We start from the raw sequence: 72089 nt of genomic DNA, 5'->3' as shown, positions 1-72089 counted from the left end.
ACCTCACGAAGAGGTAAACATAAGTGACACACTACACTTGTCCTGTAAAGTTCTCCCCCTAAACACTACTCTCAAGCTCCTATGGCTACATTGTGGATGCTGCTGAATGAGAAGGACAGATCTTCAATTTATAGAACTCCAAACATTTTCCTACACGAAAAAGGACTAGCCAAATATGAGAGATTTGTAGTTTCCTTCTACAAGAAGGAAAACCCAATTAAGATAAATATGTTGCCCTTTCCTTCAACAAATAGGAAAATCAAATATGGTAAGAAAATTATGCCAAACACCTAACAAGTAATTCTTTGAATGGGATCAAGCTATTTATAGAAATTTGGGGTCGGTTAGAAATTCTTTGAATGCATGTGATCAAGCTATATATAGAAATTTGGGGTCGGTTAGTAATTCTTTGAATGCATGGGATCAAGCTATATAGAAATTTGGGGTACGCAGTGCTCTGTAGTCTGTACAATCAATGATCAACTGTAATTTTGGTGCGTTTGCGTGCTATATATGTTCTTTGATTAAGAATTTAGATGTAACAAAAAATTCAATAAGATAGATGAAACTCTTAACTTCCTCTCGGATAAGCTTCTTCAATGAAGCAACAAGGGCTCGGATGCAATGTTAGTGAGATTATTGATTTGTGATTTGAGAATCTGACTATGAGTAGGAAGAAGGGCACGGATCAATAGGAGTTTACATGTTTGCGACTATAAGGAACCTTTATGTTAAAATTATTATATGTAACCTTGCCTTTAACTAGATAAATCTATTAGATTTATATGTTCATGTTCGCAGTCAAACGTCTGATTTCTCATGTTGATCGTTCTCCATTATCAATATATCTTTATCTTGAGATATATATATATATTAGACTTCATATACCTTAAGGCTTAACTAAAGTTAATCATAACTTCATATAAATTAGTAAATAATAATGCATTCCTTATGTTATTTTACAACTTTAATCACATAACTTTGTGATTCCAGAATGTTTAATTTCAATTTGTCCTCCTATATTTGTCAAAACATTATTCACGACTTGGTTTATATGATATATTATTTTTTTAAAATTTATTTTAAGGAACTAATTCCGTACTCATGTATACATATTCAACAATGTGCAATTCAAAGTTCATTATTGTCGGTATGTATTTCTCGTGCAACGCATGAACTTAGAGACTAGTAGTAAAAGAAACTTGTAGAAACTAATAATCATCCATCACATCAACAAATAGTGTTTCTCTATAGTGGAGTAAGACCCATGGTCTGTTCACGTTAGATTCTAACTAGCCACTTAGTGCAAAAAGGAAATTAAAATAAGGCATTTTAACTAATATTGGGAATTTGATATTTCCCCTGCACTCCAAATGCACCCAGGTTTCTTCTAGATCGGCGAATAGGTTAAGAATGTTTTCTTTTGCCCGTATTACGTACTAGTAAATAAATATATTTACTTTTGCTCATTTATTTATTTTTAAAATAATCGATATGGTTTACTTATAGTTTTTATTACCTTGTTTTTACTATATTCCAATGCTTGTAATGAGTATTTTGATTTTCTTGTGTGCTTGATAATTATTCTACAGAATGAATTGATAGATTTTAACTTGTTTGGGCACAATAGTAAAATAACTTAGGCATCAATAATGAGATATACTTCAGCAAATTTCTTTTTTTATATAGTATCGAGAGATGTGGCGGGATGGATAAGATCCCTCTACCCTTAATTAGATGTATTCGGTTCGAGTCTTGGGAATCGATAAGTTCTTGATGGGGACCGCTTTTTCTTTGATGAACCCACCCGAATTAGTCCAACCAATGTATACGTAATACCAAATGATTATAATAAAATAATCTATAAATAAGAATTTGGTGGGAAGAAAAAAAGAAAGGCAGACCCAGAGGATTGGCCTGCCAGAAAATGCTCAATATTTAGTTTTCAAAAACAAATAAAATAAAATAATTAAGGATACCATTTCACAACACAATGGAAGTCCCACGAACTGATAGTGGTGAGCATGTTTAAAATTTTGGGTTGTCAATAATGTGTTATGTGGACATATTTTACCTGTTAATTTATTTTATATATGTACCTACTACGTAAACAATGTATAATTTTACTAAGCAGATTTGACTTTGCTATTTTCCACTGTGATTTTAGTGGTGAGCAATTATCACAAATTTATATATAAGCTTACCTGGGCCAGCTCTTTCAAGAAGAAGAAACCTTTTAATTTATTATCAACAAACTGATGCTCTTTGCTTCATATATTTCACTCATTTTTAAAAACATAATGTCATCTCCAGAAGTACTAGCTGGACTCAAAATTTGAGTTAAAGATTGCATCAGACAAGACAGAAATTTTAAGGTATAGTTCCCTCTCTAGATTGGAAATTCTTGTTTTTGCTTTAAGATAGTCTTGGCTAGATTGTGTAGCAATTGAAATTCTATGACAATGGTTATTTTTCATTTACGGGGGTTGAAAAGTGGCTTTTTTTAAATTTTATCCATAAATTGCTAATGTAGTGTTGAGTGCTTAATACTTGCATCTTGGAAAACATTAAAACTTTTTTCAGGAAACTAAGTCAAAAGATAAAAAAACATATCCTCAAAAATGTTCTCCGTCCTACCAAGTGAAAATGATGATTCGAGGCAAGTGCACATATAGCCATTCTCAAGGATGTTATCTAGAGATTAGCCAATACTTTTTTTTTCCTGAAATTTTAAATTAAAAATCTTTACTTTAGGACAATTCAAGGTATTTTTATTCTAAAAATTTGAACTGAAAAACTGAAATTCACGATGTATTATCTAATTTCTAAATAGCAGCCCTTTAGAGTGGCTACCTAGTGTCATTTCCAAGTTTTTTTTACACCTATAGTATTACCTCTAATCTCTTTCTATATTTCACTTAAACTAAGCTTAGAACTCTTTGTAGTTTATGAAAATGTCCTTTCTTAAGTATTATTTCTTCTTTGTCTATTTTTGCAACACTATCTAGGCGGATGCAGTTTATGTGTTGCAGGTTCAATTAACCTAATATTTCCGACATGAAGCACACATATGTGAAACTTCACTAAAACTTCTAACAAATATTTAACTCTAAACACATAATTTCAAAAGTACAATTAGTTAAATGCTAAAAAAATTAAAGATTAAACTCCGTCGAGTTTAAATCTTGGATCGGCCTGTATACTAACTGCTAGTTTCTTGATTAATCCCAGGGGAAATTTGGAGATTTTGTGACCAAAATGGAAGCAAATGAAGCAAGGGAATCATTTTTCACAACAAAACTATTTGGTCAAGAAACCAAGAGAACATGTGAAAGAATTTGGAGATGCTTAAAAAAAGATAAAGTCACTAGCATTGGCATATATGGAGTTAAAGGGGTTGGAAAAACAACCTTAGCCAAGCTAATAAATCATCTTCTCCAACAAAAAACTCAATCCCAAGTTATTTGGATAAATATTTCTCAAGAATTCAGCATCAAGGAATTGCAAAATGATATTGCTGCAGCCATTGGATTGGATCTTTTAGAGGAAGAAGATGAAGAGAAGAGGGCGATCGCGTTACACGAATCATTCAAAGGGAAAAAGGATTTTGTTCTAATTTTGGATGATGCATTAGAAGATATACCTTTAAAGATGTTAGGGAATCCTTTAAAAGTTGAAGGGGGAAGGTTGATAGTAACAAGTTGTTTGCTCGAAACGTGTCGAAAAATGGGATGTCAAAGGAAATTTGGAGTGAAAAAACTAGAAGAAGAGGAATCTTGGAGCTTGTTTATAGAAAAACTTGGAAATGAGAAAGTAGTAATTCCTCAAGAAGTAGAAGAAATGGCTAAGTTTGTGGTAAATAATTGTGGTGGCCTTCCACTTAGGATAATTACAATAGCTAAAAGCCTAAAAGGGTTAGAATTGGATGGTCTTAATAAGTGGAAAAAGGCCCTGGAAAATATTATTCAAGAATCTTTTAAAGGGGAAAACAATGATGTTATACAAATGTTGCTGTATAGTTTTAATTGTTTGAAGGAGCAAAACTTACAACAATGTTTCTTGTATTGTTGTTTGTATCCAGAAGATGAGAAAATTCCAAAGGATCAATTGATAAGTAGATTCATTTTAGAGGGGCTAATCGATACAAAGGAGACTCGCGAGGCAGAGTTTGAGCAGGGATATGAGATATTAAGCAGATTGGAAAGTGTTTGTTTGTTGGAAAGTGCCATAGACAGCAAAGGTAATCAATGTGTGAAAATGCATAATTTGATTAGAGACATGGCAATGAGGATCACTTATGAAAATCCTATGTTTATGGTAAAAGCCGGAGTTCAACTCAATGATGCACCAAAGGAACATGAATGGCTGGAAAATTTGGACAAGGTATTGTTAAAACTTTATTTACTTGACATTATATATAAAGAGATAATAATTGTATGTTATTTGTTATAATTAAAAGGTTTTGCCTAAATCAAAAGTTATTTGCTAAGGTTTAAAGTAAATCGGCCTAAGACATCTCATAAACTATGATCTTTTGTGTACATGTACACTGATGTTATTTCTAATATAATAATGAACTTATGAATAAGTTCATAAGATTATCTTAATAAATAATCTTATTAAATCGGCCATGATGTTTAGTAAGCGGTGTCAATATTTTAAGAAGTGAACTTATGAATAAGTTACTGTAACAAGATTATCTTAATAAATCACATTTAAATGTATTAACACAATTATCTTCGACGAGCTTTCTTTTTCTTGAAATGTTTTCATGATAGTCGCACTTTTCGTTTAGCTGAATATACCATTTTCTTATTGCATGATAGTTGTTTGGATGATATATTCATATTGGTAATATTTACTCAGATAAAACATTAGGAAATCTAACTCAATTCTTTCGCTTAGTCTTTCAACAGGATGCTATTGTTCTGATTTATGGAAATCTCTCTCAAATTAAGTAAACTTTGACAGCTTAAACTTTCTTTCAAAAACTTGAAATATATAGGAGAATATTTTATTAATTTTTACTGAATTACAAATTAAGTAGAATTTCGATTAGATATTTAAACTCTACAAAATATATAAACTTATAAAGTGCTACTCATATTTCTTAGTCTTGGAATTTCGTTGAATTGTCTTCTCTAGGTTTAGCGTTCTTAAGGTTCTTTTTTCAAAAAAAAAAAAAAAAAAAAAAAAATATATATATATATATATATATATATATATATATATATAAAAAGATGAAGCCAGTTTGCAAAATATTCTTGTTTAAACTTTTTTCTTGGAATTCCGCTGCATTTTGTTGGCTGGTTAGTGTTCTTAAATTGATTATTATTAGTTATGAGGAGAAAACAAAAATGCTAGCAAGAGGATTTGAACTTGGGACCTTTTTCACATGACATGGAGCACTGCCGGACGGCTGAGCTAAATATGCTTTGTGTGGCAAGCGGTGTCATCCAAATATATTTACCTATTATATTTTCCTTTAATCATTTTCTACACATATAATTTAGAAAATTCTTTTAGCGAAGCGGTGTCACCAACGATAAGAATGAAGAATTTTATTAATACTCCTGATTCAGGTGCCCTTTTGCATTTAGGTCATCGAAAATTTTGTTCCTAACAGGTATCTCTAATGAGGAACAAGATAGCTGAAATTCCAGCAGGAACATCAGCTAAGTGTCCTAAGCTAACAACCTTAATGTTGCAGCAGAATTATCACTTATGGAAAATTCCAGATTCTTTTTTCGAGCACATGAAGGCGTTACGTGTTCTTGATATAAGTCACACTTGCATTGAGAAGTTACCTGATTCTGTATCCGACTTGGAGAACCTCACTGCTCTTTTACTTGCATTTTGTTGGAACCTAAGGTCAATTCCAACTTTGGAAAAACTCAAGGCGTTGCAGGAATTGGATTTGAGTGGCACCGCGATTCAAACTATGCCTGAAGCCCTTGAGACTATGTTGAACCTCAAATCCCTGAATTTGCATGCAATGCGTTGGCTCGAGAAAATACCAATAGGGATATTGTCCCAAATCTCCTCTCTCAAACGGTTAGTGTTATCGCATCATACAGACGTAGAAGGGGAGGAACTAGAGGAGCTAAAAGAGTTGGAAGAATTTCAAGGTAGGTTCTGTAATGTTCAAGACTTCAACCAATTCATTAAAGCTCAAGAAAATGAGGGATGCCTTAGGTTTTATAGAATTTTAGTAGGTCAATATGATGGCTTGGGACCAATGACACAAATCCAATTCAATCATAACAGGTTTTCCGATAAATTAGTCAAGTGTTACGGACTTGGGAAAGAAGATGAAGTGTTATTGCTTCCACAGGACATCGAGCACCTGAAAATTGAGAGCTGCAATAACTTCAGTGGCTGTCTTTCAGATTGTTTGCCGCGTCTTTATGATTCTAAAGATTTAAAGTACTTCAAAGTACGTTGGTGCAACAAACTAGAGTATCTTATGAGGATAGAAGAGGGACAAGAATCCGTCTTATTTCATTCTCTCGAGCATCTTGATCTCCTCGAGTTGCATAGTTTCATTGGCATTTTTGATGAATGGGAAACAAGTTTAAGAGATTCTATTTCACTAACTGGTATCTTTTCTTGCCTTAGAATGATACGAATCGAGAGATGTCACAGTATTAAGAAGCTATTTCCAATTGGTTTATGCTCAAACATGCAAAATCTTGAGAGAATATATGTACTCTCTTGTAGTCAAATAGAGGAAATAATTGCAGACGAAAATGATGGAATCATCGTCCTTCCTAAATTGACAAGAATATACTTATGGTCTTTGCCTGAATTGAAAAGCATATGCAATGGAAAAATGGAGTGCAACTCAATCAAGAAAGTGTCAATAAAGGAATGTGATAAGTTAAGGAAATTGCCTTTCTTTTTTTCCCCTGAAGAGGAAGATGAGAAATTTACCATTCCTTCAACTCTTAGAGAGATAGCTATACATTCAAGTGATAAAGAATGGTGGGAATCATTGGATTGGGATAGTCCAAACACTAGAAATGAGCTTCAGCACTTTGTTAACTATTGGTAAGAATTGTGTTCTTGATTGAAGTTAAGGTATTCAGACAACTCAATAAAAGGGCAGCCCGGTGCACTAAGCTCCTGCTCTGCGCGGGGTTCGGGAAAGAGCTGGGCAACAAGGGTCTATTGTACGCAGTCTTATCCTATATTTCTGCAAGAGACTATTTTCACGGCTCAAACGCGTGACCACCTGATCACATGACATAAATTTTACCAGTTACGCCAAGACTCCCCTTCAGAAAACCCAATAAGTTATGTAATAGTTTTTATGCCTATGACTCCAAATGTTTTTGTTTTGGTTTTTTCCTTTAGTCAGCTTCTATAGTTGAAGCTGAATTCTTGGTGGTGTAATTCATGTTGCAATGTCTTTTTTTTTTTTTTGTTAATTCCTGCTGATGTATGTTTCATCAGCAGGAATTCTCTCTGTCACCCGACTTCTTAATATGTTTAAGAAGCGATCGTTTGCCCAAGTCACTTTCATATACATGTAATCATATCTTGTATCAAATACTACGAAATGCGTACCTAAAATAATAAACTTTCAACTGCATATATATTCTAAAAATAAATCCTTGCTGTCAAATATGTTTCTACTGCAATACTCAATTTCTGAAAGTAAAGTAAAAATAAAAATCAAACCATCAAAGCACTTGGAATACAAAATGGCAAAGGAAAAGCATACACATTGATCAGATCCAAAGTATCGTCATCTATTTTTTCCTGTGGTCCTAAAATATTTAAAATTATTACTATTTTAAAGATAAAAATAGGGCTAACAACAAAGGAAAAGCTGCATGCGGCCGTGAAGCAACGAGTTAGTATGCTTTTGTGAAGAAATGAAATGTCATATATGCTCAACACTTCAAAAGAATTACTATCGTGAGACAATATGTGTGAAAAGTAGAAATCTGAACAACACATATGACACTAGAAAATTATAATTAAAAAAAAGATGTTAATTATAACTTCTGTTAGCTTCTTTTTAAGTACAAGTACTAAATTAATCGCCCATTCTATATTGGAAATAGTGCCTAAGCTTTGGGAGACGGCTAATCATTACATTAAATTGAGAATATCATCATTATGAAAGCAAAATTTGAAGCTTTCCTATCTCCTTTGTTTATCTACCCATTTTGCTTTTTGTACATTTTGACGAAATTCCTTATGTTTCTGTTATTAGGCTGAATTTTTTTTCTGCTTTTCACATGAACATAGTTTTTAGAAAAAAGACTTTATTTTTACAAAAATAACCACAAGAAGTTAAGCAACTTTCGTTAATTATGATTTGTCACCGTTGGATAAACCCTTTTATTTAATGAGCTTTTTTGCGAAGCCATAGCTCGTATACTTGTAGCAATAACTTCAGATCACAATAGCTATTTTATTATCAAATCCGGTACCGGTAAAATATTTCTATCTTAATAAATTTTTGTTCCAAGCCTTCGTAATACTGCTAATGGTAAAAAAAGCTTGTAGAAACTCATAATCGCCTATCATATCGACAAGTAGTGTTTCACATTACGGATTCTTAGAAGTGTGTGACTGATTCCTGGCTCGGAAAGTGCATTACGGATTCTTAGAGTGGAGCTTGTGCTCCACTCATGATCTTCGAGTGTGAAGACTTGATTGTCCACGACTTGATTATTCACGTCATGTAAATCAGATTTAGCTTACTGGAGGTGTAGCAGATTGTTTAGTAATTCTTCCTGATGTTGCACGTGAGCAAAAAAAATTATATTGTGCAGGACATTCTGCAGAGATTCGGTGTTCCTAGCTTGTTTCTGCAAAGATTTGGTGTTGTCCATGGGCATTGTCTGCCATAAACTCAAGGTTGATATTGATTTGAGACCCAAGAAAAAGAGCAAAAAACCGCGGCGCAGTTTTCAGATTTAAACTGCTTGATCCATCTTTGATCTTAGCACAGTAATCTTAAAAGGCAGTAGATATCGCGATGCCAAGTGTTGCGGAAGTCAAATGTATATAGTGTGAATGAGTCACAATTACTATACCAAAAATTATGACAGCCATCAAATCATAAATAAGACAATAAAGCAACAATAAAAGGAACATCATAATTTACGAGGTTCGGCCAATTTAGCCACTTCCTCGGACACAACCAATATTTTATTCCACTCCAAAATACAAGTGAAATAATACTAAAGAAAGAAGATAGTATGAATTTTCTTCACCGTGACTCCACCTTCTTCTATGATTTCTCGTACGAAATGATACCGAACATCAATGTGCTTCGTCCTTGCATAATAAACTTGGTTCTTCGCTAATTGAATAGCACTTTGACTATCATAAAAAAATGTGATACTTTTTTGTTCAACACCAAGCTCTTTTAGCAACCCTTAAAGCCAAATTGCCTCCTTCATAGCCTCTGTAATAGCCATGTACTCTGCCTCTGTTGTAGACAAAGCAACTGTTGACTGCAAAGTGGACTTCCAACTAACTGGTGCCTTTGCAAAAGTAAACACATAACCAGTAGTTGATCTTCGTTTGTCCAGATCACCTGCAAAATCTGAGTCATAATATCCAACTATAGACTGATTGCCTTCCTGCTCAAAAACTAACCCAACATCTACAGTATTATGAATATACCGTAGAATCCACTTTACAGTTTGCCAATGCTCCTTTCCTGGATTATGCATATATCTGCTAATAACTCCAACAGCTTGTGAAATGTCAGGTCTCGTACAGACCATTGCATACATCAAGCTACCAACATCATTTGCGTATGATACCTTTGACATATACTCTTGTTCAGCTTCATCTTTTGGCGACATAGTAGTACTTAACTTAAAATGGGGAGCAAGTGGAATACTAACTGGCTTAGTCTTTTCATCTATGCCAAAACTTTGTAGTACTCTTTTCAAATATTCTTTCTGAGATAAACAGAGTTTCTTTGAACGTCTATCTCTTATTAACTTCATGCCAAGAATTTTCTTTGCCTCACCCAGATCCTTCATCTCGAACTCCTTCTTCAGTTGAATCTTCAACTTATCAATTTCTTCCGAATTCTTGGAAGCTATCAACACATCATCAACATATAGGAGAAGATATATAAAGGAACCATCTTTAAGCTTGCGCAAATACACACAATGATTGTACTTGCTTCTCTTGTACCCTTGCCGCAACATAAACTTGTCAAATCATTTGTACCATTGTCTAGAAGATTGTTTCAATTCGTAGAACGATTTTTCAAGTTTGCACACCATATTTTCCTTTCCAGCAACTTTGAATCCTTCTGGCTGAGTCATGTAGATTTTCTCCTCCAAGTTTCCATTAAAAATGCAGTTTTTACATCCATCTGAACTAGTTCCAAATCCAACTGTGCTACCAAAGCCGACATAATTCTAATGGAGGAATGTTTTATAACTGGAGAAAATACTTCATTGTAATCAATTCCCTCCTTTTGAGCATATCCTTTGGCCACCAATCTTGCTTTGTAGCGAACATCTTCTTGGTTAGGAAATCCTTCTTTCTTTGCAAATACCCATTTGCACCCAATTGCTTTCTTTCCCTTCGGGAGATTGGCCAATCTCCATGTATGATTCTGATGAAAGGACTATATTTCATCATTCATGGCAATCCTCCACTTATCTTCTTCTGAACTTTGGACTGCGTCTTTATAAGTGGTAGGAACATCATCAGCTACAATTGAGGCGGCACAAGCAACCTTCTCTATAAGACGAACAGGTTTTGTTATTGTTGTTTTTGGCCTGCTAGTTGCAATTAATTCAAGTTGTTGTTGAGGTTCCTGAGTTGGAATCTCTCTCTCTCTCTACTGGCTCTTCTTCTATAGGATAATCTTCATTTGTTTCCTCCGCTGCTTCTTGTGTAGGAAAAATAAATTTTTCCTCAAACTCCACCTGCTTAGAAGCACCCTCATTTTGTTTGGTATCTTCTGTTACCTTATTTACCATAACAGATTTATCAAAGGTAATATCCCTGTTGAATATTACTTTCTTTGTCATAGGACACCATCAGCAATATCCTTTGACTCCAGAAGTAATCCCCATGAAAATAGTCTTCTTTGCCCTTGGATCCAATTTTGACTCTGTCACATGATAATATGCAGTTAAGCCAAACACGTGCAAAGAGTCATAATCTACAGCAGGTTTTCCATACCATTTTTCAAATGGTGTCTTGCCATCAATAGAAGCAGATGGTAAACGATTAATGAGGTGGCATGCATATGTAACTGCCTCAGCCCAAAATTCTTTGCCCAAGCCAGCATTGGACAACATACATCGTACCTTCTCCAGCAAGGTCCGGTTCATACATTCTGTCACTCCATTCTGTTATGGTGTATGTCTAACAGTGAAGTGTCGGACGATGCCATCATTTTCAAAGACCTTATTAAAATGATCATTTTTGTATTCACCTCCATTGTGTGTGCGAATACACTTGATCCTCCTGCCTGTTTGATTCTCCACCATCATTTTCCATTTGAGAAAAATTCTCAACACTTCATCTTTGCTCTTCATTGTATACACTCACACTCTTCGGAAAAAATCATCAACAAAGGTTACAAAATAGTGCTTCCCACCCAATGAAGGTGTTTTGGAAGGACCCCAAACATTAGAGTGTACATAATCCAAAATACATTTAGTATTATGGATCACTGTACTAAATTTAACCCTTGTTTGTTTCCCTTTGACACAATACTCGCAAAAATCCAAGTTGCAAGCCTTTACTCCTTTTAACAATCCTTGATCTGATAAAGTTTTCAAGGATTTTCCTCCAACATGTCCCAAGCGCATGTGCCATAGCCTGGTTGCTTCTGCCTATTTTTCGTCACTGGATGTTACTGTTGTTGTCCAAATAACTGTACTACCGCGATAACGGTACATGTTATTGTTCTTACTATTGACCTTCATTACCACTAGTGCGCTGGAGCATACTCTCATCACTCCATTTTCTTTAATGATTTTGAACCCTTTTGATTCTAGGGCTCCCACAGAGATGAGATTTCTCTTCAAACATGGTACATATCGAACATATGTTAATATTCTCATCATTCCATCATGGTTCTTTAATCGTATTGAACCAATGCCATATGAGGTAAGAGGGATGTCATCCACTGTGTGGACGACTCCATATTCTCCTTCTTGAAAATCAACAAACCAGTCCCTATTGGAACACATATGATAGCTACAAGCCGAGTCCACCAACCATATGTATGATAATGTTGATGGCTCTGTTGTAACTAATGAGAAGTCTGAATCATTACCATCAGCTACATTTGAATCCATAATGGCCTTTTCATTGTTATGTTTGGCCTTATTCTTCAACTTCGGACACTTTTTCTTCTAATGCCCCTTTTCTCGGCAAAAGGCACATTCATCTTTGCTGGGTGTAGATCTTGACTTGGATCTTCCTTTCTTTGTCCTCGTTTGATTTTGAGGACGACCACTCACAACCAGTGCTTCTCCTTCTCCACCCTTCTGTTTTTCACCCTTTCTTTGTTCATAGTTGTACAAAGCCGAACAAACTTCTCTGAGAGAAATTTCGTCATTTCCATGGAGTAGAGTAGTTTCAAAGTGCTCGTACTCATCAGGAAGTGACCCCAACAACATCAAGGTCAAGTCACCATCATCAAAAGTTGCATCCATATTTTGCAAATATGTGACCAACTTATTGAAACTAGTGATATGTTCATTCATCGTGGTACCAAGAACATAGGTGAAGCGAAACAGTCTCTTCTTCATGTACAATTTATTTTGACTATTTTTCTTCAAAAATTTATCCTCCAGTGCTTTCCATAATTTACTTGCAGAAGTTTCCTTTGTGTATGGATATTTCTGCTCTCTAGCAAGGTAGGATCGAATGGTACCACAAGAAACACGATTGATAATTCTCCAATCTTCTTCTCCAATAACATCTGGTCTCTTTTCTTCAATAGCAAGATCTAGCCCTTGTTGAAAAAGGACATCTAGAACCTCGCCTTGCCACATCCCAAAATGTCCTGACCCGTCAAAAATTTCTACCGCAAATTTCATATTTGACACAATTCTTGTCATAAGCGAAGATGCTAATGATGACGTAATGTTGACACTTGATGTATATTCTTCTTATTTATTGTCTCCCATCTTTGATACAAATATTATTTAATAGCTGATGACACAAATCAAGATTTAATAGCTGATGACACAAATCAAGATTATTTCCTTTCTGGTGTGGAAGATCTGACTAAGCTGCAACCACAGAGCATACTCAGACAGAACATTGACTCAATTACCAAGATAAATCTTTTCTGATGTGGAAGATCAGACTATGCTGCAACCACAGAGCATACTTAGACAGTACCTTGGCTCTGATATCAGTTGTTGCGGAAGCCAAATGTATATAGTGTGAATGAGTCACAACTACTATATCAAAAATTATGACAGCCACCAAATAATAAATAAGACAATAAAGCAACAATAAAAGGAACACCAGAATTTACGAGGTTCGGCCAATTTAGCCTACTTCCTCGGACACAACCAATACTTTATTCCACTCCAAAATACAAGTAAAATAATACTAAAGAGAGAAGATACAAATGCCTTAAGAAGATAAGAAGGCAAATAAGAGGTGTGTTTAAATCCTAAATATTAGGCCTTCTTTTATAGGGTAAAGTACCAACCAAAATTGGCACTTCACCGATGTGGGACTTTGGCACTCAACACCAAGAACCTTTCATGAATATCTTTGGAAATCAAAACTCTTATTCACTCTGCCTATTTACCTTATAAGTCCACATTGTTGCATATTTGGCAGGTTTGCTCTTACCACTTCCTCTCAATGGGGAGCAATGGTGACTAAGTTAAATGTCCCAGCTGATTGGAAAGGTCTGTCTCTTATTCTTTTCTCTTGCGCCTGGGGACGTGCACGAGCATTTAAGTCCAAGATTGACCTATTTTTTCCCTCTCTTCAATTGCAGAGTGGCAGATTTATCTATTACTCTTGGCATCGGCTGTCTTATTTTACGTATTCTTTGAGAATTCTGATTCTTTCTGGAACTTTCCTGATCCATCTTCAAGACCAAAGATTGATATTGTCCATACAGATCCAACATCTGATGACTGGAGTAGCTTTGGACCTGTAGATTTGTAAGTTATTATAGCCTTGTCTAGAATTAAGGATGGCCAACCTGAAGAAAGATTGTGAAATAAGTCTCTACTTTTTAAGGCATTTTATATCAGATTGCAGAGTTAGATTTATATCAGATTTGGCCTGAGGTATGTGTATATGTGGTATTAGTGGGTATCCGGATTTTGTGTATGGACAAGGTCTGAGATCTTGCACGGGATGATGTTGGGGCTTACAGTGTTTTGTGTCATTAATGGATCTGCATTTCAGCATCAAGGGGAGTTAGAGGAACAAATTTGGATTCACAGAAGGTCTTTTCAGCGTAGGTACCGTGGTTGCGGTAGGACGGGGTGTTTCATAGGAAATGCAGTGGTTTATAAGCTTCTGGGCTACGTGGTTCGTGTTAGGATCGTATGTATTTGCGACTTTGATTAGGGTTATTGCATATCGACTGTCCGAAGAAATGGGTCAGCTCCGTGGTGTTGGGTCAGCATAGCGATGAAGTAATTGGTCCTTTGAATAGGAATTCTCTACTGGCATTTGAGGCACCACTCTCGGATTGGACGGTTTGTGTGACTCATTTGAGTTGGGGAGGTGCAGTCTTGATGGTTTAGTTGTGTACGGGTGGATCTCGGAGGGTTCTCGGTGGTTTGGCAATGGATTGAGTTGGTTGTCTTCTATGGGCGTAAGGAATATGTGGTACATTGCGGTTTCTCCTAGATCAGTATTTGAAATTAATAGAGGGTGGCATTGTTGGCCATCATATGTGAAGAGTGTGCATTTTTGGAAAGGACCTCGAGTTTTGGTTTGCGGGTGCGTGGCTAGTAGCATGGTGATTACTGGGGTTTGAGGCTTTCGAGGTTCATGTGTTGTTACGTAGCCAGAATCCTATATGGGTGCTTCAGCAGAATGATCGGGTATGAATGATATATCAGCCATTCGATTTGCGTAGTTGAGTTGGGTATGAAAATTTTGGTATTCCGGAGGTTGGGGCTAGATGCCCTCATATATGGACTATTTCCGTTTGCGGATTGTGAAGAAATGTTGAGAATGAGATAATTAATAGCATGTGTTATCAATAGGTTGTTGTGGATCTTTTGAAGAATATCTATCTAATTGGGAAGGATCAGGATTCGGTTGTGAGCTATTTGGAGGATCAACGAGAATATGTGTTTTGTATCAGGTCAAATTTGTGTGCTCCTGTGAGATTGTCATTTTGGTCACGTTCTCAGGTAGAATGGACATTATTTGTGCCTCTGGCCTACGTTATATGCTACTCTTTTATGTTGTGGTGAGCTGTGAGGTTGTACGATTAATCCCCACGCATGTTCTAATTTTGTTCAGGCCTTATGGCGATGCGGGTGAGATAGCCCTCGTGATGTTGATTTGCTTAGTGCACCTTATATATACTTGCTTCTCTCTTATTTTATTACTTCTATTCATTGTTCCCACAATTTTACTTGTGCTCTCTGCTGTGCTTGATATCAGTGTTCATATATTCAGTGAACCTGAGCATTTTGGCTTGATGAGTATTTGGGAGCGGGCTACACGCCGCAGGATGTTATGTGGGATACTCTTTCCTTGTGTTTATTAGTGTTGTGCCTTCCCTCTGTGGGACGATTTGATGAAAAATCTATACTTTTGTTGTCACACATGTTGTACTTGTTAGATAATTCTTCTACTTTGTTTTTTCTTTATTTGTGTTGCATAATTGAGTTATTGCTGATTTGGTGTGTAGTGTAAGAATCTGTGTGGTTCCATGATGAGTTGTTAGTTGGATTTATTGTATTGGCTGAGATGAGGTTCTTAGACCTAAGATTAGTGTTATGGTATTGGGGGGTTGGGAGTGTTTGGAAGTGAGAGGGTGTTTCTGCTAAGATTTGGGTAATGACCCTTGGCGGGCGAGAGAGCTTCGTGACTTGTTGACTTCATGGGCGGCTATGAGATTCCGCATGTCTATTTATCATGGGTAGTGTTGTGGAAGTCCGGAACAAGATTGTATTCAATGTGAAGTATATTTTCGGCATCCAGGATGTTATTTGAGCAGCTATGGTGGTCAGAGGTTATTGCTTCGAGTATGTGAGTTATGTGGAACATCATATGATTGTATTCTGGATTGGAATTTTTGGCTCGATTCAGCTTGTTCGGGTGTATGTATGAGGAGCTCATGCAGTGGTTTGATGGCCTTGGAACGACTCCGGGCACGTTCGAGGACGAACGTATGTTTAAGTGGAGGAGGATATAACGATCCAACTGGTCGTTTTGAGCAATTTCGTATGGTTCGGCAGTTTGAGGTCACAAGTAGCTTCATATTATGTGTATCGACCTGCGTGCGTAGTCCGGAAGTGATACCGAAAAGCTTTTATGTGAAAATATGAAAAAATATAGTAATTTCTAGAGTTAAAATTTAGTTTTTAGTTGACTTTGGTCAATATTTTTGGTAAATGGACCCGGATCTATGTTTCGATGACCCCGGCAAGTCCGCGGTAAAATATGAAACTTGGGCGTATGCCCGGAATTGAATTTCGAGGTCCCTAGCTTTATAAAATAATTTCTGAAGAAAATTATTGTGCTGGTTTTTAAAGGAAATAAAGAAATGAATTAGTGTTTGAACTCGTTGGTATCGGGCCCATATTTTGATTCCGGATCCTGGTACAAGTTTGTTATGATATTGAAGTCCTATCTGCGAAATTTGGTGAGAATCGGAATTGATTTGACGTGATTTGGACGTCCAGTTGAAAAGTTAGAAAATCATGAGTTTTGAGGTTAAATTCATAGTTTTTTTTATGTTATTTTGATGATTTGATCGCACGAGCAAGTCCGTATGATGCTTTTAGACTTGCGTGCATGTTTGGTTTGGAGTTCCGAGGGCTTGGGTGAGTTTCGGATAGGTTTAGGCTATATTGCGCTTGTTTTTGGATGTTTCATCGTCGTTTCTTCAAGAAAAAATGATACTACATTAAGCAAATGAGATCCAAATTCAGTTTTTATTGAACCATTAGATCCGTATCAAAATTACGGAGTCACAGGAAAAATATTCATCAAATTTGGACATCGTATGAGGAAGTTATGCTCATTTTCGTATCGGGAAAAATTGTTGGTTTCTGGTGTGGTCGCAAATGCGAACTTATTCATTGCAATTGCGATGCCCTATTCGGAAATGCAAACTTTTTGTCGCAAATGCGACTTCTGCCAGCCCTGCCTTATTCGCAAATTGTGAGGGTTCGCAATTGCGAACCCTGGGTCGCAAATGCGACAGCTGAGGCCTGTTAAGTGAGGTTTTTGACGGGATTTTCACTCATTTTTCAATTTTCTCAAACCCTAAACCTCCATAGGTGATTTTCTAAAGACCCAAACTTCTCCAAATCATTGGGTAAGTGTCTTTAATCAATTTCCAACTATATTTTGTGATTATATCTTAGATTTAACATCAAATTCATGAGAATCTAAAGGAAAATTTGGGGAAAATTGTGAATTCTTTCAAAAATGTAAAATGATGATTTAAATGACAAAATGATATCAGAATTAGATAATTTTTGTATGGGTGAACTCATAGCGGAATGTGTGTTCAGTTTTTATAAATTTTGTCGGGTTCCAAGGTGCGGGCCCAGGGAGTTGACTTTTGTTGACTTTTTACAAATTGTATAATGTTTGATGTATTCAAGTCGTTTTTGGCTAGATTGAGTCAAGCGTTAATGAATTGGTAAAGGAAAAGCTAAATTGAGTAAATTGGCCGGATTGAGGTAAGTATCTTGCCTAACCTTGTGTGGGGGACTTCCCCCTAGGATTTGAGTCTTCTATGCTAATTGTAGTCCATGCATGCGAGGTGACGAGTGTGTGCTCGAACTTATTTGTGGGAAATTTTGCTTTAGGGTTCTTAGGTCCTTATGTCCATTATGTGGGAAGTATTCTGTTATGATCGAGTTTCCTAATTGCTAAAATTACCCTTATATGCTCCATGTGATGTTGTTAGCATTCCTCTAACTCTACTTGTTACTTGACCCTTATTTGCCTTAATTGAAGTGATTGTCTTCCTTATTGTTTGATACTTTTTGAATGTGAGTTCCTCTATGAATTCGTGCAAATATGTTGTATGTCCAATTGTTGTGGTTACCGTGTAATTATCACGTGCTATTTATGACTTGTTATTTTGTTAAGGTTATTGTGCTTCTTGGTCTTTCCGTGATCCTTATTATGTACTATTTATGCTTCAATTGACGATTATTCATGTTGAACAAGTCTTATGATATTCTCTAGGTAATTTTTCATTGTTGAGTATTGACTCAAGTTGAGATCTATATTACGAAGCTAACTGTTAAAACAAGATTGGTTATTGCTGATTCCCTTACCGAGATGTTATTATTTCTATTACTGATTCCCTTGCTGGGATGTTATTGTTTCTATTGTTGATTCCCTTGCCGGAAAGTTATTGTTTCTGTTGTTTAGGTGAAGAAGAGTGTAAAGCATGAAGGTGATGCAGTGCATGAGATTGTGAGTGAGTGTTAATGCATGAAGGGTGATGACGTGCCGATATTGTGAGTATTAATGCACGAAGGGTGATGCTGTGCCGATATTGTGATTGTTAATGCACGAAGAGTGATGTCGTGCCATATTCTGTGAGAGTAAAAGCATGAAGGATGATGTCGTGCCACATTATTGAGTAAAAGAACGAAAGGTGATGCGTGCCATGATTATGAGAGAGTAAAAGCACGAAGGGTGATGTCGTGCCGTTTCTGTTGATTTCTATGGTGAGGACGAGAGTAAAAGCACGAAGGGTGATGTCGTGCGCTTGTTACTGTTTTACTATTTCTATTGGTTTCAAAGTTGATAATTACCTTGCTTCTCTACTTATTTACTGTATTTGAGGTTCCCCTCTATATTTTGCTCCCATGTCGTTGAGTTATTAGTAATATCGTGATTTAAAATAAAGGAATTTATACTACGTTGCCTTGCATGATCTCTTTTCAATTTGAACTCTCCGTAATTATATATATATATATATTTCAATACTTCAAATTTCAAAAATTGTTACCTTTATTATTCATTTAGTTTCTCAATTAAATCTTCTTTAACCGTCTGAGGTGTATTTTACTTAAACGGGGGTTTTTACTAAGTCGTAATTTATTAAATCTCATGTTAAAGGTAATACTTTATTTGATGTTGCATTTTATTTGAAAAGGGTACTTTCTTTACTCAAATGATTTCTAAAATCAACTTTATCTTCTCACTGTTTTTCTTAATTGGTCTAGAAATTATAATTTACTTTATGTTATGTAATTGAGAATGTTGTTGTGAAAAGTGAGATGGAAAAATATGTGGGCACAAGATGTCATGTGTGCTGAAGGTTCGAAAGTTATGATTATGATATGAGAAACCGAGGATTGAGTTGGTCGGGATTGTGTATAGACATGATGTGATTGATTGAGTTGACATTGCCTTCTTTATTTGAATACATTCCTACTTGTCTGTGTCCCTATTACGTCAGTGTTGATCTACTTGGTTATTTGATTTACTTGATTATCGTTTGTTACTATACGTGCTCTCCCTTTGTTTTCTCAATTGTTGTATTTTGATTTCTCTCTGTCGTTGATATTACTTTGTTACCTTTGTCCTGATATTTTATTATCATATCCTATTCGTTTCATTTGACTAGTAGGTGTCTTGACTGTTCCTCGTCACTACCCCGCCGAAGTTAGTCTTGATACTTACTGGGCACCGTTGTGGTGTGCTCATACTATACTTCTGTACATTTTTTTTTGTACGGATTCAGGTATTGATTGATAGTAGCTGTACGGATTGTCGCGGTGGAGACTCAAGGTAACCAGTTGCTGCGTTCGCAGGCCTCGGGGTCACCTTCGTTTATTATTTACGTTCCATTGATTCCATCTCGTTCTGGAACAGTGTTGTATTTATTTTGTATTACTACTCTTAGAAAGGCTTGTGACTTGTACCACCGGTTTTGGGAATTGTGATTTATTTAGAGTTATTTAATTTGAAGTTAGTAAATGTTAATGTTATTTCAGTTAATGTTAGGCTTACCTAGTTTAGAGACTAGGTGTCATCACGATTCCTTCGGAGGGATTTTGAGTCGTGACAAAAATAAGATATAAAATTAAAATTATAAAAATATTAATATAAAAATTAATTATATACACAATATATGATAAATTAAAAGTTCAAAAAAATAAAAGATGAATAAAATAATAATAAATCAAATTTGGTGTTGACGATTTGGTGTGACACTATTCACACACTAAAATGGTGCAAATTTTGGTGTTTTATTGGAGCAAAAAAACACCAAATTTTACATCAAATTTAGATTTGGTGCAAATAATAGTGCACGATGGGAGATGCCCTCAAAACTCTTATTCTATTTGCCTACTACATATCTTTTAAGTCTACATTGGCGCACATTTGGCAGTGTTGCTCTTACCACTTCCTCTCAATGGGGAGCAATGGTGACAAAGTTAAATGTCCGGTGGTTGGAAAGGTCTATCTCTTTTTCTTTTCTCTTGCGTCGGGGGACGTGCACGAGCATTTAAGTCCAATATTGACCTGTTTTTTCCCTCTCTTCAATTGCACAGTGGCAGATTTATCTATTACTCTTGGCATTATTTTTGGCATCAGCTGTTTTATTTTACGTGTTCTTCGAGAATTCTGATTCTTTCTGGAACTTTTCCGATCCATCTTCAAGACCAAAGATTGAGATTGTCCATACAGATCCAACATCTGATGACTAGAGTAACTTGATATTGCGCTTGGGCCGCAAGGGGCCTCTTCCGGAGTCTGTACACCTCCAGTGAGTACGGGTACCCAGTGTGAGACGTGATATAGCCCGAGGGGCTGATGTTGTTCTGTGTTATTGCCTGAGGGGCTGATAGGAGTGATTGTGAGATAGCCCGAGGGGCTGATTCTGTTGGTATTGTACCTGAGGGGTTGATTTTATGTATCTATCTTTCTCCATGTTTTTCATTCACTCGTTTAAACTGCTACAAGATGTTTTAAAAAGGCTTTTACTGAATTAAGGTGTTTCTACGAGCTTTTACTATCTTATTGCATTACTCCGATCTTATACTGCCTCGTTGTAGCATTTTGCTGTGTTTTACATGTTTTCTTATTGCTCAGCTGTCTTTACTTTTATTACTCACTGAGTTGGCGTACTCACATTACTCCCTGCACCCTATGTGTTGATTCAGGAGCCTCGGGTCACGCTAGCGAGAGCTGATTGCTTCCAGCAGGTTGTTCGGAGTTCACTAGGTAGCTGCTCGACGTTTCCAGCCCAATGCTTCTCCCTCATATCTTTACTTTCCTTTGTACTAGCTCTGTAATAGACTGTGTAGTCCTTTTTCCTACTCTTAGTTGGATATTTAAATGCTCATGACTGGTGACACCCCGATGTCGGGCTGTGTTTGTTTCCGCAGTTGTTCTATTTCACTCTATTTTAGGATTTACCACTTATTTATGTAATTATGAATTATTATAACTGTTAATTGGTTTGGGAGTTTGTGTTGGCTAGCCTTGTTTCACGAGAGGCGCCATTACGATCGGGTCCGGTTTGGGTTCGTGACACTCGGTAAGAAGTGTATTAGTCGTTTCCGTAAGAAATATTAGTGATGGTTTATTTTATAAATTGATAATTACTGTAAGTAGAAGTGTAATAATGGTATTCTTAAGTAACGTTAACGATTAGTAAACTAGTGGTATCCTTATATAAGTAACGTTAGTGATTGATTAGCCGATACATTGATAATTATACACTAAATGGAAGTGTATTAATGATATTTGTGAGAAATGTTTGTGATTGTTTATCTTTAATTTGATAATTAAAGTAAGTGGAGGTTTATTAGTGGTATCGTTAAGTAATATTAGTGGTATCTTGAAGTAACACTAGTGATTCATTAGCCTATACATTGATAATTATACTAATTAAGTATGTATTAGTATAGTCTTAAAAACTATTACTGATTCATTAGCTTATGCATTAAGAATTACACTAAGTAGGAGTGTATTAGTAATATCAGTCAGAAATGTTAGCGATTCATTAGCTTATAAATTGATAATTACATAAAGCAGATGCAAATTAGTGGTATGCTTAAGTAATATTAATGATTGATTAGCCTATCTATTAGTAATTACACCTATTAACTGAAAGTTTATCAATAGTAGTCTTAAGAACTATTACTAGTTGATTAGCTTATACCTGAGAATTACACTAAGCGGAAGTGTATTATCGATATATTTTTGTGTGTGTGTTTTAAAATTACTTTTATATGGACACTATGTCTTATATCTATGTATGTATGTGTGTATATATATATGTACATAATATTTAATTGATTTAATATCCTAAATTTTAATATTCAATATTTCTTCTAGATGTATGTATACTTTATCTGTTGTACATTAAGTTCATATATCCATAACGTTAGAGCAAATGAAGAGCCACTGTGTCAATATATTAGTTATGTAATTTAATGAGGAGCCAAAGATCTACAGTATTAAAGAGATCAAATTTGGTTCCTATATAGTGCTCCAACTTATATAACGCAGCCTGGAATACTAAATGTCTATATCTTCCTGATATAGATACAGAAGGCACACCAATGACTAGGTTATCAATCTTGCTATTGTAGTTCTGGCCTTATTCTGGCATGCTAAGCTAGATTATTAGGAGTATACAATATTTTCTTTTAATAATGTGAAGGAAAGCCTGGAAGTTGGTCCAGCTTACATTCAAAATACCTCTTTCTTTCCTAAAGTTACTCTGCCACGTTTGCTGTTACCTTGATTTAATTTTGCAGTACTTCTATTCATGTATCAGCTATTACGTGGACTCAAATATGTACACTCAGCAAATGTCTTAAGCCAAGCAATTTGCTCCTAAAAAATTGCGACCTCAAGATTGGAGAATTCGGATTGGCGAGTTATTATTATACCCTTGTCTCGAATTAAGGATGGCCAACCTGAAGAAAGATTGTGAAACAAGTCTCTACTTTTTAAGGCATTTTTTAATATGTATACCTTCTAATTGATGATGTTAAAGTTTGAGGCTAATATTGCCTTTTTGAATGATAATTTTTTTTAAAGATTTATTTGATCTTAGAAGAAAGAATTGTTGCAGCATACTATAGGTTGTTTTAGCGTGACAAGTTTAAAAAATCCATTTTAAACTTATTTTTGTGCTATGAACTGAGAATCTTCAAAAATTCCTACCCCATTGGTGATTTCTTCAGAATGTTAATCTTCACACCATGAACTTAAGGTTATTAGTATATGGACAACTATATATCTCTCGAGCACAGGTTTAGGTTAGGCCTCAATATGATATTAAAATGAAACATCTAACAACGCCAAGAAATGTTGGTTAATATGCTTTACTCATTTTTTAAGTCTTACGTAAATGAAATAATACCAAAAACATTAGCAACGACGGTACGATTTAAACAATCGTTACAGTATCGCCAGCAAGTATAATGAATTAAATAGTGCAAATGAGCAAAGAAAATGTCAGAAAAAAATTGAGAAGAATAAAGATTACTCGAAATGATCTTCATCATTCAAAAAAATATCTTTCAAATTATTAAATCCTTTTCGATTTTTACAAATGTTACAACTTCACGATAATTTTGTCCTAGGCTTATCATTAGGTTACATGCTTCGGATACCTAGCATATGCTACGTGAGCCATATCCGCAAGTAGCAATTGCTGCATAGAATGTGGTGGGCGATGCAATATTACCAAGTCTTCATTTTGCGTCCTTCCCAACTTCGCCAAATGATCAGCACAATTATTTCCTTGTCTCATAGTATGGATTAGAGTAATTCCAAGTTTGGATATGAGATTCCTGCATTCTTCCATCAGAACACGATCGGGGTGACTTTCAGTGACATTATCCGCCACGGTTAGCAACATTAAAGCATCGCTTGAGTCGGTTTCGATAAGAACCTTCTTCAAGTTGTAGTTTTTTGCTAGAGTCAGCCCACCATGTATGGCCCACAACTCCGGTGTGATACTTGATGTCGCTTTCATGCTAGGTCGGCCGTAGAATCCGCCTATCCATCTTCCTTTGTCATCTCGTGCAATACCTCCGAAACCTGCTAATCCTGAATTAGGCATAAAACTGTCATCTGTGTTAATCTTGATATATCCTTGAGGAGGAAAAGACCAACTTATGTAGATAGGTGCATCACGCTGTTTGATTGATGGTTGTACGTGACAAACTCGAGCAGTGTTTCCGATAAAAGGAAAATGAATGCTTTGTTCGTGAGAATAAGGCAAGTAAAGTGCCATGGCTATTCACACACTTAATTATCGGACTTCGGCTACTAAAACTTTGATGGAAATGAAAAGAAATGAAAACTAGAAAGCAAATCAAAATCAATTTAGAGAAGCTTTGATAGATTTTAAATGACTAGGAAGTAGGTTACTTATAGTTATTTATTTAACATAAACCTAGTTGGACTAGGATTTTTCCTATTTTTTCCTAATTCAGTTTTAGAAGGTTTAGGAAAGTGAAAATAGGTTTTCTAAGGGGGGAATTACGCTCCTTGTCACTTGGCTCAACAGTCCATCAAAAAATGGCCCACGTTTAAAGCCCTTACCTGATATAGCCCAGGTTGTACATAATCTAAAAATTATTTTTCACCAATTAGCCTACCCTATTTTTTTCTTTTCTTCATTCTTCTTCTTCCTCTTTCACGACTTTGCACCCTAAAGTTTCTCTACCATTATATATATTCTTCAATTCTCCTTCCAAATTCAAAATTGATAATCACTATTAAGATGAGAAGAAAAAATACCACTTAAGAGAATTATTATTTTTGGAGTCACCATTAAAGGTCATTCGAAACTTCAATTTCAGAAATTGGATTTTTCGATTTTGTTAGTTGTTTGGATTGGGTGTTGGCCCAATTGATTGGGATCGTCAAGAGGAGTTCAAAACTCAAATTTGAAGTGATTTGGAGCAGATTTGAGTTGAATTTCAGAAGATGTCCAAAGAAGAAGAAGAACTAGTGAAGTTCCATTAATATGATTCTTTTGTATAATAGTGTATAATATTGTATAAGTAATGTATAATAGTGTATAAACACCTCTTATAGATTATTTTATACAAGGATGATACATTATTTACAGGTGTTTGGTGGATTTCTCACATTTCTTCTTCTTCTTCTTCTTCTTCTTCTTCTTCTTCTTCTTCTTCTTCTTCTACACATATATACATGGTGTATCACTAACATTTTCACTACTGTGCTTATACATTTTTATATATACACTTTTATACAACTATATATATAATATACCTCTTTGTATAAAAGTGTATAATATTGTATAAAAGTGTATAAGCATCTCTGACTAATTTTTTGTACGATTTTCACTTGCAATTCTTGATTAAGACTATTCCAAATCTCTACTAAATGACTTCAAACTTTGTATACAGTCTACTTAGACTAATTTTAATAAGTTCAAACAATACACACTCCAAATTTCTCATAAAATCATATTCAAAAACTAACAAGATTAGCATTAAAGAAGATGAGATTTTAGATTTCTCGCGTCTGTTTGTGAATTTTCGTAGTTGTAATAGGTATGTAGAAACTTGAGGAAAAAGGAGAATGGAAATATTTCACGCTTGAAGATATAGAGAATAAAACAAGTGGAAAAAAGATTCAGATCTAAGCTTATTGATATTTGGCTACACATTTGCAAACTTGTAAGTGGGCTAAAATAATGCAATGTCAACTTATGGAGTGCATTATTATGTAATTTTGTCTTTTCTAAATGAGAAGAAAAATAAAGAAAAAAACTAAAGTGATCATTTAGAATAATTTAGAAACAACGTAAACTATTATTTCGGTTTGTAAAAAATCCTTTTCCTAAACTAACTTGGACTGGTTTGGAAATTATCCTTTTCCTTCATAAACTTGGATTTTATATTGGAAATCATTACATTAAATTGAGAATATCATCATTAATTATTAAAGGAAAATTTGAAACATCTTCCCAAAATTCTGTTTTCCTATCTCCTTTGTTTATCTGCGCCCATTTTGCTTTTTGTACATTTGACGAAAATTCCTTATATTTGTGTTGTTAGGCTGAAATTTTTTCCTGCTTTTCACATGAGCATAGTGTCATTGTTCTTAATTTTTTAGGGAAAAGACTATTTTTACAAATGACCACAAGAAGTTAAGCAACTTTCTTTATTTATGATTTGTCACTGTTGGATAAACCCTTTTATTTAATATGCTTTTTGCAAAGCATAGCTCGTATACTTGTAGCAATAACTTCAGATCACAATGGCTATTTATTATCAAATTTGGTAGCGGTAAAATATATCTCATCTCAATAAATTCTTGTTTCAACCCTTCGCAATACCTCTAATGATGAAACAAGCAAGTACCCTTATCCAAATCCGAACTATTTAGCCATTTAAGAGAGTGACCAAAAAAGGGAGGAAACTAAAAGAAGACTTTTGCAACAATGTGCAATTCAAAGTTCATTATTGTCAGTATATATTTCTCGTGCAACGCATGAACTTAGAGACTAGTAGTAAAAAAACATGTAGAAACTCATAATCACCCGTCACATCAACAAATAGTGTTTCTCTCTAGTGGGGTAAGACCAATGGCCTGTTCACGTTAGATTCTAACTAGCCACTTAGTGCAAAAAGGAAATTAAAATAAGGCATTTTAACTAATATTGGGATTTTGATACCCGGGTTTCTTCTAGAATGGTGAATAGGTCAAGCATGTTTTCTTTTGCCCGTGTTACGTACTAGTTGTCACACCTCCTTTTTCCCGAGGGGGATAGGGGAATTTTTCCAATTAAAGTGACAATAATCGAAACGGGATTATTATTATTCAAATTCAGAGTCCCCACTTGGGATAATTTATGGTGTCTCAAGTTACCGGTTTCAAATCCCGAATCGAGGAAGTTTTGACTCTGTTTTACAGTCCGCGAAATACAGAAATTCGGGTAAGGAATTCTGTTAATCCGAGAGAAGGTATTAGGCATTCCCGGATTCTGTGGTTTTAGCACGGTCACTCAACTATTATTAATTGCCTAATTATCTGATTGATGACATATTTTATACCTATTATGCATTTTCAGCATTTCAACTGCTTTTAAATTATTTATGGAGTTATTTCTGGAACAAATTACGGTTGTCGTACACTTGTTTGTTTTTGTAAATGTTGCGAATTGTGTCACGGGAACCATACCTACAATTTATTACATGTGTATTTTATTAATATTTGATGTTATGATCGGGTTACATGAAATGCACAACCGAATTTAGGAATTAAGTATCACAACTACGTCACGGGAACCGTACCCGCAGTCGTAATGATTGATTATTAATCGCGCCTAAAGCAAACTACGAATGTATATTAAATTGTTCATCTCCTACATTTTGAAGGTCATGGATTGTGGAATCTGTTGTGGAAAAACATGAAATTATTCAAGGTGGGATAGCTTTGTTAATAACGAGAAAATGGGCCAGACATATTATTCTGGAAATGGGTCTGGCAGTTTATTTGTTAGGCCCATGTCCCTTTGCTAAAATTAATCGAGAAATTTTCATAAAGCACTATCTTTTAGTGGTAATTAGCTATCTATAGATACCATTTTCTATATTACGGATTGTAGATACTTTTTCTGTTGTTATAAGGTGTATTAGATGTATTTAAGCTACTGTATTCATGAATACAATAGCAAAAATAGGACAGGGAAGTCCAGCTAATCAGTTGTTGTATTCGAGTGTATTCGACTGTATTCACGGCGTGAAACAGGAGATTACACTCTTTTTAAACGAAAAGTGAATCAATTAAAATAATAGACTCCTAATATAACTCAACAATCTCAATTATAACACACAAAATTTGTATTTCCAGTTATAAAAAGGATTCTCAACCAAAAAATACCCCAAAAACATAGCAATCTTCAGAGAAATTATATAATACATTCGAATACATAAATTATATTAATTAAAAAAGTTATATGAATACATTCATGACATATAGCGGACAGTGAATACAATGAAATACATAGAATACAGTGGGATACATTGAAATACAATGAAAAAAAGACAGTGGATACAATGAAATACATAAAATACAACGAGATACATTGAATTACAAAGAAAAAAAGACAATGAATACAATGAAATACATGAAAATACAACGTGATACATTAAAATACATTAACAGAAAATCAAGTTGCTCTGCCCGAAACTCCGTCGTTTTTGTTCAAGAACAAACCCTAATTTCCAGCGAATCCGCCGTCGAGCAAAAACCCTTGTGTTGTGTGCGCCGATCGAAAAAAATAATATATTATATTGCTCAAAACAAATCTCACAATTCACGTTATCAGAATCCAAATATTTAGTTTCTTCTTTCTCCGATATTAACATATGTATAGCTTTCAAATAGCAACAAAGAAGAAAGAAAATAAGAAAAAGAGAAGAAGAAGGAAGTGGAAGTAGTGTCTGAAATTTGCTCAAATCAGGTATACATTAAAAGATTTAAGAGAAAGCAACGTCCGATGGAATTGGAGAAATTGGGATCGGAGAGAACGTAGGTGATGTAGGTGAGAAGAATTTTGAGATTGAGTATCGTGTTTTCAGGGAATGGGGGAAGAGAATGACATGTATCAAAGTAGAGAGAAAAAAAATAGTGTAACTGAATAGCGTATTTAGTGGCTTAGGGGTAGGAGTTAACCAAAACTAGATATTTTTCTATAAGCATTAAAAGGTATCTATAGAATATAATTTTTTAAAATATTATTTATTTAAAATAAATAAGGTGTTAACCTTTGCTATAGGATGTAAAAATTCCAAACTAATTCCCTTAAGCACAGTCATATGGTCAGCTCAAAATCAGAAACGGGCCAGACATATTCCAATAATCAACACAAAATATTATCCAAAGCCCAACTTACCAATGATTTTTCTTTTCAATAACAAACACTAAACAAACCAAAAAAATGAATATCATTTTTCATGCTCTTATCAGATTCCAAATTAATTCCTTAAGGACGCACAATGAATTTGTGGACTCGGAATATTTTTTATCATTTACAGTTTATCCAGTTTCTTCTAACAGTTTTCTAATTTCTGTTTTAACACAGTAGCGACTACAGGTAGATTTGACAACAAACAAGAAAAATCACACACATTTAATGCACAAAGCCTAAACAGAGGCATAGCTAGAGCAAATCATATCTTTGAGTGAAAATCCAAACGGGAAATAGATTACATACCTATCAGCAACGACAAATAGAAGAAGAGATGACCAAATAAAGGCCTAACTTGAGAGCAAATAAAGCTTGACTGAGCAAGAATAGCTGAACAGTAATCAACAACCCATTATGTTGAGTGTAACGACCCGACCGGTCGTTTTGAGCTCTAGCGCGTCGTTCAGCAGTTTGAGGTCATGAGCAGCTTCACTTCAGGTATTATGACTTGTACGCATGGTCAGAATTAAATTTCGGGAAGTTCGGAGTTGATTTGGAAAGAGAATTCTCATTTCGGGAGCTTTAAGTTGAAAGGATCGATTAAGATTGGATTTTTGAGTAAACGACCTCGGAATCGGGATTCAAAGGTTCCAGCAGGTTCGTATGAAGATTTCGGACTTGGGCATATGTCTGGATCGGGTTTTCGAAGACCCGAGAACATTTCGACACCTATTGTGGAAGTTATAATTTTTGGAAGAATTTCATAAGTTTGGGTTGAAGTGCATTTCAGTGTTATCAATGTCTGTTTGGGATTCCGAGTCCAGGGATAGCTCCGTATGGTGATTCTGGTGTTGGGAGCGCGATCGGAAGTGAATTCGGAGGTCCATGGGTCATTTTGGAGTCATTTGACTAAAGATAGAAATTTGAAAGTTTATGAAGAGTTTGACCAGAAGTGGACTTTTCATATCGGGGTCGGAATCCAATTTCGGAAGTTGGAGTAGGTCCGTAATGTCGAGTATGACTTGTGTGCAAGATTTGAGATCAATCGGGCGTGATTTGATGGGTTTCGGCATCGAATGTTGAAGTTTGAAATTCTAAAGTTCATTAAGCTTGGATTGGAGGGCGATCCATGGTTTAAGCGTTATTTGATGCGATTTAAGGCCTCGAGCAGGTCCGCGTTATGTTATATGACTGATTGGTGTTATTGGACGGGGTATTGGGGGCCTCAGGTGGATTCAGGGTGGTTATCGGATTGATTTGGAGTTGGGAGGAAGAGCTGAAGCCTGTTGTCATCTGGTGTAACCGCACCTGCGAGGTCTTGGCCGCAGGTGCAGAGCCGCAGAAGCGGCCAAAGGGGCGTAGATGCGGTTGAGAAGGGAGAAGGCTGAGACCGCAGATGCGATCATGTTGCTGCAGAAGCGGGACTGCACCCGCGGAAGGAGAAGCGCAGAAGTGGAAGAAGGGGGCCTGGTGAAGGACAGCAAATGCGGTAGTAGGGCCGCACCTGCAGAACCGCAGAAGAGGTCAAGTGACCGCCGGTGCGGAAGTTCTGGAGGCAGTGAGTTCTTTAAAAAATGGGATTTGGCCCATTATCCTTCATTTTTCTTCTTGGTTGGGTGATTTTGGAACCTTTGAATAGGGGGATTTCATCATCAAACATGAGGTAAGTTAATTCCACCCCTTGTGAGTTAAATACATGGTATTAATACGGATTAAAGTATGGAAATTGGTAGAAACTTGGGGGTTTTAGTGGAAAGACCTTGAATTTGTATTTTTAGATTTTGACCACGATTTTGGGTATGAAATTGAGAATAAATTATATATTTGAGTTAGTGAGGTTGTGGGTAAAGCTTATCTTCAAAAAATTTCGGAATCTGGGCACGTGGGCCCGAGGGTAATTTTGTCAACTTTTCGACCGGGGTTAGGAATCGTTATAAATTGGATTATTATGAGCAATTAAGCATATATTAATGGGTTTACATAATTATTAGCTAGTTTTGGAGCGTTGTGCATCAATTTGAGTCTTCGGAAGGGTGTGGAATGCCGATGATGGAACTTCGGAGCGAGGTGAGTCTCTTTTCTAACCTTGTAAGAGGGAATTTTCACCATAGGTGAATTAAATAGATTTGTGCTTCTACTTGTGGGGGCTACGTACGTACGAGGTGACGAGAGTCCGTGCGTAGCTACTATTATGCTTAAGTTCAGGTAGTCTAGGACCCAAAAGCATGCTTTACTTGCAATATTTGAAATATTGCTGTCAATTTAAAATGCTTAAAATATATTGAATGTGTATAATGATTTTCTAAAATATTGGACATCGTTTTTTGATTTTTAAAAAGAGAAATTGCTTTTCTTTGAATAATTGCTCCCTAATGAATTCTTGATTGACTGTTTGTTGTGTTTATTTATATTTGACTGCGTCGCTTGTATGATTCGCGAGTGAGGTAATAGATGCATCTATGGTTCGCACCATTCGACCCTTTGGCAGTGCACAGTTTAAATATTTGTTGGATCGGGCCGTACGACCTCGGCATGATTTGCGCATGCTTGCTTGAGATTTACAAATTGATATTGCCTCCTCGGTTTGAGATACTTTGATAAATAATGGGTTATGAATTTGGAGACTTCTAAATATAAAAAGGAATGATTACTTGTTTCTTGACTTACTTGAGTACTGTCAATGTTAATAAATCTATGATTATTAGCATTATTAATATATTATTATCGGACCATTAGTAAGTGTCGAAGTCGACCTCTCGTCTCTACTTCTTCGAGGTTAGACGGGACACTTACTGGGTACACGTTTTTGTACTCATGCTATACTTGCTGTGCATTTTTGTTGCATATGCACATGTACCCCTAGCGGCCTAATGAGCATAGCAGCATGGATGATACAGTGACTTAGGTGAGCTGCATCTGTCGAGGCGAATCGCAGCCGGCATAGTCTCTTTCAGTGTATAGTATTTACCTTCTGTCCAATTTGTATTTCGGACAGTTATTGCACATCATTTGATTTACTAGAAATAGCTCATGCACTTGCGACACTGGATTCTGGAATGATTATGGGATTATTAAATAATAAGTTTGTTAAAGACATCATCTTATTTCAATGAATTTCATTATTTATTGTTTAATGTATAAAATGAATAATTTCAATAAATACTAAAATGAGAATCTAATTAACTTCTTGGTGTTGGCTTGCCTGACAGTGGTATCCGGCGTCATCATGACCCTTAGTGGATTTTCGACCGTGACATTGAGATTCTTTAGCTTCCAAACCCAGAAAATGCACCAAGAAACAGTAAAATTGAAGCAAGCCGTTGAAAAATTCTTATCTAAGCTTTCCTTTTTTTTTTTGTTTCTCTTTTTCTAGTGAGAGTGCAGATGATCCTTCCTCCTTTTAATGAGGGAATGTCACCCCTTTTTTATAGAATATGAGGTGTGTGCTATTGTGAGGAATGAAAGAGAGATAGATATTTTCTTTTCTAAAAACTTCTAAGACCCTCCTAGATTTCTTTAATTCAATTAACTCCTATAAGTTCTTAATAATTTACAAACTAGGACAAACAAAACAAGGCAAAGATCAGAACAAAGCAAAGATCAAAAGAAACAAAGCATTGTGCATTTAAACCTAGTGGACGAAGTACTTCAACATTTAAAATCTAAACTAACCCTAAACCTGAATAAATTAAACATGAATAGGATTTGAAATGAGGCGGAAACAGAGATTATTAAAGAACCTATTACCATAAACGACTTTCACAAAAGGAAAATTGCTAAACCTAATTTAGAAGCCCGTTCAGATGATGACCTAATAAATTCAACTAAGCACAACCAAAATACACTGTAATTAACCTAAAGCTAAACCATGCAAACTAAGCAAAAAACAATTATGAAAAAAAAAACGGAAAGAAAGATTACCCCAAAAAGAAAACAACCACAGAGATGAGTTGGTCTAGCAGCAAGCTCGGATAGATTCCGGTGGCCACAATATGAACTGAGACTAATATCAATCGATTGCTCTCATCAAGAACAGTCGATTGATGTTGGTCTTGGGTTCAAATGAGCCGAAATTGAAAGGGAAATCAGAAAACAAAAAAGACCTAGGGTTCAACTTTTCAGATCTAAAATTTGGGGATTTCTGGGTTTATTTGAAGGAAGTGGTTAAGAGATATAGAAAGAAGGGAAGATGGTGATTGCATGGTGTCAATTTGGGCGAGTTTGGAGCGTTGCCGCCGCCGTGAGACAATTTCCAGCGAGCGGCGGCTGGCGGTAAAAGATTTTAGCGGCGGTTAAGGTTAGGATTTAGAAAGAGATGGGGAATGGGAGGGGTTCTGAAGTGGTTTTGGCGGGGGGGGGGGGGGGGTTCAGACATATATATTAGAAGTGAGTGGTGAGTTTCCAGCCGTTGGATTATCTAAGATCAACGTTTGGGATTAAATGGGTAAAACGACGTCGTTTGGTACTTTGGGTGGGGGGTGGGGAGTCGCTGGACCGGGTGTGGCTAGATTGGGGCGGGTTAATTAGGGAAATTTGGGCCTAGACCTTATCTTGGCCCAAATCCGGAACCAACACAAATCCTTTCTCTTTCCTTTTTCTTTTGCTCTTTTTTTTTTGATTTTTTTAAAACTAATAAAAATAATTAACGACCTAAATAAAGTCTTAAACCAAATCTAATTTATAGAATTAAACTTAATTGCCTATTTCTAGCATTTAGAATAATTAATTAACTTCAAACTAAAGAAAGAAAAATACTAAATTTAAAACTAGAAGCTAAATATGTAAAATGACCCATATTTTGTGATTTTGTTTAATAATTCAATTAATTAACAACACCTTAAAAAATGTAAACAACAACCTAAAATATAATGCATGAAATTTGAATATTTTTAGGGTATTTTCCATGATTTTAAAATACTAAAATGCAACTAAATGCAAACAATTTAACAGATATTTCTAAAAATTCTATAAAAATTAAAACAAACTAGAAAATCTTTTTTGTGACTTTGTAGGAGTATTTTTCTGTCGGGCAAAAATCACGTGCCCACAACTGCCCATCTTTGCTCAGAAACACGAAGAGTTTTCGGGCAAAGATAAAGTGAGCGAATATGAGTGATTTTTGCCTGTTTGGATACTCCATGGGAAGCGTTTTGAAAATTTTTGACCGAACCTTGCTTTTGAGGTTGCCTACATATCCTTGGCTATAAAGGAATTAGGTCAGTGTAGCTTTGGAAGTTTTGGTAGCTGGGACTACCGAGAAGTTGTGATTTCACTGCTGCTGCTGCTGTTATTACTTGCTGGACTCCTTATTACACCGAAATCAAAAATGAAAAGAATCTAAGCAAGTCTATCAGCTATGAGTTACAAGATTCCTATCTATATGTCTTCAAAACTTGACCTTGAAACTTCTATAGTTCTGCTGTGCATATTGAAGAGTTGACTCGCACTCTCGAGGCCAGCTTCTGTTACTTCTAACTTGAATTGATCTCACTCTTCAGGCGGGTTCATGTTGTTGTCTTGGACTTTGAACTTAACTCTGAAATGAATTTCCTCGTTCTCCTGGTGGGTGCCTGCTACTTGACTTGATACTTGAAATAAATTCTCTCGTTCTCCAGGTGAGTGCCTGCTACTTGACCTAATACTTGAAATGAATTCCCTCGTTCTCCAGGTGGGTGCCTGCCATTACAACAAAACAGACAAAACAAAAGAAAATTGTCTCTCTTGACCTCTTTACTTAACAATTCCTTCCATTTATTTTTGTGATATTAGCTTTATGTTTGTGTTTGGCTTTTAAAAACATGATGCCACATCCAGAAGTACTAGCTGGACTCACAATTTGAGTTAAAGATTGCATCCGAGACAAAACAAAAGTTTTAAGGTATAGTGCTCTTTCTAGATTGGAATTTCTTGTTTTCTGTTTAAGATAGCCTTGGCTTGATAGATAAATTGCATAGTAATAGCGCCGGTTAACCACTCTTCAACCATACTGAAGCGGACCTATGTTAGGAATAGAGGGGTCATCGAACCTCGTTAACTTCCGCAAAAATTCTAGATATATATGTGTATATAACTATATATGTTGAAAACGATCATATATTTTACTTGGAACCCTTAAACTCAAAAGCTATATAGGAGCACCGGTTGAGTAATTCACTCATGTGCCCCCGCCATCCTAAAATCCTGGGTCCACCTCAGCAACCATATATTCGAAAATAGTCTCCGTCATGGATATTTATATTTCAATGGTAAAACTCCTGCCAGTATCCTGGAATTTCGCATGTGAAATTTAAAATTAATCGAAGAAATGTTTTCAGAAAAATAAGTCATCTTCTTGGTATTTAGTTGTAAGAGAGTATGTTTTAAGGAAAATATTTTCCACCAAAAGGGTTACGACCACCTCAAACTCTTAATTCCATGTTACTATTCTAGCCAACTTATACATTCTCATCAATTTTTAATAAATATTTTAAAAATATATATTTTCTCTCTAATCAAATATTAAAAAATAGTTTTCAGGAAAATAAGTCAAAAAAAAAAAAAACATTTTCTCAAAAAAGTTTTCCGTCGTACCAAGTGAAAATTATGAACTCCTCAAGGGAAAAAACCGTCCCATTTTGAGCTCGCTCATGCGGATGTTCCCACTGATCTTAACTTTATAAATTGTCAGCTTCTGTCTTTCCATACGAAGTCTGGCACTTTTCTTGTCTGGTTTGTCCATTGTGCCAAACATTTATTTGCCAACATTTGCCGTGTTTTAACTAGTTTTTTTTTTGGTTCATGTTTTAACTAGTTTATTTACACCTATAGTATTTCCTCTATCTATACTCTTTCCATATTTCACTTGAACTCAGCGTAGGACTCTTTCCATATTTTTATAGTTTATAAAAATGTCCTTTCTTAAATTTTATTTCTTCTTTGTCTATTTTTGCAACACTACGTACGCGGATGCAGCTTATACGTTGCAGGTTCAATTGAACCCAATATTTCTGACACGAATCACATATATGTGAACTTCACTAAAACTTCTAACAAATATTGAACTCTAAATACATAATTTGAAAAGTACAATTAACTCAGTGCTAAGAAAAATTAAAGATTAGACCTATCGAGTTTAAATCTTGGATCTGCCTATGTACTAGCCGCTAGTTTCTTGATTAATCCTAGGGGAAATTTGGAGATTTTGTGACCAAAATGGAAGCAAATGAAGCAGGGGAATCATTTTTCACAACAAAACTATTTGGTCAAGAAACCAAGAGAACATGTGAAAGAATTTAGAGATGCTTAAAGAAAGACAAAGTCACAAGCATTGGTATATATGGAGTTAAAGGAGTTGGAAAAACAACCTTAGCCAAGCTCATCAATCATCTTCTCCAACAAAAAATTAAACTCAATCCCAAGTTTTTTGGATAAATATTTCTCAAGAATCCAACATCAGGGAATTGCAAAATGATATTGCTGCAGCCATTGAATTGGATCTTTTAGAGGAAGTAGATGAAGAGAAGAGGGCGATCGCGTTACACGAATCGTTCAAAGGGGAAAAGGATTTTGTTCTAATATTGGATGATGCATTAGAAGATATACCTTTAAAGATGTTAGGACATCCTTTAAAAGTTGAAGGGGGAAGGTTGATAGTAACAAGTTGTTTGCTCGAAACGTGTCGAAAAATGGGATGTCAAAGGAAATTTGGAGTGAAAAAACTAGAAGAAGAGGAATCTAGGAGCTTGTTTATAGAAAAACTTGGAAATGAGAAAGTAGTAATTCCTCAAGAAGTAGAAGGAATGGCTAAGTCTGTGGTAAATAATTGTGGTGTCCTTCCACTTAGGATCATTACAATAGCTAAAAGCCTAAAAGGGTTGGAATTGGAAGGTGTTAATCAATGAAAAAAGGCCTTGGAAAATATTTCAAGAATCTTTAAAAGGGGAAAACAATGATATTATACAATGTTGCTATATAGTTTTAATTGTTTGAAAGAACAAAACTTACAACAATGTTTCTTGTATTGTTGTTTGTATCCAGAAGATGAGAAAATTCCAAAGGATCAATTGATAAATAGGTTCATTTTAGAGGGGCTAATCGATACAAAGGAGACTCGCGAGGCAGAGTTTGAGCAGGGATATGAGATATTGAGCAGATTGGAAAGTGTTTGTTTGTTGGAAAGTGCCATAGACAACAAAGGTAATCGATGTGTGAAACTGCACAATTTGATTAGAGACATGGGAATGAGGATCTCAAATGAAAATCCCATGTTTATGGTAAAAGCTGGAGTTCAACTCAATGATGCACCAAAGGAAGATGAATGGCTGGAAAATTTGGACAAGGTATTGTTAAAATTATATAGACTTCAACTTATATTTAGAGAGATAAATTGTATGTTATAATTTGTTGTTATTAAAAGGTTTTAATCGGGAGGTCACGTGTTTGAGCCGTGGAAACAGTCTCTTGCAGAAATGTAGGGTAAGGCTGCGTACAATAGACCCTTGTGGTCCAGCCCTTCCCTGGATCCTGGGCATAGCAGAAGCTTAGTGCACCAAACTACCTTTTTTTTGCCTCAATTAAAAGCAATTTGTGAAGGTTAAAGTTGAATCGGCCTAAGACACCTCATAAAGTATGTGCTTTTATGTAAATAACGAAACATTGCACAATTATAAATAGGGTTATGGTCTCCAAATCAGACGTATGATTATGAATTCATTCCCCTTGGTTTGAAAGATCAATAACTGCATGACTGAATAATTTTATTAATACTCATGTATTCAGGTACGCTTCTGTATTTAGTTTATATTCTTAATGTTATACTATAGATCTTAAGGAAAGTAATATTCGTCCTCTAATATTTAGTTCCTAACAGGTATCTCTAATGAGGAACAAGATAGGGATATTGCCCCAACTCTCCACTCTCCAATATTTAGTTAGAAAAACTCGAGGCATTACAGGAATTAGATTTGAGTGGCACTGCGATTCAAACTCTGCCAGAAGCCCTTGAGACTTTGTTCAACCTCAAATGCCTGAATTTGCATGCAATGCGCTGGCTCGAGAAAATACCAATAGGGATATTGTCCCAATGCTTAGTGTTATCGCATCATATAGACGTAGTGTTGTGGAAGCCAAATGTATATAGTGTGAATAAGTCACAACTACTATACCAAAAATTATGACAGCCACCAAATAATAAATAAGACAATAAAACAACAATAAAGGGAACACCAGAATTTACGAGGTTCGGCTAATTTTGCCTACTCCTCGGACACAACCAATATTTTATTTCACTCCAAAAATACAAGTGAAATAATACTAAAGAGAGAAGATACAAATGCCTTAAACAGATGAGAAGGCAAATGAGAGGTGTGTTTAAATCCTAAACATTAAGCCTTCTTTTATAGGGGGAAAATCCCCCCAACTTTTGTTTTCCCACCGATGTGGGAATCTGAAATTTTGACATATCAACAAATCTCCACCTTGGCAAAAATTCCACGTCTTCAATTTTCTCTCTATAACAAATTTTGGTTGTGTCTTCATCTTCAATCTTCAGTGTTCAACAATGTTGATCAAATCCAAACAATGTTGAAACTTGACCGCAGTCACCACCTTTGTCAGCATATCAGCAGGATTCTCTGTAGTATGAATTTTCTTCACCGTGACTCCACCTTCTTCTATGATTTCTCGTACGAAATGATACCGAACATCAATGTGCTTCGTCCTTGCATGATAAACTTGGTTCTTCGCTAATTGAATAGCACTTTGACTATCACAAAAAATTGTGATACCTTTTTGTTCAACACCAAGCTCCTTTAGCAATCCTTGAAGCCAAATTGCCTCTTTCACAGCATCTGTAATAGCCATGTACTCTGCCTCTGTTGTAGACAAAGCAATTGTTGACTGCAAAGTAGACTTCCAACTAACTGGTGCCTTTGCAAAAGTAAACACATAACCAGTAGTTGATCTTCGTTTGTCCATATCACCCGCAAAATCTGAGTCACAATATCCAACTACAGACTGATTGTCTTCCTGCTCAAAAACTAACCCGACATCTACAGTATTATGAATATACCGTAGAATCCACTTCACAGCTTGCCAATGCTCCTTCCCTGGATTGTGCATATATCTGCTAATAACTCCAACAGCTTGTGAAATGTCAGGCCTTGTGCAAACCATTGCATACATCAAGCTACCAACAACATTTGCGTATGGTACCTTTGACATATACTCTCGTTCAGCTTCATCCATTGGCGACATAGTAGTACTTAGCTTAAAATGGGGAGCAAGTGGAGTACTAACTGGCTTAGTCTTGTCATCTATGCCAAAACGTTGTAGTACTCTCTTCAAATATTCTTTCTGAGATAAACAGAGTTTCTTTGAACGTCTATCTCTAATTATCTCCATGCCAAGAATTTTCTTTGCCTCACCCAGATCCTTCATCTCGAACTCCTTCTTCAGTTGAATCTTCAACTTATCAATTTCTTCCGAATTCTTGGAAGCTATCAACATATCATCAACATATAGGAGAAGATATACAAAGGAACCATCTTTAAGCTTGTGCAAATACACACAATGATCGTATTTGCTTCTCTTGTACCCTTGCCGCAACATAAACTCGTCAAATTGCTTGTACCATTGTCTAGAAGATTGTTTCAATCCGTACAATGATTTTTCAAGTTTGCACACCATATTTTCTTTTCCAACAACTTTGAATCCTTCTGGCTGAGTCATGTAGATTTCCTCCTCCAAGTTTCCATGTAAAAACGCAATTTTTACATCCATCTGAACTAGTTCCAAATCCAATTGTGCTACCAAAGCCAACATAATTCTAATGGAGGAATGTTTTACAACTGGGGAAAACACTTCATTGTAATCAATTCCCTCCTTTTGAGCATATCCTTTGGCCACCAATCTTGCTTTGTAGCGAACATTTACTTGGTTAGGAAATCCTTCTTTCTTTGCAAATACCCATTTGCACCCAATTGCTTTCTTTCCCTTCGGGAGATTGGCCAATCTCCATGTATGATTCTGATGAAGGGACTGTATTTCATCATTCATGGCAATCCTCCACTTATCTTCTTCTGAACTTTGGACAGCATCTTTATAAGTGGTAGGAACATCATCAGCTACAATTGAGGTTGCACAAGCAACTGTCTCTATGAGACGAACAGGTTTCGTTATTGTTCTTTTTGGCCTGCTGGTTGCTATTGATTCAAGTTGTTGTTGAGGTTCCTGAGTTGGAATCTCCTCTACTGGCTCTCCTTCCAGAGGGTAATCTTCATTTGTTTCCTCCTCTGCTTCTTGTGTAGGAAAAATAAATTTTCCCTCAAACTCCACCTGCTTAGAAGCACCTTTATTTTGTTTGGTATCTTCTGTTACCTTATTTACCATAGCAGATTCATCAAAGGTAACATCCCTGCTGAATATTACTTTCTTTGTCATAGGACACCATAAGCGATATCCTTTGACTCCAGAAGTAATTCCCATAAAAATAGCCTTCTTTGCCCTTGGATCCAATTTTGACTCCGTCACATGATAATATGCAGTTGAGCCAAACACGTGCAAAGAGTTATAATCTACAGCAGGTTTTCCATACCATTTTTCAAATGGTGTCTTGCCATCAATAGCAGTAGATGGTAGACGATTAATGAGGTGGCATGCATATGTAATTGCCTCAGCCCAAAATTCTTTGCCCAAGCCAGCATTGGACAACATACACCGTACCTTCTCCAGCAAGGTCCGGTTCATACGTTCTGCCACTCCATTTTGTTGTGGTGTATGTCTAACAGTGAAGTGTCGGACGATGCCATCATTTTCACAGACCTTATTGAAATGATCATTTTTGTATTCACCTCCATTGTCTGTGCGAATACACTTGATCCTCTTGCCTGTTTGATTCTCCACCATCGTCTTCCATTTGAGAAAAATTCCCAACACTTCATCTTTGCTCTTCATTGTATACACCCATACTCTTCGGGAAAAATCATCAACAAAGGTTACAAAATAGTGCTTCCCACCCAATGAAGGTGTTTTGGAAGGACCCCAAACATCTGAGTGTACATAATCCAAAATGCCTTTAGTATTATGGATCGTTGTACCAAATTTAACCCTTGTCTGTTTCCCTTTAACACAATGCTCACAAAACTCCAAGTTGCAAGCCTTTACTCCTTTTAACAATCCTTGATCTGATAGAGTTTTCAAGGATTTTCCTCCAGCATGTCCCAAGCGCATGTGCCATAGCTTGGTTGCTTCTGCCTCTTTGTCGTCACTGGATGTCACTGTCGCTGTCCCAATAACTGTACTGCCACGATAGCGGTACATATTATTATTCTTCCGATTAGCCTTCATTACCACTAGTGCACCGGAGCATACTCTCATCACTCCATTTTCTGCAATGATTTTGAACCCTTTTGATTCTAGGGCTCCCACAGAGATGAGATTCTTCTTCAAATCCGGTACATATCGAACATCTATCAATGTTCTGATCATTCCATCATGGTTCCTTAATCGTATTGAACCAATGCCATATGAGGTAAGAGGGCTGTTATCCGCTGTGTGGACGACTCCATATTCTCCTTCTTGAAATTCCATGAACCAGTCCCTGTTGGGACACATATGATAGCTACAAGCCGAGTCCATCAACCATATGTCTGATGATGTTGATGACTCTGTTGTAACTAATGAGAAGTCTGAATCATCACAATCAGCTACATTTGAATCCATAATAGCCTTTCCATTGTTATGTTTGGCCTTATTCTTCAACTTCGGACAGTCTTTCTTCCAGTGCCCTTTTTCTCGACAAAAGGCACATTCATCTTTGCTGGGTCTGGATCTTGACTTGGATCTTCCCTTCTTTGTCCTCGTTTGATTTTGAGGACGACCCCTCACAAACAGTGCTTCTCCTTCTCCGCCCTTCTGTTTTTCTCGCTTTCTTTGTTCATAGCTGTACAAAGCCGAACAAACTTCTCTGAGAGAAATTTCGTCATTTCCATGGAGTAGAGTAGTTTCAAGGTGCTCGTACTCATCAGGAAGTGACGCCAACAACATTAAGGCCAAGTCACCATCATCATAAGTTGTATCCATATTTTGCAAATCTGTGACCAACTTATTGAAACTGGTGATATGTTCATTCATCGTGGTACCAGGAACATAGGTGAAGTGAAACAGTCTCTTCTTCATGTACAATTTATTTTGACTGTTTTTCTTCAAAAATTTATCCTCCAGTGCTTTCCATAATTTACTTGCAGAAGTTTCCTTTGTGTATGGATATTTCTGCTCTCTAGCAAGGTAGGATCGAATGGTACCGCAAGCAACACGGTTGATAATTCTCCAATCTTCTTCTCCAATAACATCTGGTTTCTTTTCTTCAATGGCCAGATCTAGCCCTTGTTGAAAAAGGACATCTAGAACCTCGCCTTGCCACATCCCAAAATGCCCGGACCCGTCAAAAATTTCTACCGCAAATTTCGCATTTGACACAATTCTTGTCATAAGCGAAGATGCCAATGATGACGTATTGTTGACACTTGATGTAGATTCTTCTTGTTTATTGTCTCCCATATTTGACACAAATATTATTTAATAGCTGACGACACAAATCAAGATTATTCCTTTCTGATGTAGAAGATCAGACTAAGCTGCAACCACAGAGCATACTCAGACAGAACCTTGACTCAGTTACCAAGATAAATCTTTTCTGATGTGGAAGATCAGACTATGCTGCAACCACAGAGCATACTTAGACAGTACCTTGGCTCTGATACCAATTGTTGCGGAAGCCAAATGTATATAGTGTGAATAAGTCACAACTACTATACCAAAAATTATGACAGCCACCAAATAATAAATAAGACAATAAAACAACAATAAAGGGAACACCAGAATTTACGAGGTTCGGCTAATTTTGCCTACTCCTCGGACACAACCAATATTTTATTTCACTCCAAAAATACAAGTGAAATAATACTAAAGAGAGAAGATACAAATGCCTTAAACAGATGAGAAGGCAAATGAGAGGTGTTTTTAAATCCTAAACATTAAGCCTTCTTTTATAGGGGGAAAATCCCCCCAACTATTGCTAACCCACCGATGTGGGAATCTGAAATTTTGACATTTCAACACGTAGAAGGTGAGGAACTAGAGGAGCTAAAAGAGTTGGAAGAATTTCAAGGTAGGTTCTCTAATGTTCAAAACTTCAACCAATTCATTAAAGGTCAAGAAAATGAGGGATGCCTTAGGTTTTATAGAATTTTAGTAGGCCAATATGATGGTTTAGGACCAATGACACAAATCCAATTCAATCATAACAGAATTTTCGATAAATTAGTCAAGTGTTACGGACTTGGGAAAGAAGATGAAGTGTTATTGCCTCCGCAGGACATCGAGCACTTGAAAATTCAGAGCTGCAATAACTTTAGTGGCTGTCTTTCAGATTGTTTGCCACGTCTTTATGATTCTAAAGATTTAAAGCACTTCAAAGTTCGTTGGTGCAGCAAACTAGAGTATCTTATGAGGATAGAAGAGGGACAAGAATCCGTCTTATTTCATTCTCTCGAGCATCTTGATCTCCTCGAGTTGCATAGTTTCATTGGCATTTTTGATGAATAGGAAACAAGTTTAAGAGATTCTATTTCACTAACTGGTATCTTTTCTTGCCTTAGAATGATACGAATCGAGAGATGTCACAGTATCAAGAAGCTATTTCCAATTGGTTTATGCTCAAATATGCAAAATCTTGAGAGAATATATGTACAAGAATATACTTGTGGTCTTTGCCTGAATTGAAAAGCATATGCAATGGAAAAATGGTAGGTTGAGGGAATTGCCTTTCCTCTTTTCCCCTGAAGATGAGAAATTTACCATTCCTTGTGATAAAGAATGGTGGGAATCTTTGGAATGGGATAATCCAAACACTAGAAATGAGCTTCAGCACTTTGTTAACTATTGGTAAGAATTGTGTTCTTGATTGAAGCTAAGGTATTCAGACAACTCAATAAAAGGGCAGCCCGGTACATTTTAATATACATGTAGTCATATCTTGTATTAATACTACGAAATGCGTACCTAAAATAACTTTGAACTGCATATATATATATATATATATATTCTAGAAATAATTCTTGCTGTCAAATATATGAACTGCAATACTCAATTTCTGAAATTAAAGTAAAAATAAAAGTCAAACCATCAAAGCACTTGTTATACAAAATGGCAAAGGAATAGCATACACATTGATCAGATCCAAAGTATCGACATCTATGTTTTCCTGTAGTCCTAAAATATTTAAAATTATTACTATTTTAAAGAAAAAATAGGGTTAACAACAAAGGAAAAGCTGCATACGGCCGTGAAGCAACGAGTTAGTATGCTTTTGTGAAGAAATGAAATGTCATATATGCTCAACACTTCAAAAGAATTACTATCGTGAGACAATATGTGTGAAAAGTAGAAATCTGAACAACACATATGACACTAGAAAATTATAATTAAAAAAAGATGTTAATTAGTTAGCTTCTTTTTAAGTATAACCACTAAATTAATAGCCCATTTGATTTAGTTCAAAGACAAATTTGTAGGGCAAATAGCACATGAACAAATACTGAATAAACAATAATTCAAGAACTAAATTCACTACTTTTTATTCTTAAGAAAACTAAAATAAAATGAAATGTCATATTGTTTAAGTTTCCATTGGTGGAGGATTTTCTAAAACTTGCAATCGATATATATATTTTTTTCTGATAATACATTTTGGACCGATGACTCTTTTTTAACATCCAAGAAATGCTGGTTAATATGCTTTACTCATTTTTGAAGTCTTACGTAAATGAAATAATACCAAAAACATTAGCAATGATAGTGCGGTTTAAACAATCGTTACAGTATCGCCAGCAAGTATAATAAATTAAATAGTGCAAATGAGTAAAGTAAACGTCAGGAAAAATAGAGAAGATAAATATTACTCGTAGTGATCCCCGACATTCAAAAAAAATATCTTTCAAATTATTATATTCTTTTCGATATTTACAGATGCTACAACTGAACAATATTTTTGTCCTAGGCTTCTCATTAGGTTACATGCTTCGGATACCTAGCATATGCTATGTGAGTCATATCCACAAGTAGCAATTGCTGCATAGAATGTGGTGGGCGATGCAATATTACCAAGTCTTCTTCTGCGTTCTTCCCAACTTCGCCAAATGATCAGCACAATTATTTTGTTGTCTCAGAGTATGGATTAGAGTAATTCCAAGTTTGGATATAAGATTCCTGCATTCTTCTATCAGAACACGATCGGGGTGAATTTCAGTGACATTATCTGCCACGGTTAGCAACATTAAGGCATCGCTTGAGTTGGTTTCGATAAGAACCTTCTTCAAGTTGTAGTTTTTTGCTAGAGTCAACCCGCCATGTATAGCCCACAACTCCGGTTTGATACTTGATGTCGCTTTCATGCTAAGTCGGCCGTAGAATTCGCCTATCCATCTTCCTTTGTCATCTCGTGCAATACCTCCGAAACCTGCTTGTTCTGAATTAGGCCTAAAGCTGCTATCTGTATTAATCTTGATATATTCCTGAAGAGGAAAAGACCAACTTATGTAGATAGGTGCATCACACTGTTTGATTGATGATAGTACGTGACAAACTCGAGCAGTGTTTCCGATAAAAGGAAAATGAATGCTTTGTTCGTGAGAATAAGGCAAGTAAAGTGACATGGCTATTCACACACTTAATTATCGGACTTTGGCTACTAAAACTTTGATGGAAATGAAAAGAAATGAAAACTAGAAAGGAAACCAAAATCAGTTTAGAGAAGCTTTCATAGATTTTAAATGACTTGAAAGTAGGTTATTTATAATTATTTATTTAACATAAACCTAGTTGGACTAGGATTTTTCCTATTTTTTCCTAATTCTAGTTTTAGAAGGTTTAGGAAAGTGAAAATAGGTTTTCTAAATGAGAAGAAAAATAAAGAAAAAAACTAAAGTGATCATTTAGAATAATTTAGAAACAACGTAAACTATTATTTCGATTTGTACAAAATCCTTTTCCTAAACTAAATTATTCTATTTGGACTAGGAATTCCTTATTTTTGTGTTAGTAGGCTGATATTTTTTTGTGCTTTTCATATGAGCATAGTGTTAGTGTTCTTAATTTTTTTTTAAGGGAAAGACTTTATTTTTATTAAGCAACTTTCGTTAATTATGATTTGTCACAGTTGGATAAAGCCTTTTATTTAATAAGCTTTTTTGCAAAGCCGTAGCTCATATACTTATAGCAATAACTTCGAGTTCATTACTCAAATAATCACGCAATTATCCAAAATTATGGATTAAAATTATTTTTCTTTCATTTGTAACAGGAAAGTCGCTCAACTATCCATGTACCATATTTGGCTGCTCCCCTTCACTTGAACCTGCAAAAGGAAATCAGGGGTTAGTCTTAGGCCTTTCTGTAAGCAAAAGGGTAAATTAAATTCTTTTTAGCCCATCCTGGCAGCCTATTCTTCCCTTGAACAAAAGTTTTGTTCTTTTGACTAGCCTTTTCTTTTGCATTACATTCACTTTTATAGTGACCAGTCTTAACACAATGTGTGCATATTTTGTTCTCAGGAAGTGTGACGTACTTGCTTTTGGGATCCCACTTAGGTGCAAGGGTCCCATAGGCAAGTCCTCTCTTATTACTAGTATTGTGTTCTTGTAGCCATGATAGTGCATCAGAGGACTTATTCCATTTACAAGTTCTGTCTAGTTCATGCTTAACCTTGCTTAGATCTTCTTTTAGGACTCTTATCTGCTCATCCCTTTTGTACATCTCATCCTTCATTTTTCCTAACTTTTCTTCTAAGGTGAGATGTGTGTGATCAACTTTCTTTTTACCTATTCCTAATTTCAGTTTTAGATTTTCAGATCTAAGCTCTAGCACAATGGTGTCAAGTTCAAGAACCTGGTTCTTCAACTCAACATTTTTACTATCACTTTCACTAGTCCTGAGTTCCAGATTTTTGCACTTAGCTTTCAAGATTACACATTCCTTAGACAACTGTTCCTTTTCATTGTTTATGACCTCAGATTCATCAATGAAATCTAGCAGTAACTCAGATAGCCTTTCTTTAGACAAAAATCTAATCTTGTCTTCGAGATGAATCACACTTACCTCAGGTTCATCATCTGATTCTCCAATGGCCATAAGTGCTTGTTCATCTCCATCTTCATCTTTTGAATCCTCATCTGAGCGCTCTCCCCAAGCAGCAACCATACCCTTTGTTGATCCTTTTTTCTTCTTGGGATGAACCTGTTCCTTCTTCCTGTTTTATCGTTCAGCCCTTTTCTTCTTCCATTCAATTTCCCATTGAGAACAGTTTTTGATCATGTGGTCAGTCTTACCACATTTATAACAGCCCTTGTTGGTCTGTTTTTCAGGGACCCTTGGTTTATTGTAAGCACCTCTTGAAGAACCCTTTCCTATCATTAGATACTTCTTGAAATCCCTCGTGATCATAACCATTTCATCCTCCTCTAGATCTGCACCTTCAGCGATTCTGAGAGCCAGACTCCTTTCCTTCTTGGGTGCATCCATCTTCATGGTTTGCCTTCTAAGTTCATAGGCAGTGAGATTTCCGATTAGTTCGTCCAACTTGAGAGTGGCAATATTCTTTGATTCCTGAATAGCAGTGATTTTGCTATCCCAAGTGACTCGCAAAACCCTTGTCAAAATTTTCTCAACATTGTCTTCTTCAAGGATAATCCTTCCAAGAGACTTAAGTTCATTTGTTAGTGTTGTAAACCTTGTATACATCTCTTGGATGGTTTCTCCTTCCTTCATAGTGAAATTCTCATATTGAGAGTACAACAGTGTTCCTCTTGATCTCTTCACTTGAGGAGTTCCTTCGTGAGCCACTTGCAAAGTATCCCGAATTTCCTTAGCAGTAGTACAATTTTGAATTCTATTGTACTCGTCTAGACCAAGTCCACACACAAGCCATTTCTGGGCCTTAGCATTCTTTTCCCACTTCTTTAAGTCCTCAGCATTGCAGTCAGCTCTAGTCTTTGGCACATCCACTCCTTCAACATTATTCTTCATGGTGGCTAAGGGACCATCAGTAACAATGTCCCATAGTTCATAATCCTCTCCGATGATGTGATCTCTCATCCTGTTTTTCCACCACGAGTAGTACTGGCCATTGAAGAGTGGAGGCCTTGCAGTGGATTGTCCTTCCTAGTTTTTAGGTGGTGCACTCATATTGATCTGTTCCTAAGGTGTTAGCCTCTTCAAGGATAACCCGATCTGATATCAATTGATGTTTTATACTTCAATACCACACAAGGGGAGGAGGGGAGTGATTTGTATGGTATCCAATTTTTTGCTTAACTTGATTATAAAAGGACCTGGTTCAACTACTACTGTTGCGGAATAATAAGTACAGAAATTAAAGAACACAAAGATTTTACATGGAAATTACCTGGCTCAAAAGGTAAAAAAACCACGACCTACTTTCCAGTAGGATTTTTCCAAACTCTCCACTAAAATCACCGAGCCAAAAACTGCATTTACAAAATACTTTTGTAAACCTAAGATTAACTCTAATCCCATTGTAGCAACCAACCTCTAATTGTTGCGACAACTTCAAGTTAACTCTAACTTGAAAACTCTGAGTACGTAATACAATTGCTTCTAGATAAAGCTTAAAGATACAATATGAAAATACCTACTACAATTGAACTAGAATAAAAGACAAACACTTGGAACTGGTTTTTCTATCTGGTTCAAGTTGCTTCAGGTTTGCACGCTTGAATTACACACAAATTGCTTGTAAAATTGCCTTGCTATTTTGCTCTCAATTCACGTTTAACTTCTGCTATGTGCATTACCTATAAAAGAGAACAACACTGATATTTATAGAGTTAGTAAATAGAGATTGACTAGAATTCTGATGCTACTCTTCCTTGGTGGAAGAGTTCTAGTTGATCTCAACCTCTAACTCCTTCTCTTTCTCAAACCATGTTCTCTTTGAGTAAGGAGTCTTTCTCCTTATCTAATATGCAACCTTTTCGATTAGGATCAGGAAATATCACTTCTGTTAAATTAAGTTTATCTCCTTCACGTGTAACTCACATGCTTGAGTTGACCATATCTGTGCTTCACTAGGATGCACCTGGTTCATGTCTAAGTTCTTTGCCGGTCTTCAAAACTAACATTTACATGGGCCAAGAGAAGAATGTAGAAACTCATAATCACCCATCGTATCAAACAAGTAGTGTTTCTCTCTCGTCTGTTAAGACCCATTGCTTGTTTTAGATTGCCTGAAAGCATTCTCTTCCAAATACACCCAAACCGAAGAGTTTAATCCTAATTAATGTGGAATACTATTTAGCCATTCAGGAAAGTTTTTTAAAAAAGGGAGGAAACTAAAAGAAGACTTTTATCGGTATTCACGTTAGATTCTAATTAGCCACTTAGGAGAAGTGCAAAAAAGAAATAAAAGAAACTAATTTTAGGATTTTGATATTTTCCCTTTTCATGTGTGCTTGATAAGTATTCTACAGAATGAATTGATGATTGTAACTTGTTTGGGCACAATAGTAAAATAACTTAGGCATCAATACTGAGATATACTTCGGCAACTTTTTTAGTATATAGTATCGAGAGATGTGGTGGGATGGATAAGATCCCTCTACCCTTAATTAGATGTATTCGATTCGAGCCTTGGGAATAAACAAGTTCTTGATAGGGACCGCTTTCTCTATAATAAACCCTCCGTGATGCTTATCTGAATTAGCCGAGCCCGTGTATGCGTAAAACCAAGTGATTATAATAAAATAATCTATAAATAAGAATTTGGTTGGAAGAAGAAAAGAAAGGAAGACCCAGAGGATTGGCCAGCCAGAGAATGATCAGTGTTTAGTTCAAAAACAAATAAAATAAAATAATTAAGGATACCATTTCACAATACAATGGAAGTCCCACGAACTGGTAGTAGTGAGCATGTTTAAAATTTAGGGTTGTCAATAATGTGTTATGTGGACATATTTTACCTATTAATTTATTTTATATATGTACCTACTACGGAAACAATGTATAATTTTATTAAGCAGATTTGACTTACTATTTTCCACTTGATTTTAGTGGTTCAATTATCACAAATTTATGTATAAGCCTAACTTGGCCAACTCTTTTAAGAAGAAGAAACCTTTTAATTTATTGTCTTTTGACCCCTTTGCTTAACAATTCCTTCCATTTATTTTGTGACATTAATTAGCTTTATGTTTGTGTTTGGCTTTTCAAAAACATGATGCCACCTCCAGAAGTACTAGCAATTTGAGTTAAAGATTGCACCAGAGACAAAACAAAAATTTTAAGGTATAGTGCTCTCTCTCTAAATTGGAGTTTCTTCTTTCTTTAATAGTCTTGGCTTGATAGATAAATTGCGCAGTAATAGCGCGGGTTAGCCACCTTTCAGCCATTTATTCAAAAATAGCCACTGTCATGGAGTTTTATATTTCACTGATAAACTCCATGCCAATATCCTATAATTTCATATGTGGAATTTAAAATTTATCGAAGAAATGCTTTCAGAAAAATAAGTCATCTTCTTGGTTTTTAGTTGCTAGTAAGTATGTTTTAAGGAAAATATTTTCCACCGATAGGGTTACAACCACCTCAAGCTCTTAACTCCATGTTGCTATTCTAGCTAACTTATACATTCTTATCAATTTTTAATAAATATTTTTAAAAGAATATATTTTCACTCTCTAATCAAATTAGAAAATATTTTTTAGAAAAATAAGTCAAAAGAAAAAAAAATCATTTTCACTCTAAAAAATGTTTTCCGTCCTACCAAGTGAAAATTATGATTTCGTCAAGGGGGGAAACCGTTTCCATTGTACCAAATACTAATTGCCAGCATTTGCGGTATTTTAAGTTTATAACTAATTTATTTACACCTATATTATTACCTCTGTTAGGGGTATACATGGACAAAATTGGTTTAATTTTTATCGAAATCAAACTAAACCAACTATATCGGTTTGGATTGGTTCCGTTTTATCGATTTTTTCGGGAGGTTTTTATTACATGAAAATTATTTCAATCTTACTCCATTAAAGTCATAGAAAATGTTTTGATAAGCGTTTAGTAAAAGTGAAAAAACTAACAAACATATGATCTATATATTAAAATATTCTTATGAAAGAATTATTTTAGTAACACATGATATTTATTTTCTTAATAGTCTAACAATAATTTTTTGTTAACGTACGCTTTTAAGGTTAATCGAATTTAATAAATAAGCATAAAATCAATATAAAACCTAATAATGATATGTTCTATTTAATTATAAAATTGTCGAACTACCATTTCAAATTCGAAAAAGGTATAAGAATTTAACAGATTTTGACATATGAATATAAAAGAACAAAGAGATTGAAGCGTTTCAATGACGCTTAATAAGAAAGTGATGATACAACCCATTATTTAACGTAAATAAATATGGATGCACTTCATAATTCTATTAAATATTACATCCCATGAGAGAATCTCAAACATTTCTAAAGAAAATTTTATATAAAATCTAAAATTTAAAATATATATATATATATATGTCGGGTTGGTTCAGATTTTTTTTATTCAATATCAAACCAAACCTAATCGAATTTTTTAATCGGTTTGGTTTGACTTTTTGATTTGGTGCGGTTTTCCGGTACAGTTTAAACTACTCTTTCAATATTTCACTTGAACTCAGCTTAGAACTCTTTGTATTTTATGAAAATTCCTTCTTAAGTTTTATTTTTTCTTTGTCTATTTTTGCAACACCATGTACACGAATGCAGCTGATGCGTTGCAAGTTCAATTGAATTCAATATTTTCAACCCAAATCACACACATGTGAAGTTTCACTAAAATTTCTAACAAATATTGAACTCCAAACACATCATCATACTATGCTATAAGCTTGAAGATCAAAAGTTGAATATGAAAGACTAAAATAGCCTATAATATTTTTGGAGTTATATTAATAATTCGTTCAATATTAATAAACAAAATATGTAAGCTAAAAAATGTAACTTTGTATTTGGATTGCCAAAGAATTTATTAAGGTACATTTATCTAAATATTTCACTTTATAAAGTTAAACTCTTTAACTTCCCATGCGTATAATAATTGTTTTGAGTTAATATTTACGGTTATTATATTTTATCTTTTCTTTCTATTTCTTAGCTTAAATATTCATATTGTTATAATTTTTGAGTGCAATCATTTTCTTATAAATGCAATTATGATTCAAAGCGTTTTACCAACCATGTACAAAATAATATAATTTTTTTCACTTTTGTACTAATTATATGGAAAACATGCGCAACGTGCATGCCTAGAGACTAGTAACTTCAAAAGTACAATTAGTTCAATGCTAAGAAAACTAAAGTTTGCGCCTATAGAGTTTAAATCTTGGATTTGCCTATGTGCTAACTGCTAGTTTCTTGATTAATCCCAAGGGAAATTTGGAGATTTTGTAACCAAAATGGAAGCAAATGAAGCAGGGGAATCATTTTTCACAACAAAACTATTTGGTCAAGAAACCAAGAGAACATGTGAAAGAAATTGGAGATGCTTAAAGAAAGACAAAGTCACAAGCATTGGTATATACGGAGTTAAAGGGGTTGGTAAAACAACCTTAGCCAAGCAAGCCAAAACCGAGAGGGTTCATCTTCACTTTTGTTTGCCATAGCTCTGATATGCAGTGTTATATGAAGCTTGAAAGAAGATGTCATTTATAAATGAATAATATCAGCTGTTGCTTAATATCATATCTAACAATATCAGTAGCTTGATTTCAGAAATGATATTGAATCCACCATGCGAAGAAGGTATTCGCGAAAATGCCTTAGCTAATGAATTTCTTGGTGGAAAATAGAACAGTTCATATGGTGGAGGAAATTAAAGGCGAAGAGGAAAATTTGGTTGGAGAGATGCATCTTCCCGCCTCCAAATCCGCCAACATTGTCACCAACTTCATGGGAACAATTAATCTTCTTGGTCATCTAGGTGGTTTCCTCGCAAATGCTAAACTTGGCCGTTATTTGAGTGTTGCAATCTTTGCTTCAATTGCTCAATGAGTAAGATTTTTGAGCCAATTAGAGATAGAAAAGTTGTCTCCCAACAGAATGCACAAACTTTTATTGAAATTCTGGCCGTTCCCTTTGCACTCTCGTTCTCTTTTTTCCGGATCTTCTCTTTTGCTTTTTCTGTTTTTCTTTTTGAGTGTGTGTTTTCAATTTCCGAGAAAAGAATATTGTTGGAGGGCGCCATTCTAGCTTAGAGTTGTAGGAATTTTTTCTTAGCTAGGTCTAGGTATAGGTCTAGGAATTGAAAAACTTAGGGTAAAGTTTTTATAATTGGGTATTTTATATGGAGATGAGAAGGGAAGATTGCCATTGGATTAGAAGAAAATAGATGGCTAGGATTAAATCTTGCACTTAAGTGGGCTAATGGGTTGGGAAGAATGGGCTAAGGGTAATTGGGTTGGACCATGTCTATTTGGGTTTGAACTTAGGCTAAAAAGACAAAATAATACAATGTATCTATAAAAATGTAAAAATTACTCTAAATTAAATAAACTAATATAAAACTAAATACTACGAGTGAAACTATTTTGTTTTTTTTTTTTATTTTCAAATGTTATAATACTATAAATATAAATATACTAATTGACTTTAACCTAAAGATAAAAAATATTTTTTGTGATAAAAACAAAGTAAAAGAGTCAAAACTATTTAAAATAGCGATATTAGACCTAAACTAAATATTTAACGCTAAAATGTGTAAAATCTTGGGGAGGGTCAAAAATTACATGTCTACAGTCATCATCAGCATCATCATCCGAAGCATGTATATCAGAGGCATGTGTGGACGGTGTAGGGGGGGGGGGTCAGAGCTACTACCTCACAGACGAAGGCCTAAAAAAGATGGAGCGATCATGAAGTTGGCTGCGATCCCTATGACTGCGACATAGCTGGATGGACCCCAAGTGGCTGTGATACTGATGGTTATGACCCGAGTGGCTGTGATCCATGTGGCTGTGATACGTATGAATGCGATCCATGCGATATAGATGGCTACGATCCACGTGGCTGTGAGGCAGCTAGACTGTATATCGGACGTATAGTCCTATAGCCCTGTGATGAAAGACCTGGTGTCTCCTCGAAGGTGTAGGGCTCGTGATGCTGTGGCAGCTCAGTATAGCCGTCGGATGGAGGATAAGACATAGGCATAAGCATAGGCATCTCTGAAGAGGGTGGAGCATATGGAGTATTATTTTCTACCCTCCTCTTTCCCTTCCTAGCCTTTTCTCGACCCCGAGAACCAGTAGGTTCATTGTTACCTTGACCCTTGCCTTCCATCTGCATAATATAATACATATTTAGATTGAAACATATAAGAAACTAGCTATAAAACGAGAGTTATTTAAAAAACCAACTTTTAAAAGCTCATCAACGTACTGTTCCTCGTCCAAGAATTCTTCGTCTTCACTTGTTTGAGTTTCATCAGTTGATTCTTCATCCTCATTTTCTATAATTCTTACTTCATTTATATCAACTTCTTCCAATATGTGTTCAGGATGTTCCAAATCATTTTCTAGCTGATCGTCCACTATTTGGTGAACACTGGAGATATCGTTTTGATATGTAACATATAACACATTCTCGACTTTCACCCTACCTACAGGCTTAGCTTTTATTACAACCCACCAATTGGACTTATTCCGCCGCAATGGATAAGGAGAATAATACACTTGCCTAACATTATGTGCAATTATGAAAGGATCATAGCGATCATACTCCCTCGTATGATTAACCTCAATTATGTTGTATTGGTTGTGTACTCTTGTACCTCTTGTTGAATTAGGGTCAAACCACTTGCATCTAAAGAGTATCAATTTCTTATATGGCCAACCTGTATATTCTAGTTCTATTATTTCTTTGAGCATACCATAATAATCAATATCTCCAACTTGGTTTCCATCACCACCGTGAACCCACACCCCGCTGTTGTTGCTATTTTTATTTTTAAAGCAATCCTCTGTATGGAACTTATAACCATTCACTACGTACTTAGACATTGTTGTGACCTGAAGCCCAACTCCTCACGATATATCTATCAAAAATTGATTTACACCATTATTTGAATCATTTACCTACATAGTGTTAAAAAAATTCATAAGTTAGCATAACTTACAAACATTATTTACCTACATAGTGTTAGAACATTTTTAGGATAAACTTACAAATTGTTTGAACCACGTATCAAATCTCGTTGAGAAATGGTACAACTTTGGGATAATTTAGCAACAGATGAAGTGTAGCTGACTTGTACTCCATATCGCTCAAACTTCTCTTACTAACATCCTTAGAACATCGGCCTAGTTGATTGAATATGGACATTGGCAGATATAATGGGTCATTCACACATTTGACTGTGCGCCAATTGGGACTATTCCTAGAACATGACATGTTACTCTCAAAATAATAAGAACAAAAATGAGCAGTTTCCTTTTCAAGATGAGCTTCGCATATAGATCCTTCAATCCTATTCCTCTTCTTAACAAATTGTTTGCATTTACCAATTGTCCTACACAATGTCATGTTATCCAAGAACATTCAAATAAAACAGAAAATTACATCAAACTTATAATATTACCTCTCAAAGGGATACATCCATCTGTATTGAATAGGCCCTCCAAGTCGTGTCTCATGTATAAGGTGGATTGGAAGGTGTTCCCATCATATCAAAAAAACCACATAAAAAAATCTTTTCCATCTTACTAGAAGTTACACGAATGTTCTGATCCATCTGGAGTAGGTTTTCTTCCCTTAATGTGGTAGAACACAAGTCTTTGAAAAATAAACTAATCTCTGTGATGGGTTTCCAGATTCTTTCAGGCAAACCATAAAATGCAATAGGCACTAAGGTCTCCATGAAAACATGACAGTCATGACTTTTCAAATGGCTCAACTTCCCTACCTCCATATCTACTTTTTTTTCCAATATTCGACGCATAACCCTCAAGCATCTTCAATTTCGTAACCCAATCACAAATTTGCCGTCTTTCCTCCAAAGTGAATGTGTAACTTGCTTTGAGCTTGAACACCTTACCATTGTTTGCTGTCTACAAGTATAATTCAGGCCGCATGCAATATTCTTGTAAGTCCATTCTAGCCTTCGGGTTATCCTTTGTCTTGCCTTTAACATCCATCACTGTGTTGAACAAATTGTCAAAATAATTCTTCTCAATATGCATGACATCAAGGTTATGACGGAGAAGATTATCCTTCCAATAAGGAAACTCCTAAAATATACTTTGTTTCGTCCAATTATGAGTAACACCGTATATGGGGAATCTATAAGGTGGAGCTTCAGTAACTTTACTGAAGTTCTGGACCCTCTCCCAATTTCCTCACCCGAAAGTATCATAGGTGGAGAATCATATTCCATTTTAATTTTTTTGAATGCATTTTCCATCCTTCTAAACTCATGATCATGAGGCAAGAATTGACGATGACAATCAAACCATGATTGCTTTCGGCCATGTTTCAAAGTGAACACTTTACTATTTACCATGATTGCTTTCGGCCATGTTTCAAAGTGAACGCTTTACTATTTTCCATGCAGTATGGACAAGCTAGCTTCCCAGCAATCATCCACCCAGACAACATTCCATACGCAGGAAAATCGTTAATAGTCCACATTAAATTTGTCACGACCCAAATTCCACTAAAGGTCGTGATGGCGCCGGACACCACTGTCAGGCAAGCCAACCAAAATACTTAATTTAATTCTCGTTTTAATAATTTTGAAACTATGATTTTCCTTCAATTTCACTAGTAAAAGATAATCATTTCAAATCAAATATGAATGTTAAGAAGTTAATACAAGATACCCCATAACCATCCCAAAATTCGGTGTCACAAGTGAATGAGCATTTACTAGGGAATAATATAAAATACAGTAACTATCCGGAATACAAGGTGGACAGAAATGAAAAACACCATAAAATAATCTTAAGGGGACTCTGCTGGCTGTGAGTCGTCTCAATAAATGTAGCTCACCTAAGTCTCCGTATCAACCATGCCGCTATGCCACTAAGCCACTAGCCACATATGAACCTGTGCAATAAAAATGCACAACAAGTATAGTATGAGTACGAAAATAACGTGTACCCAATGAGTATCCCGTCTAATCTCGAAGAAGTAGAGACGAGAGGTCGACTTCGACACTTACTAGCGGTCCAATGATAATATAGTAAAAAGTGTGAGGAATTTATGGATTTCATAAAGCAAAATTTAACTCATAAAGCTGAAAAGAAGGTAAACAACTTCTCAAATAATAAAGGATTTCCAAAGATTTACTTTTCATTTTCTTTATCAATTTATCTCTCGCCAGGAAGGGCAATTATCAACATTTAAAATTCTCAGGAAAGCAATACAAGCATGTGCATATCATGCCGAGGTCGTACGGCCCGATCCAACATAAATGTAAAATGTGCACTGCCGAGGATCGAATGGCGCGAACCATAGATGCATCTATTACCCCGCTCACGAATCATACATGCGACGCGGTCAAATTTAAATAAACAAACGCCCTGCTCGCGAATCATGCATGCAACGCAGGTACACATAGAAATACATGCTTGAACAACCAACTAAGAATTTATCGGGGAATGTTTATCCAAATAAAAGCCAATTCTCTTTTAGCGATTTAAGAAAATGAAGTTTAATCCTTTTAGAAATTCATTTACCAATTCGATAGTATTTAAGCAATTCAACTGCCAACAAGATTACAGATATTCCAAGTATAGCATGCTTTTGGGTCCTAGACTACCCGAACTTACACATAATAGTAGCTACACACGCTCATCACCTCGTGCGTACGTAGACCCTGAAAATAGGAGAACATAACCAATTATTTCACCTATGGGGACAATTCCCTCTTACAAGGCTAGAAAGGAGACTCACCTCGCTCCGAAGATCCATAACCGACATTCCACACCCTTCCGAAGACTCGAATCGATGCTAAATGCTCCAAAACTAGCCAATAATTATGCAAATCCATTAATATATGTTCAATTACTCATTACAATCCAGTTTGTAACAATTCCTAACCCCAATCGAAAAGTTGACAAAATTACCCTCGGGCCCACGTGCTCGGATTCCAAAATTTTTTGAAGATAAAGTTTACCCATAATCTCACGACCCAAATATATAATTTTCTCTTAATCCTATATCCAAAATCGTGGTTAAAATCCAAAATTATAATTTCTAGGTCTTTCTACCAAAACCCCAAATTTTCCACTAATTTCCATGTTAAAATCTACACAATCAATGTATTTGACTCATAATAGATAGGATTAACTTACCTCCAAGTTGATAGGTGGAAGACCCTCTCAAGAAGCTCCAAAATCACCCCAAAATAGAGAAAAATTAGCAAAATGGCCAAACCCCGCTATTTAATGTATTCTGCCCAGCAACTTCCGCACCTGCAGACTCCTCGCCGCTTCTGCGGAGGCCCCATCGCACCTGCGCCAATAACCGCTTCTACGGCCTTCCATCTCACTTCTGCGCTTGCACAGATGAGGTCAATGCCCTTCACCTGCGGCCCTTCACCTGGGCGGTCATGTTCCGCTTCTGTGCCTCCTAGGCCGCTTCTGCAGCTCCGCACCTGCGGCCCAAGCCTCGTAGGTGCGGTTACACCAGAAGGCAACTGATCATTTCTTCTTTAACTTCCAAATTTGATCCGTTAACCATCTGAAATCCACCCGAGGCCCCCGGGACCCCAACCAATCATACCAGCCAGTCCCAAAACACATTACGGACTTGCTCGAGGCCTCAAATCATATCAAACAACGCTAAAATCATGAATCGACCTCCAATCCAAGCTTAATGAACTTTAGAATTTCAAACTTCAACATTCTATGCCGAAACCTATCAAATCATATCCGATTAACCTCAAATTTTGCGCACAAGTCATATTTGACGTTATGAACCTACTCCAACTTCCGGAATCGGATTCCGTCCCCAATATCAAAAATTCTACTTCTGGTCAAACTTCTCAAAAACCTTTAAATTTCTATCTTTAGCCAAATGACTCCAAAATGACCCACGGACCTCCGAATTCACTTCCGATCGCGCTCCCAACACCAGAATCACTATACGGAGCTATTCTCAGACTCGGAATCCCAAAAGGACATCGATAACACTGAAACACACTTCAACCCAAACTTATGGAATTCTTTCAAAAATGCCAACTCCCACTATAGGCGCCAAAACGCTCCCGGGTCATCCAAAACCCGATCCGAACATATGCCCAAGTCCGAAATCATCATAGGAACCTGTTGAAACCTTCAAATACCGATTCCATGTCCGTTTACTCAAAAATTCAATCTTAGTAAATTCTTCCAACTTAAAGCTTCCGAAATGAGAGTTCTCTTTCCAAATCAACTCCAAACTTCTCGGAATTTAGTTCTGACCATGCATACAAGTCACAATACTTGAAGTGAAGCTGCTCATGGCCTCACACTGCTGAACGGCGCGCTAGAGCTCAAAATCACCGGTCCGGTCGTCACATTCTCTCCCACTTAAACATATGTTCGTCCTCGAACGTGCTGAGAACTATACTGAAGTAGTCTGAAATTACTATTTAACACCTCGAGCACCTACCCGTGCTACCACAACTCAGTTGAGCACAAAAATTTGATCAAATCTTATGATATTCTCTTTTACTCTAACAATTAAGCTTATATCCCAATTCCAACACCCGAGATTCTTCGCCAAGCCTACTCCCAATATATGAACACCATGTCAATCACTACATGGGGTGCCAGAACGTGACTGTATACCTTTGCCAAATTCTCTCCATGCACCACATCATTAATGGGCCATAATAACATTCTCTGATCATAATAACCGACATTCCCCGAATTTGATGCTCACAATGCACCTCATCATATATTTAAGTCTTATTCCAACTTCTTACAATACTGCCAAGACGGAAGAGATGCATAGAAATATATAACCAACTACCGAATCAACAATTCATTGTGTCCATACTCCTGACAAGAACCATCCCCTTATTCTGAACCAAATATTGGTCTTTGCTCCTAAATATACCTCATACAATCATATTGCACTAATCCTAAATCCAATGATCTCGTCTCACCCAGTACGAACTGCTCAGGCAATAAGCCATCCCGGACATGATCAAAAGTCTCCTATAATGCCACAATGTGCCAATAGGCTACCAATTCGAACGTGATACAAAAGGAAAATGAACTCTGAAAAGAAAATCCAATTACCCCGCTCGCGAATCATACATGCAACGCGGTCGACATAATTGAACAAACACCCCGCTCGCGAATCATACCTACGACGCAGGCACACAACTAATATGAGTTTTTTTCATACCCAATTTTTCCCTGTATATTTTTCATATATACAAAATACTTTCAAAATAACATATGTATGCATATAGAAGCATTCCCAAGTGTTTTAGTATTTTTCCCAATTTTTAAAAGATTTTTTAAAACCAATTTATTGTCCATTTTAGCAGTACAAAATCAATAATTACTTCCAAAATCATCAATTTTGGTGAATAGTTTATTTTATTCCTATATTTATGCCAAAATATAGTTAAGGTAATTTTTATATATTTTTACAAATTTATTTGGTATCTTTAAAGCTAAATTGCATATAATTGCAATTCTAGCTAAATATTTATAATCATAAAATTGGTTCCAGTATTTTTAAATTAATATTTATATATTATTTAGTGATTCAGTACTTTTAATATGTTTTCAAAATTATTTTTACTATTTTTGTAAAATAAAAGGGAAAAACTGGCTATGTAAATTTTAGCCTCATTTCGTTTCAATTGTAGCCCCATTAAATTTCAATTTTAGCCCCCAATTGACCCAATCTTAACCTCCAATTGGACCAGCTCAATTTCAATTTCAACCCAACCCCTTAACCCGTTTATCCAACCCGCCCGATCTTCCTTTAATCTAGGCCGTTGATCGTTTTGATCAATGACCACGATCACCCCTTACCATTTTTAATCCACCGACCCTACCCTAATATGTTCATTTCCATCTCTCTACCGCCTTTGAATACTCTCCTCTCTCAAACTCTCTCGAAGGTTCCCTGGAACCCTAGCCTCTCTTATCCTCTCCGACCATAACCTCACTGGAATCCATGGCTTCTCAGGCCATGGATGGCTTGTACTCACCTCCCTCCACTCTCAAACGTCTGGGGTTCGAAGCTTTGAGGTATGACCTCAGTGGTGTCCGTTAAGATCCTCTTAGATCCATGGTTTTGAAGCCTCTCCGGCCTTGCTTCGGCACATCTAAAGCATTTCGAGCCTGGTTCTAACTCATCTGACTCAAGATCGGACTTTTCTTCCAAGCCTTTCTCATTTCTAAGGTTTCTCTGAAACCCGAGCCATTCGAGGTTTTTATCTGGTTGTTTTATTAAATCTATGCTATATCTGTGCTTTACTGGAGTTTTAAAACGTTTTCCCCAATTTTTTATTTCAAAATTTGTTTCTCTTCGATTTAGGGTTTCTGAATTTTTTATAAATGTTTCTCTCACTCTTCCTCTTCTTTTCTTTGTGTGTATCTGTCTATGCTTGTTTGTATGTTTTCTTTTTCTACCTAGCATGTTCTTCTCCTGTATCTTTATGTTTTCCTTATTTTGCATGTTCTTCTATTGTGCTCCGTTCTTTCTTCTACTGGTTTCTATATGATGCTTTCACATGTTTATCTTATGTGTTCGTTTACCCCTATGTTCCTTTACTGTATTTTCTACTAAGCTTTTAGGTCTTTAGTTGCCTTCTTCTGGACTTTGTTTGAGTTCTTTGTTAAACATGTTTCCTTTACTGTTCTATCTCGTTTCTCTTCTGAAACTTGTTTAAGTTCCAAGCTTTCTTAAAACGTGTTCTTTATGCTTCAAAATAGCTTTCTCACTTTGTTGTTTCAAACTTGCTATTACATCTTTTTTTTCTCTCATAAGTCTCTGAAAAAGACCTCTGAGCCTGTTTTCGTTATTTGTCTTCTTTTCTCTGTATCTGACTCGAGTTGAAAACCCTAGGGTTTGGGGTTTTTGGCGAGTTTCGATCTTATGTTTGAGACTACGGTTCTATTTTGGAACTCTATGTTTTTCAGACTAGTTTTGAGTTTTTGTACTGAACTCGAACTTCTTTAACTCTGAACGTTTCTATGCTAGGCTTTTCTAATTAGCATGACAACTCTTTCTTGATTCACATGTCTGTGCACTTTATATATGATGAATTCTTCCTTCAAAAAAGGTTTTGCCGATTTGTGATTGATTCAGAGTTCCTTTTAATAAGGATCGATTGATTGTTACTGATTTTTCTTTAATTAAACCTTTTTTCACCTTTTCTGGTTGTATTAATTCATACCAAAACTCAATTTCTGATTTTTTACTGGCTGTTGATTATTTACCCTTTTTGTACTACTTTGGAAAAGATCTTGATCAAACTCTTTCCTTAATTATCCTTTAACTGTTTAAAATCAGAATCCCTTAATTGAAGAGGAACTTGTGTAATTGATTTCTGAATTATTCTCTTACCTATTTCTACTTGCTTTATGCACTATAAAGGGCACGACCCTTCTGCACTTTTGAGGACTTCCAATTCAATACTCTTTAAGACCTTGAGTTCAACACTTACACAACACTTATTGAACACTTTCAATTTCAATACTCCTACATTTTCAATTCAACACTCTACTCTCTTCTGAAATCTTCTGGCTGTGTGTTTGCAATTTGGCTTTACTACTGCTCTTCTCTTCTTATTTCCCTGAAACTGGTATGTTCTAATTTAACTTTCGGCTTCATCCCTATGTGTTTGCTTTATAGTTTCAACAATCTTGTCTACTTTGCTGTTTATGTTCTGTATTGAATATGCTGTTCTCTTTGCATCTGTTGTTGTGTGAATTCCCCATACCCTTATTCCCTTCTATGTGTTTGAGTTAAGGTTCAGGCATGGCAGTATCCAAATTGCTCCTCATGTCTGGACCTAATCCTTTAATGGATCCTAACTCCCAAACAATGTGGCTAACGGACTGGTTAGGGGTGTGCCAGCACTCCTAATTGTTGGGTATGACCACCAGCCTGTCTTGGCCTTCCCCAAAATCCCCTCTATGCACTTTCACTCTCTCTTAGATTCTAAGTTCTGCCCCCTTCCTATGAGCCTTGCTTTGGGACCTTGATCTCCCTCTGAACTTGGACATTTGAGGGCCGACCCTTCCATACTACACTATAATCCAATTCTATAATGTATTTGGGTATAAGCACTGCCTGGAGTCTACTTGAGACTCTTAGGGAACTTTGGCACATCCCAAATAGGAGAAAGGCTTTGGATTTTGATCTTTGGAGTTGGTTTACTTCATGCTTCAGACAGAAGTCTGAATCAGGCTCTCCTTGGTTGGGATTTTAGCTTTCTGATGTAATGTTTACTTTCTTCTCTTCATTCTAGGCTGTAATAATTTGTAATAACTCATGGGGGCTTATAGTGAAAGGGGAAGGGTACTCATGTATGCATAAGGATAGATATCATGCTCATTAGTTCTTTATTTCTGCAAATCATGGCAAGTTCTGCATTTCGACATTTTTGAAATCATGTTTTAGGTTCTGCACTTCTACATTTTCATGTAGAAATCCTGTCTATAAACTTCTGCACTTTTGCATCTTAGAAATCCTGCCTATAAGTTCTACATATATATCGTATCAATAGCTTTTGCATTTCTGCATCTCATATAAAGAACATGACTATAGGATTCTGCATTTTGCCTATCATATAGAAAGCATGTCTATAGGGTTTCTGAATACTGCATACGTATCCATCACTAGGCAAACAATATATAGGCTTAAATAATAAAAATCAGCGTTTTAGACGCCATGCCTATAGGATTTCTGCATTTTCGTAAAGGTTAAAATCAATCACACTTAGAAAGCATGCCTACAAGAATAAGCAACTAATTCGAATCCCTCAACTTGCTTATAAGTTTAAATCAGTAATAGCATTGCTTAACGCTTGTAGAACTTGTGTTCCTGCTGTTAATAAATCTGCTTCTGAAATCAGTATCTTTCTCTCGTATTTAGATATCATGCCTATAGGTTTCACCTAGCCAAGCTATAAGGTAAATTAGCTAATTAAATTAGACTCTGTTAATTCCAACCAGCAGGCAGGTCTGATTCCAGTTTCTTATCTGAAATGTGTAATAGACCAGTCTGCCTCCTTAACATTTAAGTTTAATTCAGACCATAACCAGTATCTACAAGACATGCTAAACAATCTGTCTTTAAGTGAGGAGGCCTATCTGAGCCTTTTAAATTGTTATGTGTTTCCCATATTTGCCTTATGTGTTTTTGTTTGTCGCTTTAGAATTTTATCCTTTTAAACCATACAAAGCCCAAATATCCCTTCCCTTTAGGACTAGTAGTCCCAAATGCCTCCGGGACTGATAGGATTGGGATGGGTACTAGCATGCAATAAGTAAACGAAACCATTCCATGTTTAATACCTCAATGGGGTGGAAAATGATAGATATGGATATGATGACCGGTGCGCTAATACTACGTGTAACCCCTCTTCTGAGGAGTGATTACTGGGTATTGCATTGATGTGATCCATATTATTTATAAACCTAGGACCCCCTTCCTTTTACTTGTTTATTTTATTACTTTCAAAATTTCAAAACTCTTTTTTCTCAAATTTCAGCTTCCTTGTTTCTTCAAACTTTAACTTATTTGCAATCACAATGTGACAACCCCTCATATTTGAAACTCTTATTTGCTTATTTATTGTTTGTACTTAAGTCACAATTGTAGCATGGTCGGGAACCACACTAGTGGATCTTGAGGGGTGCCTAACACCTTCCCCTCGAGATAATTTCTAGCCCTTACCCAAACTCTGGTTTTTCTAAACAAATTCTTCCTAGTGTCCTAATGCACTTAATCAATAGTTGTCGACTGTTCAAATAAGAAAAAAACCAATTCCCAAAAGGGCACGAGTTGTCCTCCCAAATGTCATAAACCCGATTTCGTGAGAAAAAGGGGGCGCGACAGCATGGCGACTCTGCTGGGGTTTTCTTTAAGGCTTTTACGATTTCATGCTATTTGTGACTTTATGCTTCCTTGAATGTCTTTAATGCCTTTAAGTATTTATTTTGCTCTCCTAGTTCAAAAATTGACTTGGCTCTTCGTTTCTTCTCTTTATTTCTCTTAATGCTTTCTTTTACTGCTTTCCTTTAATACTGTTGTAATATTGAGAAATTATTGTAATTATTACCTTATGAATGTGCAAATACATGACAATTTGTTTAATTATTGTAACTGCATATTCAATATCATATTCCACTCGTGCCAAACAAAATACCATAGCAACACTTATAATGAGTGGTTGCGCCCTTCCAATATTATTATCCCCTAAATTTGGCAAAGAAGTATTTGCAGTAAAACCAGTCGATCAACGGTGTAGTCGACGGTTCCGTGCCTTTCCCTCTTGAGTTGTTCGCTCAAGGGTACCAGTCTAATACCCCATAGAAACCCTACTCTATTTAATTGTGCATGCATCACTGTCAAAACCTAGCCGAGTCAGTTATGTTGTCTATATAATGACTCTTTAAGATAGCCTTGTCGAAAGTCCACTAGGGTTTCCTTGGAACCCAAACAGACATTACCATGTTCTGTGCATTTATTTGGAGAACTAAATGCTGCTTATGCCAATTATTGATAGTTAAATAGTTGAGTCCGGCGGGGGTAAGGGCCTAACGCTTTTATTTTGCAGAAATGAGGCACGAAGTCCCCAGATTCGGCATGGTCACCAACATCCACCCGAAATTGCTAAATTGGTGGGAAGACCTTCATTCCAGTGATCAGACCCTCATCCGAAAATACTTGGAAATTTACCTTCCCTTCTGGAAATCCAACCTAACAACAAAATTATTGAAGCTGCCACCCTGTTCTGGGATTGTGATAGGTCTGTGTTTTTCTTCGGGGAGATTGAGATGACACCCCTACTAGAGGAAATATGAGGACTGGCTGGTATACCATGGAAGACTCTAGGTTTGTTAATGCCAGAGAATCGCAAAGGTAGACTTTTTCTCAAGATGATGGGTCTAAAGAAGAATCCGGATTTAACTTGCCTGAAGGAGTCGTACATTCCCTTTGATTATTTGTACGAGAGGTACGGTCACAACAAATCCTACCATACCTATCCTTATGAGTTCGCACTTACGTCATTAGGACATATCCATCGAGAAGTGTCAACAAGGAGACTCACACTTCGAGGGATGCAACTTGCTACTTTAACTCTGGCTCATGGTGCATCTTCAAAAGGGTGAATATCGGCAAGAGATTCAACGTAGAGACTGGGATGATCATATAACCTTCCATCAACCAAGGCGAATGAACTACATGCCCAACATGTTTGCTCAGCTAGGAGATGCCAAGAGGTGGGTAGAGTTGTTTGAAAATCTAACTGAGATCAAATACAATGGATATTCAAGTGGTTCCCTACTGAAGAGTTCATCGCCCAATCCAGGGACGCTCCATTTCTGATACTGATCGGTTTGAGAGGAACCTACCCTTATGTCCCTCTCTGAGTTATGAGACAGGCTGGTAGGAAATAGGTTATACCAAGGGTCGACAAGATGAGTCACTTCTAGGCCAACTTCCAAGCTGATGACAGTCCTTATATGTGCCAAGCTCAGCATATGTGGCATTGCAAGATCATCATGGGGAAAAATACTATCGAGCCCGACAAATATCATGCTGGCTGCACACCATACTATTCAGGTTGGTTGGAGGTAATCACAATGGTCTGGGCCAACTCGGGTTTGTTCGAGGTCACAGAATCATCGATGAAAGGACAAAAGCATAGGTCAAATACAACCAACTGCGCAAGAGGATTCGGGAATGTGAAAGCGAGCACCGGGAGATACAAGAAGCCAACCAAAAACTGATTGAAGAATGGAAAGACATGGCTGTCAGTGACAACAAGCGATTAGGATACTTGGAGCGGGGTTTAGTGGAGCTGGAAAGAAAGTTTCTCAAAAGGATCGAGGACTGCCAGAATGCTGAGGGAAACGAAGGTGGACACCTGGCCAGAGCCTACTTGCTGCTGGGACTTCGTGAGCTGGTGAAGCTGTTCGATGGAGCCAAAGATGCCGAGTCTGGGGAAGGTCCTTCTGGGACCAAGTAGTTAGGATTCCTTTTCTTTTGCTTTAAATGTAATAAGGCCAATGGCCATTAGTGACATTTTACCTTCTACTAATTTAGTGTCGTTTTGGGACTCGTCTTATCTTTATCAATAAAATGAGGTATTTAGCATTATAAGTTCTCTAAATCAGCTTGTCTCTATGCCTACCTCGGGCACAACGAGGCTCCCAAATTAGGACACGGTTTATATTCTCGTACTATGTGTTTAAATATCGCAACATCTTTTCCTTATAATCCGCACTAACTTGCTACCTTTTTGTTTTTACTTTTGTTTTATTCCCCTCCCCAAAGGTTAGTTCATGCACTCTGGCATCGTCATCATACTCCACAATATCCAAGGGCCCTCCACCCACTCCTCCTCCTAGTCCCGTCAGAAATAGGAACAAGGGAAAAATGGAAGATTTGAGCAACATCAGAAAGGAAAACTCGGTTGAACGGGTAGAAATTGTAGACATGTAATTTTTGACCCTCCCCAAGATCTTTTGTATATTAGCGTAAAATATTTAATTTAGGCATAATATAGATATTTTAAGTAATTTTGACTCTTTTACTTTATTTTAGTACAAGAAAACAAAAAATTACAACAAAAAATATATAATATAGTAATAAGTTCATTAATATTTGTAGTCATTTTAATCTAAATAATAATAAAAATAGTATCGTATTTTTATTTTTAATATAATGTTTGAAAATACAAAAAAAAAATAGATTTGTTTTAAGGGTTAGTTTTGTTTTAATAAACTATTTTTATAGTAGGACTAATTAATAAATGGGCGCGTATTTTTAATCTCATTCGCGGTAAAAGAATAGAGCTTGGGCTCGGGCAACCCATCTTTAGTCCTAATTTTGGACCTAGCCCACAAGTGTTACGCCCATAATTCATAGGCCCATACCCCTTAACCTAAAACCCTACTACTAACCTATACCTATATATATATATTAAAAAAGCCTAAAAACAAAAGAGGAGGAAGCTGGAAAGCAGCAAAAGCTGCGCAACCAAAACGACCCTACCTCTAAGAACAACCCCCCCGATCATCGTCTTCCCGGACTCACCACTGTGGTGCTCTTCTTCTTCATGTAACAGCCAGTGTTCAGCAGCGTTGTAGCAGTGCAAAACAAAACCCTACCCCCTCGTTCATCATTTGCTTGAAGCAGCCATCCATGGCTTGTTGTCGAACGAAATAACAGACCCCCCTTCCCCACGAGTTTATCTTCTCCATTGGAGCTAACAGATGGAGGAAAAGCTTGGAGGAAAAGCAGCAAAGCTGCGCATGGATCTCTAGCACAAAAACGACCCCCCCCGTTAGTCATCTTCTCCAGACAATCCCTAAGTCGACGAGTAGCTGCTGCCTCGTCCTTCACTGAACATCCAAAGTCCAAACGCCGCTGCTTTCGTCTTCAACCCATCGTCCAACTTCACGTCGCCCAGCCTCCATTAAACCAACCAAAAGTTCAGCCTCCTCGTCTCTGTTTCTTTTTCTTCATTTCACAACCGAGGACGAGTCGAGGTCATTGTTCGAGTTGAGGTTAGCGATCTTGGTTCGATGTCATTGTTGGCTTCGGTTAGCATAGCTGAAGCTCATAATTTTGTATGCAACCAAAAGGTTAGAAATCTTCAACTGAAATATCCACTTCTAAATCATTTTTGGTTCAATGTTATATGTATATAGGAGTTGGCCTCTATTTGTGTGTATTTCTTTATGTATATATAATTTTGATTCAAGTTGTGGTATTTTTGTTGAGAGTGTGATTTTTGTAATGAAGTTGAATTTGGGTCTTATGAGTTTGTTGTTTGGTTGTTATATTGTTGTTATGAGATTTTGGGTTTTCACTTCAAACAACATTTCAGTTAATTGAATACCAAGGCATTTTAGCATGTTTTGTAGTTTAAGGGATATTATATGCCAATTGTGGGTGAATATACTGTTTTGTTATGGTTAAATTGTATTTAGTTTTCTATTTAGGCTAAGTAAAGTAATATATGATTGTAGAATTATTTAGAAGAAGAGCTAGGGGCGACGAGTTTTCTGTTGGAATAGGATTCGTTTTTGACTAATAAATGGGTTCGATTAATTTCCTTCATGTTTAATCTTAAATAGCGGAAATGCATAATGTGAAAGATGCGTAGTTGCTTTAGACGCGTAATTGAAATTACCTTCCTAAAACTCGGGTGCGCATTGATACGACCCAAATCCAAATCTCGACAAAATCGATGTGTTGACACTCACGGGCGCATTGATTTTGACGGGGTTCGAAACACGTTTTCGCGACATCGTAATTCTTATATAAATAAATAATGATAGAAAAGAGTTTCACAAATTGAGACGAGCCTCACCGCGCAAAAATAAATAAATGTAGGGCCCTTAGTAAATAATTATCGAAATAATTAGAATTTGGAATGGCCGTTTAACGAACTTCATGGCTTTTCCCAAAATAACATTACGTTAGTATCTTTAGGCACGATTTAATTAAATAACCTTCTTAAAATTCGGGTGCGCATTGATGCGACTCAAATCCAAATCTCGACGAAGTCGAAATGTGTTGATAACTACGGGTGCATTGATTGCGACGTGGTTCGAAACGCGTTTTCATGACATCGCAATTCTTAAAAAAAAATATAATTATAATAAAAGCGGTGTAAAATTAATAAAAGGCACATGAACTAGCATGCATTAAAATCAGATAAAATCAAATACAACAGTTAAGCGACCGTGCTAGAACCACAGAACCCGGGAATGCCTAACACCTTCTCCCAGGTTAACAGAATTCCTTACCCGGATTTCTGGTTCGCGGACTGTTAACAGAGTCATATTTTTCCTTGGTTTGGGATGCAACCGGTGACTTGGGACACCATTAATCTCTCAAGTGGCGACTCTGAATAATTAATAATCAAATCCCGTTCCGATTGTCCTTTAATTGGAAAAACTCCTTTACGCCCCTTTGCGGGGTGTAGGTAGTGAAAAGGAGGTGTGACAGCTCTGGCGACTCTACTGGGGACCGAACCCAGAATCTCTGGTTCAGGGTTCAGAATTCAAGCTTAGAAAAATTGTTGTATTTAATTATATCTGATTTTCATACATACTTTGTGCTGAATGTGCTAAATGTTACCGCTTTGATATTATCTGAACTGTATATAAACTGTGCCGACACCCTTTTCTCTTCACCTCCGGGGATGTGCTTACTGGTTAAGACTCCCTATTCTGTTAGTGTCATACCTTGAAATAAGAAAGAGGCCGGACAAGTTACGAAGCCGGATGGCCTTTTGGTTCCCGGTAAGTTGCCCCCTCCTCGATCCGAGTTGTCCGCTCGGGTACACAGTCTAGAACACTGACCTAGGTTTTGAACATAGAATAACATGACTTTATGCCGGATCCCTAGTAGGAACGCTTATTTGCATCACGTTGCATTTTGACTTAGGGGACTCAACACAGGGGTTGGGTCCGTCTAGGACCAGCAACCTGAAATGAAAAGACCATCCTGATGCATTCTCTTGTGCTGTGCATTTATTTGCCCCGAACCTGCATGTTGACCGGTTTCTGAATCTCGGGTGTTGGAAAATTGAAAAAAAAGAGTTATTTTAATTTTGAAAAAAACAAGAAAAAGAGTCAGTGGTCAAGTGAATATCGTTCGGATTTTGGGTCAAAGTTGGCATATAGGGGAAGGAATCTGTCATTTTGTTTTTAGGTTTGTATTCCTTTTGATTAGAGCATATGGGTCGTTTGATCTTCGAGTCTATATCGCATCGTTAAGTTGGTCAGTTTTGTCGTTATTATGAAAATGGAAAATTCCAAAAATGTTTTATTGTCGTTTACCTTTTATTTGCACGAACTACGCCTGGTCTGATTCGTGCGAGGTCACGATACGTAGGCAATCCACATAGGATTCGACCGCAACCAAAAAAAAAAATGGAAAAGAAGAATTGAAAAAATGGGAAAAGATGTTGTGAATAATGATGACCTACCCAATCCATTCTAACATGTTTTGTTTTGAATTGTGAAGAAAGTTGAGGTGGTCGGTTGTGGTAAGCTGGAAACACAAGATCTGAGGAAAAATGATAACTGACATCGAAGCTGTTACGAGTGCTCAAGAGACTCAGGGTCAGAGGGTTCAACAAAGGTCTACTGTGGTTGAGGAAAATAGAAAACTGAAACAACAAATGACCAAAATGCGTCAAGCCTGGGCCAATGGCCAAGGACAACCTTGTCACGAGTCACAATTTGCTACACAGCAAGAACAGTACCACTATCCCGAGTACCACTCGTACTCGTTTGATCTTCCTGCAAACATCGAGAAGACTGCCCGAAAGAGGGTACAGGAAAAAATAACCCAAAGAGTGAAAAGATTAGAACAACGGTTGAAAAACACGCAAGCAATGACAGGACAAAAGAGCGCTGCCTTCAGAGATCTATGCATGTTCCCCGATGTCCACTTGCCGCCTGGCTTCAAGATCCCCAAATTTTAAAAGTACAATGGACATGGAGACCCCATATCCCACCTGAAAAGGTATTGCAACCAATTGAGAGATGTGGGAAGAAATGAGGAATTGCTTATAGCTTATTTTGGGGAAAGCCTCACGGGAGTAGCATCTGAATGGTTTTTGGATCAAGACACATCTTGCTGGTACGTCTGGGATGACATGGCACGGGCCTTTGTCAAACAGTTTCAATACAACATCGACATCGCCCCAGACCGCATTTCCCTTTCTAACCTAAAAAAGAAACCAACTGAAAGTTTCAGGGAATATGCCATCA

The 72089-nt window shown here is 36.3% G+C and overlaps 3 protein-coding genes across 3 annotated transcripts; 2 read left to right on the top strand and 1 right to left on the bottom strand.

The window, feature by feature from the left end:
* The first annotated feature begins 2302 nt into the window (after positions 1-2302).
* On the top strand, positions 2303-7054 carry LOC104212239 (probable disease resistance protein At4g27220). Its single transcript, XM_009761458.2, has 3 exons — positions 2303-2375; positions 3232-4383; positions 5627-7054. Exons 2-3 carry the CDS (start codon positions 3259-3261, stop codon positions 7052-7054), a joined length of 2553 nt encoding a protein of 850 aa, XP_009759760.1. The 5' UTR covers positions 2303-2375; positions 3232-3258.
* Positions 7055-33263: 26209 nt separating this feature from the next.
* Positions 33264-44000, top strand: LOC138869608 (disease resistance protein RPS5-like). The gene is made up of 4 exons (XM_070147237.1): positions 33264-33346; positions 36510-36940; positions 37091-37392; positions 43839-44000. Exons 1-4 carry the CDS (start codon positions 33264-33266, stop codon positions 43998-44000), a joined length of 978 nt encoding a protein of 325 aa, XP_070003338.1.
* A 3362-nt stretch (positions 44001-47362) lies between these two features.
* On the bottom strand, positions 47363-48202 carry LOC138869606 (uncharacterized). The gene is made up of 2 exons (XM_070147236.1): positions 47901-48202; positions 47363-47798 (listed from the first exon to the last, which is right to left on the bottom strand). Exons 1-2 carry the CDS (start codon positions 48200-48202, stop codon positions 47363-47365), a joined length of 738 nt encoding a protein of 245 aa, XP_070003337.1.
* Positions 48203-72089: the final 23887 nt, after the last annotated feature.

This window comes from Nicotiana sylvestris, chromosome 5 (genome assembly GCF_000393655.2).
Source record: "Nicotiana sylvestris chromosome 5, ASM39365v2, whole genome shotgun sequence".
Classification (NCBI taxonomy): domain Eukaryota; kingdom Viridiplantae; phylum Streptophyta; class Magnoliopsida; order Solanales; family Solanaceae; genus Nicotiana; species Nicotiana sylvestris.
This window is presented reverse-complemented; position numbering and strand designations above follow the sequence as displayed.

Coding starts and splice junctions, on each gene's coding strand:
- LOC138869608 (XM_070147237.1), top strand. CDS start 33,264: ATGGTGATTGCATGGTGTCAATTTGGGCGAGTTTGGAGCGTTGCCGCC. Junction 33,347..36,509: donor CCAGCGAGCGGCGGCTGGCG/GTAAAAGATTTT, acceptor ATCCAACATCAG/GGAATTGCAAAATGATATTG. Junction 36,941..37,090: donor AAAAGGGTTGGAATTGGAAG/GTGTTAATCAAT, acceptor GTTTGTATCCAG/AAGATGAGAAAATTCCAAAG.
- LOC138869606 (XM_070147236.1), bottom strand. CDS start 48,202: ATGAGAGATCACATCATCGGAGAGGATTATGAACTATGGGACATTGTT. Junction 47,799..47,900: donor AGATCAAGAGGAACACTGTT/GTACTCTCAATA, acceptor GTCTCTTGGAAG/GATTATCCTTGAAGAAGACA.
- LOC104212239 (XM_009761458.2), top strand. CDS start 3,259: ATGGAAGCAAATGAAGCAAGGGAATCATTTTTCACAACAAAACTATTT. Junction 4,384..5,626: donor GGCTGGAAAATTTGGACAAG/GTATTGTTAAAA, acceptor TGTTCCTAACAG/GTATCTCTAATGAGGAACAA.